This window comes from Amblyomma maculatum, chromosome 4, assembly GCF_055883805.1.
Source record: "Amblyomma maculatum isolate TAMU_Amacu chromosome 4, ASM5588380v1, whole genome shotgun sequence".
Classification (NCBI taxonomy): Eukaryota; Metazoa; Arthropoda; class Arachnida; order Ixodida; family Ixodidae; genus Amblyomma; species Amblyomma maculatum.
In genome coordinates, this window is record NC_139347.1 from 117,983,818 (window position 1) to 118,055,906 (window position 72,089).

At 46.1% G+C, this 72,089-nt stretch overlaps 1 protein-coding gene, 1 long non-coding RNA gene and 1 pseudogene across 2 annotated transcripts; 2 read left to right on the forward strand and 1 right to left on the reverse strand.

Moving 5' to 3' along the window:
• The first annotated feature begins 1,365 nt into the window (after positions 1–1,365).
• On the forward strand, positions 1,366–47,832 carry LOC146192219 (uncharacterized). The gene is made up of 3 exons (XM_084600025.1): positions 1,366–1,506; positions 37,354–37,443; positions 47,527–47,832. Exons 1-3 carry the CDS (start codon positions 1,375–1,377, stop codon positions 47,728–47,730), a joined length of 426 nt encoding a protein of 141 aa, XP_084456151.1. The 5' UTR covers positions 1,366–1,374; the 3' UTR covers positions 47,731–47,832.
• On the reverse strand, positions 14,553–31,606 carry LOC146192220 (uncharacterized). The gene is made up of 4 exons (XR_014706383.1): positions 31,425–31,606; positions 30,217–30,292; positions 19,079–19,189; positions 14,553–14,933 (listed from the first exon to the last, which is right to left on the reverse strand). It is a non-coding gene; the product is annotated as an uncharacterized LOC146192220 (long non-coding RNA).
• A 1,189-nt stretch (positions 47,833–49,021) lies between the features above and the next one.
• LOC146192221 (N-alpha-acetyltransferase 40 pseudogene) lies at positions 49,022–53,164 on the forward strand (annotated as a pseudogene).
• The last annotated feature ends 18,925 nt before the right edge of the window (positions 53,165–72,089 follow it).

Below are 72,089 nucleotides of genomic sequence, written 5' to 3' on the forward strand. Positions count from 1 at the left end.
CAGATGTGTGCCTGACCATCCAAAGCGTTCACGACCCCCCCCCCCACCCCCCCCCCCCCCCCCAGCGCGTGGCACCAAAATATTTTTTTTTTGCTCCGTTCGAGAGATCTGCCTCGACGTCTATTAAGTGTTTGCCCACAAAACGTTCGGATAATTTTACGGGCACAAATGTTGACGTCATCGCAAGCAAAACCAGATCATCCTGCACATAGAGAACGCCTTCATGACACTGGGACATGTTCTCTACTATTCTGCAGATAAATTTCGGCTTCAAATAAAATTCACCAACACTGAAGTGTACAGAAGCACCACACTCGCGCAAGAAGTCAACACCCAAGATCACTATGAGTGACACGTCTCAAAATAACTAAATATATACGGTAGCACAAATAACAAGCACGACTGCAGCCGAGCACAAGCCAACCAGAAATAGTTTCACCCCCAACTCCACAAAACGTACTGTTTTTGTTCCACACAAACATAACTTTCTGTCGAAAGCGGTTCTTAAATTAAAGGCTCATAACTGACACACAGGCACCAGTGTCAACAAAAGCATCTGCTTTAGCAGTGTCCACACACATTGAAATTTTATTTCTAGCATGATGATAGGCAGAGGTATTCGTGAAGTTGACTGTTCAGCGACTTTACCCCCATCGGTCGCACCACTAGTTTCCCAGCGGTGAAAAAACAAAGCGGCGACGGGGGAATAGCGCCTTTTCGCTGCGGCGGGGCAGTGATGCTGCGATCGGACTCGGGGACATTGCGTGCACCGTGTTGTGAAGAAAGCCGATAGAAGGTAGTGGGTGCCTTTTCCCACTAGGCGGCATTCTTGAAGCCATGGTGCTCGTTGTAGAGGGGCTCGAGAAATTTGGCGACGTGGACAAAAGCGGGAGATGAGTCCGCTGTACCCACAGCCGTAACATATCGGTGGCTGGCTACTCTGGTAGCTGACAGCAGGACATTTGGAGGCCGAGACGAGGTGACAGACACGCTACGATGTGCATCACGATGCACTTAATCCGAATTGGATGTAAGCTACCGAAAATAAGGGCGGGAGGCCGATTGCTGCGTCAGCTGAATACCGTAGTTGAAACTGTTCGCTCCTCCTTATCATCGAACCGATGTCTTCCGCCTGCCGGTTGTCTATATATATATAATATAAAATAATATATATATATATATATATATATATATATATATATATATATATATATATATAGAAGTACGGCAGGAATATCTTATTATTAAAGCTCCTTTGCACTAATAGAGATATATTTAGGGGTGCATTCGGAGGTGTTAGACTATACAATTTTTTTTTATTTGTTGATGCGCGCTGACGTTCACCTGTTTCTCTTTTAGGACGACGTCCTCTGGATGAGAGCATGGTTTGAAATGCCGCTCGCCGTGTCTGCTACCGCTGGCATCTTTCAGATCAAAGAGGAGTTGTCGGGTTCTAGTGGAGGGACGTTGTGCCGAAAGGTCAAACTGTTGCCTCGCGGCATTGAGGTATGTACACATTTTCTTGCAGACGCGCCCTCATAATTGCAACTGCATATCTGAGTCCTATAATAATAAAGAAAAGCTGAAAAACTTTCACCGCGTGCCTGTAGCCTCTGCCACCTGTCAGATAATAGGTGGGAAAAGCTACTTGCCAGCGACGAGGGGCGGCAAAAGAGAAAGTAAGGAATCCATTCTTTGCTCCTCTAAGGAAGAAGTGACATAGATGAAGACGGGGTTATAACTAATTATTCGGATCGAACGAAATTGCCAGATGTTTCAAAAAAACGAATGACAAAAGACATGCTAATAACAAAAACTTTTATATAACGAAACAGACAGGCATTGTGCTCCTTGTGACTGCATCAGCAAAGTAGAAATTACTGGTGCTTTCCTATTTACTCATCATCAATAGGATTGATTGCGATAACTTTTGCTTTATTTATTTGCTAAATGCATTATCTAAAATGCCTTGGCAGAATAAGCAGAACGTGTCATACAGAGATGCTTCTTTTTTGCTGCGAACAAGTATTACTGAGCGAAATAATATTTTATGCAAAATACCATAATATAGGACATTATTAACAATAATTCTTGTACCACAAACAATAGATCGCAGACAGACAGTTAAAGAATCGCAGTTGGAGCGAGTGAACATCAGGGATTCAACTGTCAAAGTAAAGGCATGTCTGTGGAAATATAAACAAGTAGCCTCGAACCACTCTCAATTTTATTTGGGAATTGAAATCTCTAAATAGATTAGAAACTTTGCATAAAGGTGGCTGTGAAAAGTGTTTCGACATTTTGTTACGCGTATCCGTCCAGTAAATCTGGTACCAAAAGGCCTATGTTTTAAGAAGAATTTCGCGGAAGTGTTCGGCCGCCCAGCAGCGCGTAAGCTTCGTTCCCAACAACGTTTACATGATCGTCCTCCTTGCACCGACGAGACGTTTGCAAGTTACATTGGGGAAATCGTTGACCTCTGCAAACGCATCAGCCCATTCATGCCGGAAGCGGATAATGTCGTACTGAGGACGCCTTTCAGATCCTGTTTCAGGATCAGAAAGATCCTGTCACCGTAAGTGAAATCGTGAAGTTTTGCCAGAGCTACAACGAGCTCCGCAAGCAGCGCGCTTCTACGCGGCGATCCGATGTGTGCGGCGAGGCCCTCCCCACAGCTGGTTTCTTCATGCACGTTCCTGCCTTCCATTCACCGTCGCAGGCTGAGCCTTCATTGCAGTCCCCTCTAAGGTTTCGTACTGCGGACAACCGTCCGATTCGCTACACCTATGGTCGGCCGAGCCATGTTGCACGCCTTTATCGCCAACGCCTTCCAGCTTCTCAGCCTGGCATGAGGTCCTACCCGAACTATATCAAGACACGCTCGCAGACTACTCAGCCTGGTCCTCACTTCGTATCACACGATTGCCAAACATATTGTTAAGGTTTATTTACAGAATGGTTCTGCACCTTAGCCTGATGTGCTAACCAACAGATGGTGAGCTTCCTCTTCTTCCACTTCTATCCCGGAGAGCCTCTTTTTGCACTTTGTTCTCTTCTGTTCGCATGCCTGACATTTCCCCCTTCGCAGACGAAGCCCATGGGCTGTCAGTCAGAGTCCCGAGCGAGCGTGGCAGCGCTTCATTCTTGCGACATGAACTACCTGTGTTTTCCGAGAGGGGCGACCTTGGGAACATTGGCGACACACGACGTAGTTCAACTCATTGATGCGTTTGAGCACAATAAATGGGCCTGTGTAGTGCGACAACAGCTTCTGGGACAAACCACGCTTGCGGAGAGGTGTCCAGAGCCACACTAAGTCGCCGGGAAGATAGGCAACATCCTGATGCCGACGATCGTAGCGCTGCTTAGAGCGGTCCTGCGAGGCCAGAGTGCGTAATCGGGCGACCCGACGAGCCTCTTCAGCGCGGCAGAGGGTGCTCGAAACAGACGGCTCGGTGTCGAGCGAGAACGGCAAAATGGTGTCAAGAGAACGTCGAGGCGGATGGGCGTAGAGGAGGAAAAATGGACTATAGGACGTTGTCTCATGCTTCGAGGTGTTATAGGCGTAAGTAATGAAAGGAAGCACGTCATCCCAGTTCTTGTGCCGCGAGTCAACATACATCGCAAGCATGTTCGTCAGTGTCCGGTTTGTACGTTCGACGAGGCCATTTGTCTGGGGATGGTACGGCGTAGAGTGACGCAACTGGCAAGTACAATAGAGCAGAAGCTGTTCCACAACATCTGCCGTAAACTGGCGGCCTCGGTCACTGATAATTACACGAGGAGGCCCATGACGGAGGACGACAGCGTGAAGAAGAAAGAACGAGACGTCAGCGGCGGTGGCGGAAGGGATGGCGGCAGTTTCACAGTAACGCGTCAGATGATGAACGCACACGATGACCCAGCGATTGCCTTTGGACGAGCGGGGAAACGGGCCTATGAGGTCAACACCCACTTGCTCATATGGTGTGGTCGGTGGAGTCACCGGATGTAAGTGGCCCGGTGGAGAAGTGGTGGGGAGCTTGAACCGCTGGCACTGCACGCAGGAGTTCACGTAACGCTGAGTCGTTCGACGCATATTTGGCCAGTAGAAACGTTCCTTAATGCGCGTAAGAGTCCTGGCAAACCCCAAGTGCCCAGCTGTAACGTCATCGTGCATAGAGTGTAGAACAGAGGAGTAGAGGCTAGCCGGAACGACTAGCAGAAAGCGTGCACCGCCAGACGAGTAATTTTTTCGATACAGCAAACCATCGCGAATGCAGTAAGGGTTCGCAGATGCCGGATCATGAGCTTTTTCAAAAAGTAACACCAAGTCTTAATCTTTTCGTTGTTCTTGCTGGAAAGTTGCAAGATCCGGAAATTGTACGGAAACGGCGGCAAGATAGTCGTCAAAGTTGTCATCGCAGAGGGTAGTTGCGAGAGGCAGCCGCGAGAGGCAGTCAGCGTCAGCGTGTTGGCGGCCACTTTTGTAAGACACTGTAAAGTTGAACTCCTGAAGGCGTAATGCCCAGAGGGCCAGCCGACCGCAGGGGTCGCGTAGATTCACCAGCCAGCAAAGCGAATGATGGTCGGTGATGACTGTAAAGGAACGTCCATAAAGGTACGAGCGAAACCGCTGTACGCCAAAAACGACGGCAAGGCACTCTTGCTCTGTCACGGTATAGTTGCGTTCATACTTGCTAAGGGTGCGACTTGCGTAAGCGACAACGTATTGGTTTCCGTCATGCCGTTGTATGAGCACAGCACCCACGCCGATGCCACTTGCGTCAGTGTGGAGTTCAGTGGGAGCTGTCGGGCTGAAATGACGCAGTATGGGCCGCGAGGTAAGAAGAAACTTGAGCTGGCGAAACGCAGAATCACATTCAGGAGTCCATTTCAAAGGAATATCCTTCTGCAAGAGGCATGTGAGGGGGTAGGCTACTTCAGCAAACTTAGGGATGAAGCGTCGAAAGTAAGAGCAAAGTCCCAGGAAGCTCCAGAGTTCTTTCACAGACTTGGGCTCTTTGACGAAACTGACAGCTTCAATCTTCTGTGGGTCAGGCCTAACACCGTCTTTGTCAACCAAATGCCCAAGCACAACGATCTGTCGTTCACCGAAGCGGCACTTCTTAGAGTTCAGCACAAGACCCGCTTCCTCCACGCAGTTAAGGACCACAGCTAAACGGCTGTTATGCTCGGCGAAGGTCCTCCCGATGATCACTACGTCATCTAGGTAACACATGCAAATTTGCCACTTCAGTCCACGCAGAAGAGTGTCCATAAATCTTTCAAAGGTAGCCGGAGCGTTGCATAGGCCGAAAGGCATCACGTTAAATTCATACAACCCATCGGGAGTCACGAATGCCGTCTTCTCCTTGTCTTTCGGATGCATCGGTATCTGCCAATATCCGGACCGTAAATCAACAGATGAAAAGTAGGAAGCTGAATGGAGGCAGTCAATGGCATCATCAACACGCGGGAGCGGGTAAACACCCTTCTTGGTGACAGTATTGAGGCGGCGATAGTCGACACAAAATCGCCAGGTGCCATCTTTCTTTTTCACGAGAATCACAGGGGCGGCCCACGGGCTAGATGATTCCTGAATGATTCCTCTTTGCATAATATCACGGACCTGTTCGTCAGTTATCTTACGTTCTGAAGGTGAAACACGGTATGGTGTCTGTCTAATCGGGTGTGCAGATCCAGTGTCGATCATGTGATGGGTGCGGGAAGGTGGAATCGGTGGTGGCTGATCTCGAGCAAAGTCGAACACGTCCGCATGTTTCATAAGAACCTCCATCAATATTCGGCGATCGTTGGTGGGTAGCGATTGATTTATCATGGACTGAAACTGGGAATCAGCATGATCTGGACGTCTAGTTGAACGAGCAACGCCGTCACTGAACGCGGCGATATGCATAGAAAGGCGTTCTTCAAAGTCGGCGAGTTTCAAACCACGCGGCAATACGGCCGGTTCATTGGTATGGTTGACATGGCACGGCCCTCGCTCACTCGAACAACGCTGCGGGGTACCAACACACTCTTTTTAGCACCAGAAAGGGAAGCGGGTTCCACCAGAGCGTCGAAGGCATTGGGAACCGCGCCCGAAGACACAACTGGGACGAAGATGGCGGACATCGCCGGAACGACGGTATCCTCGAAGACAGAAAACACTTGGACAGCCCGCGGCGATTTTTCTATAAAGGCCGATCGAAGGCTGGGGCTTATTGATATCTCGCCACTGTTGAAGTCGAGAGTTGCGCCACACTGCTGTAAAAAGCCAACTCTAGAATAACGTCGTGCGTAGAGCGAGGGAGCACCGTAAATTCAGTTCTAAACTCGTGTCCAGCGATCGCTACATTTACATACAAATACCAAGTGGAACCAACGATTCTCCCCCTACACCTCGAAATATGACAGTTCTATCCCAACCAAACATAATTTTGCGGCCGAGACGGTTCTTAAAATCTAAGCTCATCACGGAAACTGCAGCATCCGTATCCACTAAGGCCATAACACAAACACCATCCACTAACACTTCCAAGCGGTGCTTCAGCATAACGACCGGTAGAGGAATTGGCAATATCGATGACTTGGCGACCGCACCTCCATCGGCCGCACACGCTAGTTTCCCGGTGGCGGAGAAGAACGGCGGGGAGAAGGCGATTGTCGGGAGCGGCGGGCAGGAGGCGTCAGGCTGCGATCAGAAACTGGTGAGTCGTTGCGTGGTGGTCCGTAACGGTAGGAGCCCGAAGGAGGGGGATAGGTCGGGTCACGGACTTATGGACTCACGGTAGAACGGCGATTCCACCATTGGCGCTGGTAGCGTGTTGGCGGGTTCCGGCGGCGGCAGAATCTGGATATGTGGCCAAGCATACCACAGCGGTAACAGACGGGTGGTTCACGAGCACGGTCCAAATAATAGTCCTCGGTAACAGGATCGAAGCGATCAACAAAGTCCAGCCGCTGGGGTTGTTGCGGAGGAGGTGGCGCCCTGTAGTGGGTACGAGCTGGGGGAGCAGGGCCATATGAGTGGTTTGGGTGGTTACGGACGGGAGGAGGAGTGGTAGAACGCCAAAAAGTGCGCTGGATGGGAGCTGCCTGCAGGGAGCAGCTATCACAGGGGATTGCACTGCGGTTCACATCTTGATGGCGGGAGAGCTCATCACGGACAATTTGGCGAATCATGTCGGCCAAATGCGGGGGCTCATGTGAATGCTCGTGAGAATCCACGCTTGCAACAGTGGTCACGTTAGGCAGACGGCCGAATTTCGGGGTTATGCGACGCAGCTTTAAAGTTTTGAACGTACGACAGTGCTTGATCACGGCCGTGGGAGAATCCAAGTTTTCTTTGGTAATTAAAAATTTTATACGTCCACCGTGATGCCCTTTAAGAGGTGGCCAACTCTGTCTTCGTCGGACATGCTCGGATCCACCGCTTTGCAGAGTTTTAGGACCTCTTCTATGTACATTGTGCATGTTTCACCAGGCCCTTGGGCTCGCTGGAATAAAGTCTGCTCAGCGCATTTCCGTTTTGCCGTGGTATCCCCGAAACAATTTCGAATCTCCTCTTCAAAACGCTCCCAGCTCGTTAAGGACGCTTCATGGTTCTCAAACCATGTCAGGGCTGTGGAGTCCAAGAAAAAAACATTTGCCAGCATTACAGTGGCATCCCAGCGATTGTACTTGCTCACCCGCTGGTAATTGGTGAGCCAGTCGTCCACGTCTTCGCCAGCCTTGCCAGAAAAGGTTAGCGGCTCACGGTAATGCTGCCATGCGGGTGCCGCTGGACCTGGCTGCCGTGCATCGCCGTCTTGAATCATTGTGGGTGTCAAAGGGGGGAGCCCAGCGAGTCGTCGGCTCGAACGAGGTAGAGAGGTATCCGTGGTTATCTTTCAGCACCTTCCACCACACTGTTAAGGTTTATTTACAGAATGGTTCTGCACCTTAGCCTGATATGCTAACCAACAGATGGTGAGCTTCCTCTTCTTCCACTTCTATCCCGGAGAGCCTCTTTTTGCACTTTGTTCTCTTCTGTTCGCATGCCTGACAATATGCTATTCGGCGATCACATTCTCCTCGTTGCTGATCGCCTTCTCCGATGCTCCCACTTCGTACCGGTGCCGTTGAGGGAAACTAGCACCCGCAGCTCTCGGGACAATAACTCTGCTTGTTTAGAATTGCTCAAGTCCTCCGCGGCGTCCCGCTAATGTTACCAAAGTGTTTGTAGAAGGCGCCAAGGTTCACGCTCTCGTCGACATGGGAACAGTCGTCTTAGTCATCATTGAAGCACTCTGCTGTCTATATCGCAAGGTTACCACTCCGCATTCCGAATTTTCGCTCTGCACCACATCATCAAAGCACATTCACCCCTCAGCGTCTTGTGCAGATATGCCATCGAGCGTATTGTTCTGCCAAAATGCTCGCATGATATCATCCTCGGATAAGATTTCCTGTCCACTCGTCAGGCCGTTATTGACTGCGGAATGCATATTGAAACCGTGCGAAGCGACAGTGGCGAAGTGAAGAAAGCGCAGGACAAAACGCAGAGCTTCAACTGAGGTTTACTATAAGAAAAAACTAAATTTATACAAGTCTCGTAATTATATTTGGCAAGCGGCACACATCATCATATCACACAGGCGTGATTACGCGCCTGTCACAAGTTAGCATCTAGATAGTTGAATTCATTTTTGGATAGGGATACCGAACTGGGGCGTATAAAATGGCCATTCTTTTTTTTTATGCAGCATGCTACAAAAATTTCTCTGCTAAGCTGGGTCGATAATTTTTACACAATTGTGTCACGGAACCTGGGTGTGCAGATACGGCAATGGCGACAATGTTTTGCCAATACCATACCTGCACACTCAGGTTCCGTGACACAATTGTCCTGAAAAAAAGTTATCGACCCAGCTCAGCAGGGAAATTTTTGTAGCATGCAGCATAAAAAAAAGAATGGCCGTTTCATACGCACCACTTCGGTATCCCTATCCAAAAAAGAATTCAGCTATCTAGATGCTAACTTGTGAAACGCGTGTCCCCATGCCTGTATGACATGATGTCTGCTGTTTACCACATATAATTACGACTCTTGTATAAATGTGGCTTTTTCTTGTAGTAATCCTCAGTTGAAGTTCAACGTTTTGACCTGTTCTTTCTTCTCTTCGTTCCTGTCGCTTCGCGCGATTGCAATATGCATTCCATAGTCAACCACCAACTAGCCCGCCTTCCCCTTTTACATTATTGACTGCGATTGCTCGGAAATCGCCTTTGCCCCCTCTGTGACACCCCCTTCTGTGACGCACCTCCCCGTACTGCAAAACTTTTTGTCGCCAATGGCACCGACAATCTTCCGTTTTCTGCTGTCCTCGTACAACTCTCTTGTGAGTGTGCCTCCTTTGACTGCTATTTTCGCACCTTATGAAGCCACCTACCCCCACCCCTGCCTCCTTTTTCCGTTCGCAGCTCTCAAAATTAAAGTCTGCGAGAGTTACATTTACGCCTCGAACCTATTTTCTTGCCCAGCAGTCCTCCTCCATGGCGAATGCATTGTACGTCTTGAAGAACTTCATCCCGCTCATATAAACACTCTTGTTGATACACACCACCACTTCCTTTGACGTTAGTCTATGCATTGAGATGTTGCTACCTGTCACATGTAAGCGGCCAGATACCGAGGCTTTTTGCGAAAGCAAAGACGACAGCGAAAAGGATTAAGTGGACAAACGAAGGATTAGGAAGATGAAGAAGTAGTCGGTGACATGGCAAGCGCTGATGGGTGAACAGAAGACGATGAAGACGACGATAAGGCTGACGTGTATCAACGCGGAGGTTATAAAAAGGCGCGACATGGAGAGGCAAGGGGTTGGAAGCCAGAGAAGCGGAGGCTCCGGCAGGTGAGGAACGCCTTGGCTGGAAGTGAGCAACGCCGGCTGCTGTACCAGTGCCCTCATGTTCTACAGCACTGCACTGTAGACTCCCTGCTGCTCTCGAACCGGTTCTAGGGATAAGGTGACTACTCAGCCACCTGCAACGTCAAAGAGGGCAACTCCAAAACTCGACCACCATCCACCTGCATCGCCCAGGAGGCTCATCTCAATGCCGCCACGAACGCCAACGTTGCTTCAGCCTACGCTTCAACGGGAGGTCGTCCGTTGCGGCCAACAAGATCAGCTAATTGCAAGCCGAACGCCCCCTCGACGCCGACGCCATTGACTGGATCCATGAAACGCATCGCCCGCTTCGAACTGTAAGCTCGAAAGTGAAACGCTGTTTTTTAGTCTGAAGCATCGTGTCTATCATTAGTACTTGCAGGCTGTGTTAGTGTTTGTCAATTTTGTTTGCGTGTTAGCGTCTGCGTGTGCCTGTATTAAATGTGCGTCTGTTTTGGTACGGCTGGCATCAAGAGTTCATGCTTTCTGCCTGAGCGTTCTCCGGAGATCCGTGACACTACCACTTCGACTCTCTCCGACGTTTTTCAACTTGCCATTGACGCTGATCTTCCCCTTGCATAACGTGATAAACTTGTCGCCCTCCTGCAGAGCTTTATTTCTTCACTCGACCTTCCTCAAGCTGCCTTGGCTCGCATGCCTGTCGTAGAGCACACCATCGACACCGGTACAAACACACCTATGCGCCAGCGCCCCTATCGTTTGTCGGCTTCTGAGCACCATTTAATTGATGGTCACGTGGACATGCTTTGCCAGGGAGTCATCCGGCCATCGCACAGTCCCTGGGCGTCTTCGGCTATGTTGGTACCTGAAAACTGTGGTTCTTTCCGACTTTGTGTCGACTATCACTGCTCCACAAAATCACGCGCAAGGGCGTCTATCCTCTGCCATGCATCGATGACGCACTAAACTGCCTGCAGGAAGCCGGTTTTTTCTTGTTAGATTTGCGACGTGGCTACTGGCAGGTGCCAATGGGTGACGCTTACCACTCCAAAACCATCTTCATCACACACCGCACGTATCATATCAGTTCAACGTCACCCTTGAACTTTGCAACGACCCGGTCACCTTCGAACGCCTGATGGACATTGTTCTTCATGGATTCAAGTGACAAATAAGTATTGGCTATCTTGATGACATCGTAGTCTTTTCTACCGATTTTCAATCTCACCTGCTCCGACTTGAGGACTTCCTCACTTGTCTTGCGGCCACTGGCTTGAATTTACAAAAGTGCCAGTTTGCTGCTTGACGAATACCTATTCTAGGTCAAGTAGTTTCTAAGGACGGCATTCTTCCCAACGCCACCAAACTTCGTGCAGTTGCCGAATTTTCGTGCCCAAAATTAGCGAAGCAGCTCCGCAGTTTCATCGGCTTGTGCTCCTACTTTCGCCGCTTCGTCTTAAATTTCACCTCTATCATAGCCCCTCCCACACAGCAACTCACCGGCAGCTCCTACTAATCCGCCTGGACGGCAGCTTGCGACGAGGTCTTCAACACTTAACGCGCCTTTTGATTTCATCTCCCATCCTCCACCACTTTTACTCGGACTGCGCCAACTGAGATTCCCACTGACGCCAACTTTAGCGGGCTAGGTGCCGCTCTCACCCAACGCAAACCTGGTTTCCGCGAGAATGTAGTGGCGTACGCCAGCCGGACCTTGACGAAAGCGGAGTCCAAATATTCCGTTATGGAAAGAGAATGCTTGGCCATTATTTCATCATCACCATCGGCCTGAATATACCTACTGCAGGGCGAAGGCCTCTCACATATTCCTCCGATTAGCCCGGTCCTGTGCTAGCTGCATCCACTTGACCCCTGCGAACTTCTTAACCTCATCCACCCACCTAACTTTCTACCGCTCTCTGCTACACTTTCCTTTCCTTAGAATTCAGCTTGTTACCCTAAGCGACCGTCGGTTATCTCTTCCCACTGCTTGTCCTGCCCATGCCCATTTCCTCTTGATTTCCACTAAAATGTCAGTAACTTGATTTGCACGCTTCCTATCTCGTAACTTTACCCCTCCCATTTTTCGTTCCATAGCCCTCTGCGTTGTCCTCAACTTAAGTAAAACCCTCTTCGTTAGCCTCCATGTTTTAACCCCATAGGTGAGTACAGGTACGATGCAACTGTTGTATACTTTCCTCTTGAGTTATACTGGTAAGCTGCTAGTCATAATCTGCGAGTGCTTGCCAAATGCGCTCCATCCCACTCTTATTCTGCTTGTTCTTTCCCTTTCATGGTCCGGATCTGTGGTTACTACCGGTCCTAAGTAGACATATTCGCTGACTACTTCCAGTGCTTCGCTACCTAACGTAAACTGCTGTTCCTTCCCGAGGCTGTTGAACATTACATTAATCTTGCATAATCATTTTCAAGCCTACCTTTCGAATTTTTCTTTTTAGGTCATCTCATTCTTTGCAATTCACTCTCAGAGTTACTTAGCAAGGCTATGTCATCAGCAGATCACAGATTACTGAGCTATTCTCCATCACCCTTATCCCTAACTGCTCCCATTCCAAGTTTTTTAATACTTCCTCTAAGCAAGCTGTGCAAGCTGTGAATAGCAGTGGGGAGATCGTGTCTCCTTGCCTAACACCTTTTTTATAGGAATTTTGTTACTTTCTTTATGCCGAACTATGGCTGCTGTGCAGCCACTACATGCATCTTGAAGTACTTTCTCGTACGGCTTCTCTACACTGTGACTTCGCAATGCCTGCATGGTCGCCTTGGCTGCTACCGAGTAAAATGATTTTTCGTAATCAATGAATGCTATTGTATAGGGGATGAATATATTCCGAGCATTTTTTCTATCACCTGGTTTATGGTACGACCATTATTCGGGCCATCAAAAAATTTCGTCCTTCGTATACGGCCGACCGTTTTATGTGGTCACTGATCACCACGATTTATGCTGGCTAGCGTCTGTCAAGGACCCCTTTGACTCAATTATACCAACTCGGATGCTCATTTGCCCTCGCCCCTACCTCGCCCTTCATCGTCTCATCAAATCTGCGCCTACGATTTGTCTTCATATGCCAGTTACGACATGGCCACGGAACAGCGGCAAGACCCGTGGATAGCTACCCTTCTGGACTTTCTTTCAAGTCTCTTTCCAGGTCATTCCTCCAGAGCACACGTCCGCCAAGCCTACCATTTTTTTTCATTCGTAATGGTGTGCTTTATCGCTGAAATTACTTTCTGAATGAAAGGAAATTGCTTTTAGTTAGTCATCCCCCGTCATCTCCACACCGACATTAGCGCAACCTTCCATGCTGATCACCAGTGTGACCATAGTGGAGTGTTCGAAGTCTATATGTGCTTGCTTTTACTGGCCTGGAATGTACCGTTTTGTCTGCCAGTTTGTGCACTCTTGCTTATTTTTTTACATTTAATTTGTCCTCTCGAACATCTGAAAAAAAGGAAAGAGAGCCCAAACCAGCAAAAGGTTTACAGGGCTCAAAGCTAATTAAAAATAAATAAAAAGGTGCAAAAGCTCAAAATTTAAAAAAAAATTTAAAATGAGGAAATAAAAATAAAATAACAATAAAAAAGTCAGGAAACAACTAGATCCGAGTCGTAAGTAAGTCCACGCTGGCCAGAAGGCAGCATCCAGATCTGCAAATAAGGCAAAAACAGGAAACAAAAACGGAAAACCAAGAAACAAGAAGAACAGATACACAAAAAGTGACGAAACATGCGGTGAAAGAAACAGATGTACATAACAGAAAACGTCAAAACACTCCTCACAAGTCCCCTGCTTCGTTGCAGCCATTACCCTCTCCTTCCCGGCCATTTGATCGCGTCTGCAAAGGCCTATGGTCCTCTTCCTATCACTTTTGCTGGCAACCGTTGGATGATCGGGACAGTAGATCATCTCACCCGATACACTTAGACATCGCCGTTACCTTCTGCTTCCATACGCGACGTCGCTGACTTTATTCTGAAGAACCTGGGTTTTCACCATGGTGCCTCTCGCGAACTGCTCAGCGACCGCCGACGCGTTTTCCTATCTGATGCTCTCGAGGACCTCCTGGAGGAATACCGTATCATACACCGCACCGCTACCTCTTACCACTCTCAGACGAATGGCCTGCGAGAACGTTTTATCCCTACTCTCAGCGACATACAGGTTATGTACGTGAACGCCGACCATTCCAATAGTGGCCAGGCTCTTCCTTTCGTTACCTACACTGTAAACCAAAATACACCCTTAAGGGTGGATATCGATGTCTATAACTAACACCCTTACACCCTTCAGAAAGGGTAATTTTAGGTTGAAATGTACCCTTATAAAGGGCAATGCTCCATAATTTTCCCCTTTTGCAGCAGAAACTGGGGAAGGTGTTTTATGCCAGTTACACCCTTTCACAATGGGTGTAAAAAACATTTTTTACCTTCACACCCTTTTTTTAATTTTGCACTTTTATACCGTCCTTTTCGTTTTGGAAATTTTTTTACTACGTACTGCGTGGCCAAGCAATGCTCAGTGAAATGATCAAGGCTTTGCACTTCCCAAAATATCCAGTATGTGCTCAGACAACACAGCTGCTTTCTCTTGGTATCAGAATTTTTAAAGCATGTCAAACATTCAACGAGAATGAACACACATGGAAACTGTACTCTTGGAAAACCATTTATTGAAACCATTCAGGGGACATGACAGACAGATACATGCTATCAAAAATATGACTTTGGCTTCAAGGCTAGAAGAGCAGATTCTCAATGGCAAGAACAATGTGCTTTACCATGGCCTGGTCTTTAGGCAAAAGCAATTTGATGTGCTGCTATGAAGCGCTGAATGATTTGCACCACGCCTTTGTTATATAAACACCTAAAATACCTGATGAAGTGTACAAAAAACAGTGTGGTGCCATTCATGCTATAGCGCCTTCTATGATGTCTGGAACTCTGAGTACTAAATTAAAAAAAAAAAATCTCTTGTGTCTCTGCGAGGATGATGCTGGTGAATCCGATGCATGGTGTATATAGCTTCTCTTTGTCCTGAATAAGAAACAAAAAGGAAGAACAGAAGTTAAAATGTTCGCTATTTCTACAAATGACGGCATTGTTACCATCTACTGGAATACAAATTTGTATCAGCAAAAGCTGTTACTGCAGTTTGATAAAATATTTCGCACTTTAGAACCTACAAGGCCGAACAAAGCAGCCCATCTTCAAAATTTATATAAAAAAATCTGTCTAAGGTTTTTCTTTTTTAAATACCAGTCTGTAAGCCCCTATGTCATTAACTTTAACTATTTTTCTGACTCACCGGTAAGCTGCTAGTCAAATCAGCTAGTACTTCCCAAATACACTCCATTACAGTCTTATTCTCCTAGCTAATTCCCTTTCATGGTCCGGATCTGCAGTTATTACCTGTCCTAAGTAGACATATTTGCCTACCATTTCCAGTGCTTCATTGCCCATTGTAAACTGCTGTTCCTTCTCGAGGCTGCTAAACATTACTTTAGTCTACTGCATATTGATTTTCAGGCCTACTTTTCTTTCTGCTTTCCCTGCCTAGGTCACCAAACATCTTTTGTAGTTCATCTCCTGAATTACTTAACATGGCAACGTCATCAGCGAATTGTAGATCACTTCGGTAGTTCCCATCAACTGTTATCCCTGAATGCTCCCATTACAAGTCTGAATACTTCCTCGAAGCAAGCTGTGAATAGTACTAAGGAAGTCGTGTCTCCTCCCTAACACCTTTTTTGTATTGCAATTTTGCTACCTCTTTCATGCAGAATAATGGTTGCTATACAGCCACTACAGATATATTTCAGTACTTTCACATACGGTTTGTCTACACCCAGATGCTGCAGTGAGCAATGCCTGCACGATTGCAGAGGTTTCTATTAGGTGAAATGCTTTTTCTCTATCAAAGAATGCTATGTGTAAGGTCTGGTTGTATACCGAGCATTTTTCTATCAGCTATTCTATTCTAATACCAGTGCTGTGACAGGGGACAAAGATGCGAAGGAAGGAGAAGCGCTACTAACGACTGCAGTTTACGTGAAAAATACACAATATACTCACGAAAGACAACCAAAAGTGCAAGCGCTTGCTCCTTACCCCGTAAAAAAAAAAAGAACAGACATTAGTTAGATATCCGAATACGAAATTTCATTCATGTGTATTTACTGAACAGATGCTTATGCACGTGTTGCTGTTCTTGTCAATAGGCTTCATGCAATGTCAATTCATCTTGATGTCTGAATATAACTTTTGCCCGGTTAAAAAGTGGAGCACATGCTTTTTTTGACACGTTAGACACACTTGGCTTGTTCAGGTGAGTCTCATGTAGGGCTAAATTTGGTGAAGAAGCACCATTCAAAGACGTTTTGCGTTTTAATGAATTTCTCGGTCTGGCCCATATTATAGTTCTTGCCGCATTTAAAAGGTATGTCATAGACCACGCCCTCTTCACATGGCATAAAATGCCACTCATATTCCACTTGGCCGGCTTTTTTTGGTTCTTTTTTGTTTTCATTAGCTGGCTCTTCTGTCAAAAAAAGCATGAAATTTTCATATCTTATTAGGAGCCGAAAATAATCCCTCAACCGCATATCTAGTGCCAACTTGTTCAAGCCTATGGGATAAATAATGGATGTATGGTATCACTGCATACCTCTTTTTATCTCTACTGGAAGGCCCCTGTGGATCATGTTTACCAAACGACAATCTTTTTCAGGATTTTATTGCAAGCAAGTGTTATCACGTCATCTGGGAAGCCGGCTAACTTTTGCCTTTGGACCTGCTGCTTGAAACTTTTGTTTATATCGTGGATGCATGATTTAGTAATCGCAGATAAGCATGGCACTGCTATGCCGCACTTAACTATCTTCGAATGCTCTGAATGATAACTAAGTAAAGGCTTTTCAGACATATGTAGAAAGAACCAACAAATTTGATCTTCCTTCTTTTTCAACAGCCAAGATTGGAGCTGATTCCATTTCGTATTTCGAAAGTAAACATCAAAATTTGGAAAAAAGTCAAAATACCAGAAATTAGCCCTAATTCCTGAATGTTTGAAGGGAAGGAAACGAAGATCATGTTTCTTGTTCGTTTCTACAGTGGTCAGAAAAGCCTTTACTTATTTATTATTCAGGACATTTGAAGATAGTTAAGTGCGGCATAGCAGTGGCATGCTTAGTATCAGCGATTAATAAATCATGCATCCATGCTAGACACAAGTTTCAAGCAGCAGGTCCATAGGCTCAGGTTAGCCAGCTTTCCGAATCACTTGAAACGCTTGTAATAAAATCCTGAAAAAGATAGTCGTTTGGTAAACATGATCCACAGGGGCCTTCCAGCAAAAAGAAAAAAAAAGTATGCAATGATATCATACATCCATCAGTTATCCCATAGGCGTAAACAAGTTGGTATTATATTGCTGTTTCCAGCTCCTAATAAGCTAGCAAGAATTTGTGCTGTTGTTGACTGAAGAGCCAGAGAATGAAAACAAAAATGAAGCAAAAAAAAAATGCCTGCCAAGTAGAACATGAGTTGCAGTTTGTGCCGTATGAAGAGGGAGTGGTCAATGACATACCTTTTAGGTTTGGCAAGAACTATATAGGCCAAACCGGGAAATAAATGAACACGCACTTACGGCAACATAAAAACGCCTTTGAATAGTGCTCCTTCGTCAAATTTAGCCCTACATTACTGAAACTCACCTGAACAAAGCAAGTGTGCCTAATGTGTCAAATAAAAAAGCATGCACTCCCCTTTTTTTAGAGAGCAAAAGTTATTCAGACGTCAAGATGAACTGACATGGGAATTGCATGATGCCTATTAGGTGTACAAGGACGGCAAAACGTACATAACCATCCCTTAAGTAAATATACACGACTAAAAGTTCTTATCTGGATTCCTAATATTTTTTTTTTTTGGGGGGGGGGGGGAGGGGGGGAATAGCACATGCACTTCTGGTTGTCTTGTCAGTATAATAGCTGTGTATTTTTCAAATATTCTTCACTTAGTAGCGTTTGTCGTTCCTGCTCTCTGTCCCCTATTGCAGCACTGGTAAAGTTTTCGAAGATGTACCAACTAACTGAAATGTATGTTTTGCTATGGTATGGATATGATCGATAGTAGAGTGTAGTACCCTTTCCGAAAACCTGCTTGATATTTTGCTTGACAAATGTCTAAGGTTGACCTAATTTTGTTAGCCATTGCCTTAGTAAAACCTTATATTTAACAGATAGTAAGCTGATTGATCTATAATTTTCAAGTCCTTGATTTCCCCTTTTTATGAATTAAGATAGTGTTAACAATCTTCCATGATTCCAGTTCTCTTGATGACTCCAGGCCTTACACTTAAAGGATGGCTAGCTTTCCTAGCATGGTATCCCTTGAGTCTACAACAAATCTGTCGTTACCTGATCCTTCCCAGCTCCTTTCCCCCTTTTCATAGTTTCTAAAGCTTTCTCAATCTCGTTCTTCGTCACTGGTGGAACGTCTGATTGATTTTTACAACAGCCAATCTTGCTGTCCTGACGACTTCGGATGATACATAGATTCACCGTTTTAGGGCTGCCCGTTCTTTAGAACACGCTCAATTTTCTTCATGTAATACTTCCTTACGTCAGACACTTTGTTCGTGTTGATTACCTTTGATAGCTCTGCCAGTTTTATTGTCGATTGGTTTGGAAGCTTTTATACTTTGGCATTTCTTAGTCAAATATTTAGTCTCATTAGACAGCTTACCGGTATCTTCTCTATCCTACCACCTACTTCTACCGTGCACCCAGTAGTGATATCACTGAAGGTATCACTCATCATTTATACACAAAAGTTGTCATCTTCGGTTAAAGCTGAATATCAAAATCGACTTTGGTCGCAACTGATGAAGTGAAATTTGGGGGTCCAGAAGGCCAAATTCTGGATGTTCCCCATCCCCAATCGGATATGCTCGAATAGGTTAGAAATATCCAATATCAGCTCAGTTATCATAACACCAATGCCTAAACAACTATGGGCAATATAAGCTTTTATTCACACTCATCATTCTCAAAAAGCACCTTTCACTCCCACTTGCTGCCTATGAGCCCAGTTTTGCTCGGTCCACTATTGCTACTTCTATGAACAATGTGAAGTGCATGACTCAATCTTGCAATTTATTCGATATTGCAACTACTCACATTTCTTGTGTCTTGGGATAATACCAATGCATCAGCCTGGAGAACCACTTTCATGTCCCTGCTGCACTGCCATAAGCCCATCGTTCTCAATAAGGTTGAGTCATGCAGGAACTGCAAAGAAACCAGTATAAAAAAAGGCAAAACAAAGGAGAGATGTTAACTTGCAACAGTTACTGCATGCAGCAGCAGACTTGCATGATTACAATATCCACTCAGGAAGTGCTCCAAATCACAGCCATATGTTAGAAACTAGGACCGCAGTAGGCATCTGCTCCTATATTTCTATGAATAATATCAAATTGTTAAACCCTTGCCAAGGGAGCACTTCATGAGTAAAGCATGATAATGCAGTGGCAATGAAACCTCACTGCATCAGTGCACGGCGTGATCTAGACTGCCATTTCTCCCGAATTGCTTTGCATTAATTTTATACACTTACAAGTCGCAATGATGTTCCAAGCAAGAAGTGGCCTTGTAGTCAGAGTTTATGAATGGTAAAATGATTTTCAGTTCAGCCACTTCACACTGATGTCAAATATTTTTTCTTTATGGTGTAGGGCATTTAATACCCCAAAGCGACTCAGGCTATGAGACACACCATAGTGGAGGGCTCTCAAAATTCTAACCACTTAGAGGTAACGCGCAGTGACATTGCAAACACATAGACACCTTGCTCTTTTGCATCCGCTGCTATGTGGCTGTCACACATTTTGAGCAATCCAAATTTTTTCAGCATGCCTTCATGTTTTCCACTGAATGGCAGTCTTAACACTGCTGTGGATGCTGCAATTGCCAAATATCACAAGAAAAATGGCAACTAAGATTAATGAAATACATTCTTCAGGAAACCCAGTATGTGTGTGCATGAGAGGAAAGGTGTATTACCAAGCCACACGATACATATATTGGTCCTTTCATACCTTGCAGTTGTGGTGAAGGTATCCAGAGGGGAATATTGTTCAGAAACTACTAAATCTACCCAAGTTTCCCTGTAAACAATGTTAATATGTCAGTATGCAATTTTTTTTATGCGTTAAAGGATGACCTGCGCTACAAACGATCTTCTATTCATCTATTCTATTCTTCAACTGTTTTTTCAAAGCTGTTCCCCCCTCTACAGTATGAGCTGCATTGCTTTTTGAAACTTTTGTTGGGGTTTCTCACTTTGTCTTGCATTTGTCTTTCTGTTGGCATTTCCTCTTTTGCATGTGCGGCGTAACATAATTCATTCTGTTCAAATATCTCCTTTCTGTCTTATTTATTCCTTTCTTAATGTCACCCTTGTCGTGACGCTGGGGCTATGTCGACCCGGCCTTCACTTGGTAGCATGCAGAGACTCGGGGTTGAAGTAGGATTGAATCTTCGAAGTTGGTGAAATATGTACAAGCAGGTTTAATGGCACTTTGTGAAACTTATTTACATGATTATTTACACGAAAAAGAAGGGTACATCAGCAAAATGGCAAGCGTTAAGAGTTCATAGCGAGAAGCGACTGGATGAGCCGTTTACCCAGGGCCCAGAGCGACATTTCGTGCTCTGCAGCGTCCTTAAAAACCCCCTATGTCCAGCCCCTCTCTGAAGATGCTGACCAACCAAATCCAGGGCACGCCCCTCAGGTATCGGCATCCAATCGAACACATCACTGCACTGATGGTCTGAAGCACTGACTGGTCCGGCATTCATTCGTTGGGCGTGATCACTTGTTGGCGGGAAAAGCTTGGGAACGGCGAGGAGAGGAGGTACATTTCTATTCTTCAGCAAAGAAACCACAGGCTGGTTCTGGGGGTTTTACTTCTCAGAAACCCGAGTGCACGTGGCGCCGCATAGGGCTCCCAACATGGTCCCTTTTCGACAATTGCAAATCTTTCCTGCATTCCCGGGAAATCACTTAATGGCCGTATGAGTCATGCTCTTCTCTTGTCCTGCACGTCAGCGGACATGTCACTCTGTCGTCTCCTTTGGATAGGAGGCATTCATCACTGGAGGATAGCACTTCTCGACTGGAAGGGTGAACAAAAGAAAGCACTTCCTGCTATTTCCCGCAGGGGGACGTTTCTTTGTGTTTTTCCAGACGTTCTCTTGACAGGGCCAATTTGGCATTTGCAGGTTGTCCACAAAGCAAAACATGCTTACAAAACAGGATTCCTGGAAACAGGCTCACTTAGAGCCAATGGACCATCACCACATATTCACAAAACTTTTCCATGCCCACAGGCGAACAATAGAGCGCGCAAATGCGGATGCTTGGTCGTAACAGCCTCCTCCCCCGCCAGAAGAGACTCGGAGGGCAGCAGCCGCAGCTGCTGCATGAAGAGACGACTTAATGGCCTGCACGTGAACGCTTGAAGCTCGCTGTTGCTTGTCGCGTTGTCTTGATTGTTGTAGGCCAAATTGCTTGAGCTATCTGAAACTCAACCACATGTCGAAGCAAGCACTCGGCTCCCGTCCGAAGAGACCAGGTCAAAAGAAAACTGCCATTGTTGTTCGAGAAAAGCCCACTCTCAAGACGTTCAGGACCCACGTATGCCTCGAAAACCAAACGTGCTGCTTTACATAGTCATCTATATTCAAGAGCACAAAAAAAAAAAAAAAAACCTGATTATCAATTTGGATACATGGTGAGGAACATCTCGGACCGCTTAGAAAGAGCGGCTAAGCGCGTCCGCATTCCCATTTAACTTCCCCTTTTTGTATCTTATTTCAAAATTGTACTGCTGTAAAATCAAGCTCCACCTAAGAAGGCGACTGTTCTTCGATGTCGCAGTTTGCAGCCAAGCCAGGGGACAATGGTCCGTCTCTACGGTGAATTTGGCCCCTCCAAGATAGCACTGCAATTTTTGAATGGCCCATACAATGCAAGCGCATTCCTTCTCTGACGCGCAATAAGCCCTCTCTCTAGAACTCAGTTTTCTGCTCAAGTAGAGCACGGGGTGCTCATTACCGTCGTCATCTCTCTGGCAGAGAACAGCACCTAACCCTCGATCACTGGCATCACACTGGACCGTGAATTCTCGGCCATAGTCTGGAGCTCGCAATACCGGACGGCTAATCAGCACAGCCTTCAGGTTTACGAAGGAGGCTTCCTTTTGTTCGTCCCAGACTACATTTGTCGGTTCTGTCTTGCGGAGAGCGTCGGTCAGAGGGCTAGCCAAAGCTGAATAGTTAGGGATGTAGTGATTGTAGTACCCAGTCAGACCCAGGAATGCTCGAATTTCCGTCTTCGTGCTCGGCCGCGGGTAGTCTGCTACCGCAGAAATCTTAATCTCGCTGGGTTTCCTGAAACCTTGACCTACATTGTGACCCAAGTAGTCCACGGTCGCCCTTGCCAGGCAACATTTCTCGGCCTTTACGGTTAGTCCAGCTTGACGCAAAAGGCTCAGTACAGCTCTTAGATGTACCATATGGTCCGCCCATGAGTCGGAAAAAACCGCAATGTCGTCTAAATAAGGCACCGCGAATGTTTCACACCCCTCTAAAACCCTATCCATGAGTCGGGAAAAACAAAATGGAGCATTTTTGAGCCCGAAACTCATCATTGTTGGCTGGTAGCTGCCCGTCGGAGTGACGAAAGCCGCGTATCTGCTGGCGCGTTCAGTGAGCGGTACTTGCCAGTATCCTCGAGTAAGGTCCAGCGTAGTCACATATGCCGCTCTACTGACCTGTTCTACTCTCTCCTCAATATTCGGAATAGGATACACTTGATCCCTGGTGAGAGAATTTAGCTTTCGGTAGTCTACCACAGGCCTAGGGTCTTTACCTGGAGCTTCTACTAAGATCATAGGCGAAGCATAATCGCTTTCCGAGGGTTTTATTACTCCCAATTCCAGCATGCGAGTTACTTCCCTATCCAGAATTTCTCTTTGCCTTGGAGAAAATCGGTAGCACCTTGATCGCACTGGCACGTCTGAAGTCAGCTCAATATCGTGCTCAGTCAAATCAGTTCTGCCTGGCCTGTCCACGAAGCAGGCCTCAAACTCTGTTATTATCTCGCCCAGATCGGACAGCTGGGATTTCTTTAGTTCTCCTCTCTGCTCCGTCTTTTTGAGAAGCTCCTGAGCGTTGCTTCCTTTTCCGCTGAGGCAAATCAAGTTGTCCCCCATCTCCTCGGGAAGGTTTAACGTTAGATTTACCACGGCTTCCCTCTGCACATAAGGCTTCATAAGATTGCAATGATAAATGCGCACTTCTTTACGCCTACCGGGAATTTTCACTGCGTAGTTAGTGTTAGAAAGCTTTGCAACGACTTCAGCCGGTCCTTCCCACTGTACTTCGAGCTTATTCTGCCTTGAACTTCTCAGCAACATCACCTGGTCCCCGATACAAAACGTCCTTTGACGGGCTGACTTATCATAGTACACCTTGGAACGAGCCTGGGCTGACTTCATGCTGGCCTCAACGAGTTCCTTAGTGTTATGTAAGCGATTCAAGAGGTTCAGAATGAATTCTACTACTGTTGGGTCTTCTCCGCGCCCCTCCCAGGCTTCGCGCACCATTCGCAAAGGTGAGCGCAGTGACCTTCCGTACACCAACTCGGCTGGGCTAAATCCAGTGGATTCGTGCGGCACTGACCGCAAAGCGAAAAGCGCTGCAGGCAGGCAGGTATCCCATTCGCGCTTGTTTTCATAGCACAGTCCCCTCAGGACTCGTTTGAGAACAGAGTGCCATCTTTCTACGCTGTTGCTCTGCGGATGATGGATCGAGCTATGCACTACCTTAATGCCGCATCGCTCGAGAAATGAGGTGGTGAGGACACTCGTGAAAACGCTACCCTGATCACTTTGTACCTCGGAAGGGAATCCAACTCGTGCAAACACTGACAGCAGCGAATCCACTACACTCTCGGACGTCACCTCGCGCAGCGGAACAGCCTCTGGAAACTTTGTGGCTGGGCATAACATAGTGAGGATATAACGGTACCCTGACTCGGTCACAGGAAGTGGCCCAACTATATCTATTACTAACCGGTGAAACGGCTCGGTAATGATTGGTACTAACACCATCGGAGCTTTCCACTTATCTTGCGCCTTTCCAACCCGCTGGCACGTGTCGCATGACCGTACAAAATTTTCCGTGTCCTTAAAACATCCAGGCCAATAGTATTCTTGCAACAGCCTCTGCTTTGTTTTCTTTATTCCAAGGTGACATGACCACGAGCTGCCATGGGAAAGTCGCAGTAAGTCTCCGCGGTACTTTTGGGGAACGACTAATTGGTCCCGCTCTACTCCGCGCTTATCCTTGAATAAGCGATACAGCACTCCCTTTCTCATCTCGAAAGAAATATTGTTTGCTGTCTTAGTGGCGCGGTGGCGCTCCCTTATCTCCTGTATATTGGGATCATTGGCTTGCTCTATAGCTAAGTCCTCTCGGGTTCCACTTAAAAGTCTCGTGAGATTACTAGACACTGGCGGCAAGAGGTTACTCTCAAGAACGTCCTCATTCCGCGTCTCATCAAGCTCACTTTCAAGTTGACTTATCTGAGATGCCTCGCTCTCAAAGTTTTCTGACCTGCTATCTTCCGCATTTACCATTGTTTTAACTGCCGTTTCCTCCGCTGTGGATTTTTCTGGAATGAGCAGTGTAGCTAGTTCTCGCGCCTTTGAACGTGTTAAGGCTTGCACAACTCTGTCTCCGAAAAGGATGCCCCTCTTTCGCAGCAGCATGTCCGATTTGTTGGAGAACAAATACGGATAGCACTTAGGAAGCTTTCCTGAAACGGCAGCCTCGGTTGTTAATTCGCCGAAAGGGCCCTCGATGACCACGTTCGCGATCGGCAAGCACACACTCTGTTCCTCAACTACCTGTCGGATCCATGCACACTGTCCTGTATAGTCGGAAGGCGATACATACGCCGGATGGACAACATCCATCGTTGCGGCCGAATCGCGCAGTACCTTGCAAGGCTTCCCGTTGACTACTAGGTCATGCAGGTAGGGTTCTAAAAGCTGCATATTTTCATCGCAGTCCCTGACATACGAGAAAGCAATCTTTTCTTTCCGGCAGTTGACGGCAATGTGACCCTGCTCATTACACCTAAAGCATGTGAGCGGCTTCCTAGCCTCAAGCTTATTCTTTGTGTTCTGCACGTTGGTCACTTCCCCACTTTTCTCACTGCCGTCCTTTCTAGGGAATTTGCCTGAAGAAACCTTCATTTCTTCGTTTCCAACTCTAGCAAAGTGCCTTTCCTGACGGTTTTTCATACTGAACTTGGGATTGCGGGGCCTATCCACTGCTGGGTTGCTGAATTGTCGGCGCGAAGCATACTCCTCAATAAGTTCGGCAGCTTCAGTTGCCGACTTAATTTCGCCTCGGTCCTGTAACCAATTTCTTTCTTTTTCTGGGAGGCAGTTATAAAACTGCTCCAAAAGAATTTGCTCGACTACAGCGTCCCTATCACTGTAGGAATCTGTGCTCTTTAGCCACTCGCCCAAATTAACTCTTAAATTGTACAGGAATTCAGGGTAACTCTCGTCCCTGGACTTAGTAGCTTTCCGAAAACGTTGTCTGAACGCCTCGGCGCTAAGCCTATACTTTCTCAGAAGGCAAGCTTTGACCTTCTCGTAGTTGTCCGCGTCCTCCTTGCTTAGCCGCGCGACAACCTCCGCTGCCTCGCAGGGCAGAACCGTCAATAATCTCTGAGACCAAGTGTCTCGCTGGAAGGACAGTTTTTCGCAAGTTCGCTCAAAGTTAGCCAGATACAGACCGATATCCCCTGATATCACATATGGCTGCATGTACTTTGACATCTTGAAATCTGCCTCCTTGTTGAGACGAGGTACCGCTAGCTGGGGACAATCGCCCGACCTCTTGCTCAACTCTAGTTCTAATTTCCGGAGCTCAATTTCTTGGTCCAGCTTTTTTGCTTCTCTTTCACGCTTCTTTTCCTCTTTTTCCCACTCACGTTCGCGCTCACGCCTCTTTTCCTCTTTTTCCCGCTCTTTCTGCTGTCTGAGCTGCTCCTTTTTTTGGGCGATGAGGTTACATGCTTCACTGAGCTCCTCATCATCGGCTCCCAAATCTGTGATTGCCTTTATAATCAAAGGTTTTCGTGCCAAACCACTTGTATCAATTCCCAATTCCTCACACAATTGCAACAGTTCCGGTTTCTGCAGCTTTTGTAGGTCCATGATCGCTCCGAGTGTCGGCTACTTCCAAAACAACTGTGCAAACTACCAAACCTAAAGGCGTTTCCACACTCTTTTTACCAGTTCTAAAATCTAACCCTGTTCCAGAACCTGGTCCACATCAGAAGAAAAGCCAAGCACTCACCCACACATGCGATCGATGTTCCGAGCTGCCCTCTTGGCCGATTGTTGCTCCTGCTTGTTGCTTGAGATGCCACCTCCGATCACAAGGTGTTGTGGCTTGTAGCTTCAGATCCACCTCCAATCACCAGATGTTGTGGCTTGTAGATTCAGATCCCAACGCTGGTCACCAGTTTTGGGGCTTTATCCCACCGCTGCCTCCAGTTGTCGTGACGCTGGGGCTATGTCGACCCGGCCTTCACTTGGTAGCATGCAGAGACTCGGGGTTGAAGTAGGATTGAATCTTCGAAGTTGGTGAAATATGTACAAGCAGGTTTAATGGCACTTTGTGAAACTTATTTACATGATTATTTACACGAAAAAGAAGGGTACATCAGCAAAATGGCAAGCGTTAAGAGTTCATAGCGAGAAGCGACTGGATGAGCCGTTTACCCAGGGCCCAGAGCGACATTTCGTGCTCTGCAGCGTCCTTAAAAACCCCCTATGTCCAGCCCCTCTCTGAAGATGCTGACCAACCAAATCCAGGGCACGCCCCTCAGGTATCGGCATCCAATCGAACACATCACTGCACTGATGGTCTGAAGCACTGACTGGTCCGGCATTCATTCGTTGGGCGTGATCACTTGTTGGCGGGAAAAGCTTGGGAACGGCGAGGAGAGGAGGTACATTTCTATTCTTCAGCAAAGAAACCACAGGCTGGTTCTGGGGGTTTTACTTCTCAGAAACCCGAGTGCACGTGGCGCCGCATAGGGCTCCCAACATGGTCCCTTTTCGACAATTGCAAATCTTTCCTGCATTCCCGGGAAATCACTTAATGGCCGTATGAGTCATGCTCTTCTCTTGTCCTGCACGTCAGCGGACATGTCACTCTGTCGTCTCCTTTGGATAGGAGGCATTCATCACTGGAGGATAGCACTTCTCGACTGGAAGGGTGAACAAAAGAAAGCACTTCCTGCTATTTCCCGCAGGGGGACGTTTCTTTGTGTTTTTCCAGACGTTCTCTTGACAGGGCCAATTTGGCATTTGCAGGTTGTCCACAAAGCAAAACATGCTTACAAAACAGGATTCCTGGAAACAGGCTCACTTAGAGCCAATGGACCATCACCACATATTCACAAAACTTTTCCATGCCCACAGGCGAACAATAGAGCGCGCAAATGCGGATGCTTGGTCGTAACACCCTCCAGACTCGTCAGCAATGCCTTCCTAGAACCTCCATCTTTTTCTTCCCTGCCTTCTGTGCAATCTGTTTCTCACAGTACCTACTGCTATTCGCAGCTAAGTTGGCCCATGGCAATTCACCTACAAAATCATGAATTTTCTCCTACAAACACATGCAAACATCCAACCTGCTTCTTGTGCCTATTCATTGTGTACAATGCACTGCTCTTTAAATGCTGCAGCAACATTTTTTATTTTCTTCAGGTTAAGGGATCATCTATCTATCTTGTACAATGCACTGCTCTTTACCTGCTGCTGCAAAATTTTATTTTCTTCAGGTTATGGGATCACAAGTTCCAAGTTAATATAAGGCCATCTCCAAGGCAGCACCTTTTTGTTCCTTCCCTACTCTCCTTAGTCCTTGGGAAGCAAAAACAGAAACTACACCACTGCCTAGACATTGACAAGTTCACTTGTCAAAACATCCACTGGCAGACTGCGGCTGCCCCTCAATCCTTCTTCAGTCTCCTTTGACTTTATGTAGCTTATTGCCTTCATTTTGTTCTGATCTATTTTAATGATAGAATACTGATATTCAGGCCATATTAGTATGCAGACTCTTGGTGCCACACAAATTAGCTCGCTAGGAATGTTATAGCAGCTTCATACAGCAATTGAGTCCAGCTGTGGCTATAGTTGCAGTAAGGGTTGTTTTTTTTTTTTTTTCTTCCAACTCTCACCTCTGATAAATTAGGACTTTATATTTGCCTCAGCATTTGGCCTTTTTGAATGAAATATGTAAACGATTGAACCTGAATTAATTTGGTCATAAATACAGGCCTCAAAGCAAGCATATAGTGCGTTAGCGTTTTGTTTTAGCACGATTTCAATACCAATCAGCTTTTGCAACAGCCGTAGCCATTCATTAGTAAAAAGTTATTATGAGAGTGCTAAAGAATTCCCAATTTAATGACACATGAATAAAGAAGCCATGAGAAGCTCCATTTCTGTCTGCTGACATTTACATCAATGATAACCTCTCCACACATTTTGCCTCTCATTCACCTAACGCAGGGTTTTAAGGAACACTGATGCTCAACATAATATTCAAAATAGTCTGAAACAAGTCTCGGCTGAAATCCAACTACCAAGAATGAATAAGGTATTTATTACATAGTTATACATATTGCTATGAAATAATGAAGCGCCAATGACGAACGAATACAAGTTCCACAAGTTGTCTATGTAGAATGAGAGCAAGAAGATTGCTACACTGTATGAAAGAGCACTGGAAAAGAGTAGAGGGGTGAAGCCTCAGTTCGCAGGTTGAGCCAACATTTCAACAAGTGGACTTGCCTTCGTCTGGGCAGAGCAGGTATCACTGGCAAGGGTTTAAATATGCTTTTGATTTTGTTCTCTGCCAGACAGCACTGCGATATCATAATGTTGACAACTACCAAGTAGCCCAGCAAAACACCCTGCATGAATATCTACTCCATCGCCTTAACCGCTCGGCCACATACTGCAAACACACACAAAAAAAATTCTCAAAAGCATTCTCCAGATGGGGGAGAAGGACATAAAAAAAAAAGAATATTAACAGGACAGTGAACCACAGTGGCAGGTATCGTTCACTGTCCTGTTAATATTTTGTTTGTTTTTCCTTCTCCCCCTTTGGGAAAAGCTTTTGAGAATTGTTCCCCTGCAGATATCAGTTATCAGGACCTTTTGGAATGCATGTTGCTTTTCAAGAAAAGTGTGTCTGCACTAAAACTGCTTTAGGTGCCGACTAATCACTGCAGAAACAAGCATACACTCGCTCCAATCTTCTGGAAAAAAAGAAGGAAAAACCACGTTTCGGGGCTTGTACGGGTCCCTTGTTAACATGAAGCGCTGCATGGAACGACAGCGGCTTAAATATGGTTAAAATTGCAGAGTGACCGATTGTAGATCTCTGGAAGATTTAGATGTGTCCTGTTAAGAGCATGCCTCGTGTTATGATTTTAATAGGACACGTGGAAATCTTCCAGAGATCTACAATCGGACATTACCCAATTTTATCGCATTTAAGCTGCCCTAGTTCCACGCAGCGCTCCATGTGATCAAGGAACCCGCACGGGCCCCGAAATGTCATGTTTCCTTTTTTTAGAACATTTTGGCGAGTGTATGTATGTTTGTTTCTGCAATGTTCGCCTTTTGCCAGAGGGCAGTCCGTGAAACCCTGGACTATGCTGACTAATCATCTACCCTGCATTGTAGTTTTTCCTGCTGCTGCCACTTTTATTTCTTTTTCAGGCCACAGCAACAGATTCCAGGCTGAAAAATCCATACTGAAGAAATTTTTTCTCTATTTTTCATTCAGTTCTTGACCTACTTTCTCCTCATGCACCCTCCTCCTCCTCAGCTTTTCTTCAGCGTATTAAAATCTCTGCCAGTGATGATTTCTCCGCCCAGATGAAGACATGCCAACTGGTCAAAACGTTGACCTGCGAACTTAGGCATCTCCCTCTACCCTTGTTCAGTGCTCTTTCATACAAGTTGTCCGTGACACTTAGTTGTATTTGTTCATTGTTGACGCTTCTTTATTTCATAACATGCACCAACTAACACCGCAAAAAGGTCTACGGGAGTGCTTACATACATATTGCATTATTTATGTAGGATGAAGAACACATAATCCAACTTAAAAAGAGGTACTGCAGCCAGAACACGCACCATTGGTTCACATGCCGCTCCTGAATATTTTCCAGTTGCCACAAATTCAGTGCTGTGAGCTCCCATGTGGTATGTCCTGCAGACATAATGCAATGTCATCATAAATACAACTGAGCAATGTGGCGAGAACAAAAATGTTGCAGAAGTGAGAATAAATAAAAAGCTCTGTCGAGTTATCACGCAGCAGTTTTTCACACATGAACAATATTTTTCACTTCCAATTTTTTTTCTTTCATACACCTATACTTAGCACCACAAAACATTGGCTTTCCATTTAAGCAGTCTGACTTTTAATGCATTTTCATTTTTTTGTTTCAATTAACAAATTGGTCATTTATACACTATATTTTCTTAATTAGCAACCTCAAGCGTTCTGTCTGAGCATTCTCTTGCCTTTGAACCCTCTGTTTTAAATTTATTTTTTTAATTCATCAATGATGAATTAAAATAATTGCATCAACTCTTCATCACCTATCACACGCCAATCATCTATCACTAAAGCTCAAATTACCATGATCAATATTTTTATGTACTCTTTTCGGCATGCTGTGCCAACTACTACTACAACTGCTGCTAGTATTACTACTGCTACTACCACTACTACTACTACTAGTAATACTATGCCGACCACTCTTCGACCGAACGTGCGGCATAAGTTGTCACTTAAGCTGATGACAGAATGAAATAAATGCAAAATAATCAGATGCACAAACCAGCGGCCAATGCCTGTGCAGAAGATAGAGAAAATTTTTTCTCAAATATTGTGCTTGCGCAATGTATCACATAGAGCTAAAATGCAGCCCATGAGCGCTTATGACAGAAAAAAATTGACATGCGCGAAGGAACCTCTGGGCGAGATGGAAATCGACCAAATGCATTCTCCTTGCCTTTCAAACTTGTCAAATTTTAAATCTGGCAGAACGCAGAGGTCCTAAAGAGTATGCGCTAGCAATCTCTAACATGGATGCATGGCTTCCAGTTATAATCGTGTAAATGGAATGATTTCTCTATGTTTACTGTTCAGCGCACTCCCCTCCCTCCCCCCTCCCCGTTAGTGTTGCAACCGCTCTCGGCGGAGGGCTCCGAACAAGTCTGTAACGCTTGCAATTTCCTGAAAGTCGAGCTCAGCAGTATGACAGGCATACTTTCTGTAAAACATGCGTTCTAAAATTCGCACCCACCATATGCCAATACATAAGATCGCTTACCTTTAGAGGGAGGTCGAGCATCGTCGTGCAGACAACAAAGAATGCAAAGCTTCATAGGGAACTTCGAGGGCCACTTCTGTTCCGAGTGTATGTCAGACGGCACACTGAGAACAATGAACGAAACTACTCGCATCTGCAGTTAAATATGCACACAAAAACACTACGGTTCACTTCGATACGTCGCAAAATATGTCCGATGATGATCGAGATGATCATCATCGGACATAAGATGATCGAGGTGGCGCTGCTATCGTCAGCGATCCCACGGTAGGCAAAAAGCATGACCGCGGCCGCGGCACTGTGGCCAAGCTTGTTAAGGCCGTGTTATTGTGATTTGTAGGCGCCTTCTTGGCAGACGAAATGACCATGTACTAATATTCGTGAGACTCAGCGGTGAGGACAGAAGTGATACATTGAAAACCTCTACCTACACGGCGTGCAGCGTACGGACCCGCACGCCGTACCGATGGGAATTGGGTTCAAGGCGCACAAGAGAAGCGTTGCTGCCGCCAGGAAAAATGAGCGAAGTTGACATCTATTTGCTGTTTTCTCCGAGAAAATTAAGCGCGGAACGCATAGAGAATTACAAAGCTTCGGATGCTTACAACTACTTTGAGTCGAGTAAGCTGACGGTGATTTTTTTCGCTCATATATAGCGCCGCAAACCGCGTACAATGTATTCCGCTCAAAGCGTCATTGCGTTATCGGATGATTCTTCTCACCGAGCGGCAAATGAGTGTACTTGGTAAGCACGAAGCACCTCGCTAGCGTCGAGCGGCTGCATGGGTAAGGTGATTTAGGTCAGCATGGCAACAGTAGCCTTAACACAGCACGGACTTGCGTATCATTTCGTTATTCATTGAAATCACAACGCTGCGCGTCTGTTATATCTGCTCTGTTCTTGGGCGGCTGTCGTCGTTAATGGTAGCAATTTTATCACGGGTAGTCACGCTGTTAGCTTGCATTACAATTACGAGCTGCAGCGGCCAATGTGGTTACGTGGGTTCCGGTAAAAACGTCCCAGGAAAAGTGGTCCTGGAAAAAATATTCTCGGAGAAAATGTCCCCAAATAGATGCAAATAAACGCACTACAAAGTCGAGCTTTCGCCTTGGCCGGTGCTTGATTTATCAGCGATAAATTTCGCTCATTGTAGTCAACTTTTACTGTTTTTATCTGCCATCTGTGTTTATGGTTTTAGCTTGAACAGTATATATATTTTGAACCCCGCCGTGTTTTTTTGTTTTGTTTTGTTTTTCACGTCCTGTAGTTCTTTTACTAAAGGCCTATACTGAGTTTCCTCGAGTCTAGCCGCAGTAATGTAGGCTACAGTGCTTCTTTCTACCCGTCCGCTTGAAATTTGCAAAACATGGTACTGATGCTGTGCATTCGCAAAAAAAAAAAAAAGAAAATCATTATGGCACCGAAATTTGTGCGGTGGAGGACAAGCACATCTCTCGAATGTGTAATATTACCCAGGTGATTAGACCTATATTAAAGAGCGATATTTCCCAGCTTGGAAACTGGAAACTATGCACCGCATAATACTCGCTGGATATTATATAGTGGTGGGGCTTTTTTTTTTCGATATGCTTTCATGCTAAGTCTTCTCCAGTTTCTGTAAACGCGTAAAGCACCCAGAGGACCCAGTACCCAAACAATGGTTACATCTATTCTAAAAAAAAAAAGTTGTCATAAGATGTTTAATTTTTCGCGAAGTGAGTTCCGGGCAGATTTCAGTCAATTTCTTCGGTGACATTTTTTCCTAGGGGCCGCTTCCTGAGGGGACCTTTCTTGACGTTTTTACCTGGGCCATATAGTCCAGGGGCCTTTGTTTCGTGGCTGTATCTTCTGGGTACCTCTTTTCAGGGGCCGTTTTTACCTTCACCCGTGGTTCCGTAGTTAGGGTGGCCCAGTTCGGTCTCGCCACTGTGGCCGCGGTAATGTAGGATAAACCCCACAACTCTCATTCACAATCAGCCGGTGTGAATACAAATAACAGCGCTCGGCATAAATAAAAAAATGCAGCTCCGATCCAAATCACTAGCTGTTAACGTGAAGTGGGAGTTTTCATCTGGAAGTAATTAAAATAATTTGACATAAATGTGGCGAAGGTTAGCCACAGCATATATATCACAGATCGGGGAGTGCAACACAGATCTTTCGAGTAGCAGCTCACTGCGCATACATACAATTACCAAAGTGAAAAGACAGGCATGAGGAACAGTTCACATAGGTAAACATCTATGCATGCTCCAACAAAAAAACAGGCCTACGCAATACAACATATATATGACTGCCTCGTCTATGTATGTTACCAGCGCACCTGCGCCCGCACACCAAGATCCCATCACGCGTCGTAAAAAGGCCAAACTCGAGTGATTCGCGACCTTTTATCCGGTAGACCGCTCTGGCGTAAAGGGGAATAAGCTCCAACTTAGCCGTAACGAAGTGTTTGCCGCATATTCGATGAGCAGGCGTCGGTATTCAGCCTTGGCGCTTCACCGCGGCGGCCCACAACTGTTTACGGCGACCATTGTCTGCAAGAAGCCTTTGCAAGCTTACTAAACTTCCTCTTGTGTGCCTTTCAGCACATGTCATAGTGAAGCGATTAGTCGGCATGGTGCTCTGCATTTCCCGGCAGCAGCAAGCCATCGCACAATCACGGGAGGCAAGGCGACTGAAGCGTTGTTTTGCCTACCACGCGACAGTCACTAACGACGACAGCGCCACCGCATTTTCGTGACGTAGCCGGAGTGAAGGAGGTCTATACTCCACGCGCTGCGAGAAACCTGCCCACCAGATTTACCCTCTTTGATATACTGGCGATCTTGTTCAAGAAATTTTATGTGGCAGATTTGTTGATTCTGAAGAAAATCAAATCGTTGCGGTTCGCGCGGAGTATACCACTTTTGTCCACGACTGTACATACAACACACCAGCCCGTTTAAACGCACTGCACCCCGGGTTCTGCGACCCCAAATATAAATATTGCGGGGAGAAGGCAAGCCTGCACCACATGTTGTGGACCTGCCCACACAATCCACCTGATGACCCAAATGCAGGTCCAGCTATTGATGGGTGGAAGGCTGCCCTATCCAGCTCTGGACTAGAGGCCCAACGGGCCCTTGTGACATGCGCGCGGATGGCAGCGGCAGCCGCTGAGGTCGCGGACTACGGACCCCACCTACACATACCCCTACCATATATTAAAGATTTTCAGTCAGACAGATTTGCACGCAGCCAATAAAAAAACGTCATGTTTGCAAACGGGGCACTCACATATGCCGCAGAAGACTTGGGCAAAACGTAGACTCAGCTCTCGTAAGAATACATGGGAGCAAATGTTTTCATATTAGTTTTCTAATTTTGCAGAGTACCCACTGTGTCGTCCTTTTTCTCAGAGCCACCCTAGACATCGTTGAACAGATTGAGGAAGTATGAAACACCGTTTCAAAGGCGGAATATTTTTAAACACGACGAAGGTCATAAAAGTACGGGTCGAGAGAACTAGTCATAGAAATATATCTAAGCCAGACATACCGTAATATTTATCTCATTTCACGGAGTACGTTTGGAGGCTGCTAGCTGTTAACAGTTGGCGAGTGCTTTGAAGAAATGTGCGGTGAAGTATTCTGCGTTATTCCCAGCTGGGAAGTGCATTTTCATCAGTTCAGTTCAGTTGAGTCGTTTCCAACTCTTCATGACCCTATGGACCATATCGCGCCACGCTTTCCGGTCTCTCACTATCTTCCTAACATCACATAACTTCATCTGCAGCGCCTAGAGGATGCCATCTAACCATCGCGCTTGCTGCCTACCCCTTCTCCGGTGACCATCAACCTTTCCCAACACCAAATCTTTCTCCAGCGACTCCTCTCTTCTCATCAGATGCCCAAAGTACCTGAGCTTTAACTTTAGAATTTGACCCTCCAATGAGCAGTCAGGGTTTATGGTCGACAGTATCAACTGATTTGATCTTCTGGCCGTCCAAGGAACTCTCAAGGGTCTCCGCCAGCACCACAATTCAAACGAGTCAATTCTTCGGCGGTCAGCCTTCTTCAGAGTCCAACTCTCGCATCCATACATCACAACTGGAAAGACTACAGCACGAGTTATACGGATCTTGGTTGGCAGTGTAATGTATCTGCTCTTTACGAGGCGGTCAAGGCTAGCCATGGCTCTCTTTCCCAGAAGCAGGCGTCTCCTAATTTCATGGCTGCAGTCTCCTTCCGTGGTAATCTTGGAGCCCAAGAAAAAAAATCTGTCACAGCTTCCACTTCTTGTCCCCTGATGCTCCAGGCCTTGATAGGGCAAGACGCCATGATCTTTGTCTTTTTAATGTTCAGTTTAAGCCCAAACTTCTCACTTTCTTCTTGTACGCGCATCAGAGGTCTGTTGAGTTCCACTGCACTTTCTGCCATTAAACTGGTATCATCCGCATATCTAAGGTTGCTGATACGTTTCCCAGTAATCTTCACGGCAGCTGAAGACAATTGTTTTCATAACGCTGCTCAAATATCTGCAGTGATGCCGTACATACCTCTAAAAGACTTGCTATCATCTAGGCGTTTTCTTAATCACGCAAACTTCTCTTCACCCAATAAACTGCATTACTAAATTTGCTTACAAATAGCGGGCGACTACTGTGCTCAAGGACGCGGGATTGAATCCCGGCCTCGGCGGCCGTTTTTCGGTGGAGGCGAAAAGCTAGGCGCCCGTGTGCTGTGCGATGTCAGTGCACGTTAAAGGACCCCAGGTGTCCGGAGTCCTCCAATACGGCGTCTCTCGTAGCCTGAGTCGCTTTGGGATGTTAAACCCCAAAACCAAACCAAACTAATACCGGACATTCAAGGTATGCATCCCAGACAAAAAATAAATTCAAAACCACTTTTAGAACATCATTTCAAGGGAACGAAAGAGAACGACCAACAGTAGCAGACGGCAGCGCATATGACGCTGGCGTCTACGAAGACTCCTTCCTTGGTTTGGTTTGTGGAGTTTAATACCTCAAAGCGAATCAAGCCTTCAGAGACGCCTTAGTGGAGGTCTACGAAAATTTCGACCACCTGGGGCTCTTTAACGTGCACTGACATCGCACAGCACACGGATCAAATCCCGGACGCCGCGACCGGGATTTGATTCTGAATTTTTGTTTTTTTAGTACAGCTTAACAACTGCACCACCGCCGCATGGCCGAACCCGACTTGTGTGAGAAGGGGGCGGGGGGTTCGGTCATCTGCTGCTGACGCGGTTGGGTCATCGCGCTGAGGAGTGCATTCAGTTTAAAAGCTTGTGTTATTCACGCGGCACTATATAAGACGGAATTGTAGCCTGCGAGGCAGCACATAGGACTAGATGAGGACACGAAGGATAATGAGATTTTCAGGTATATATATCGGTCTGTACGACAGACATATTTCGTGGCATTTTAAAAATAAACTTTAAAATGAAGTAACATGCTTTGTCGTACTTTTTCTTCCAAACAATCGCAAACTGTTAACCATTGGCCACATTTTTTGGTGCTTTCCGAAACCAGAAAATTATTTTGGTAAGATTTATTTACACGTGTCTTCATCATTCTCGCTCACGGCTTGTATCCCGTTTTAAAATATCGCTCACTTGTAATTAGATTTCATTCTTTCACAATCTTTTTTACGATGCTTATGGTTGCTCTGCACCGAAGGATACTACAGGTGCTGTATAAAATGGGAAAACTGCTCTGAAAATGACTGGTTCCTAGTATTCTTATGCGCGCTAAGACTCATTTGCACCCCTGTCAGAACAACCTCGCGACAGCGGCGCCACTGAACCTTCTTTACGTCACAGATCGATGTTGTTCTTTAAACCAAAGTGCAATTCAATTTTTATTCTGTTGTTTCATGGAGGGGACCTGGTTCTCATGCTTTGTTGCTCCCCTCTTTTCCGAAGACGTGTCCACTGGTTCACGGCAGCAAGGGCAAAAAAAAGGACAAATCAACTTGGTACTATTTCAACACTACCGACGACGCAAGGGAGCTGGTAAGTCCCGTGACTGACATTTCTATTGTTACTTTGCTACCTTCTGTATAGAAACTGCAGTTCAATATCATATATATGCCTTTGTGAAGAGTGGAAGGTGCTTCTTTCGCAGTATTTTAGCCCTGTGATGAAACTATTACCAAACAGAGGCCCGAAATAAGCTGCTATATTTCGGTAATTCCTTCTTATGCAGTTTGCTCTGTTTGCCTATGTAATGCTGGTGTCAAATTAAGGCATGCCAGAGCTTGAAGCAGTATAAGAGGCGAGATTTCAGGCCGGGCGAAAATAGCAGATTATATCTCATATTATGTCCCTACCAGAAGGACTGTTGGCTTGCGTCCGACCTTGTCTCGAGATTCTTAGGATTGGTTCGTAGTCTGTTGGCGTGCTAAATTCCAAAACCCAGAATATTAAACGGCACACGTTCAAACATAGTGTGCGAACAAAGGGGCGCATTTCATAATACATCTTGAGAAGCAAGCAGGTGGTACGTGTTGACAGTAATCCGCGTCGCCGTCTATTACTTAGCTAACCAAAAGGAATATTAAATATTATCAGGTTTTGAATATACGGCTCAATTAACCGAAATACACATAGGCATGCACTTATAACTTGGTCTTATCCTTAGCCTTTTGTTTAGATAACAAGAAATGGAATTAGAGCGGACGCATGAAAGTAGTTGGATCAGGATTTTCGATTTCTGATTTTGTTTTTAGCATCACTTTCTGTCTACGAAAAACCGTAGCCACATATAAAAAACAAAATCACAAACTGGCCATTCTAGAATGAGCGCCGCTTAAAAACTGAGAGCGAATGGAGTGACAATAGTCGCTCCAGCGCATTGCGAATTACGCAAATCTCGCAATGAGAGAGAACCACCATTCAGTGTCACTGTAAAGAGCAGAGATAAGAAAATGAGGTCTTTGGTTTGTTTCAGTGTAGAAGTTTCTTGAGCAGGGGTAAAAGTGCACGAAGCGATGAAGGAATGAGGCTAACGATAAGAAAATTCTTTGAAGGGCAATTTGTTTTCAGCATTCGCATTTTCTTTGACCATCATTCATCCTTACGGCATTTCGTGGCGGATGAGAGTAACGTAAAACTTCAGCCATAAGGATTGAACTGAAGTAATCGATAGTTCTGCCTACACAACAATAGTTCTGAGACCTTTTTGTAAGCTATTTCGTGCCAAAATGTATGTGCTGATATACCTTTGTTCTACCTCCTTTTAAATGACCAGAGCTTTGTGGACGGGCTCATTAAGGATAGTGCATTTTCATCTCGCGGCGAAAAGACAATACGATTGCTCCATGTAATTAAGCCTAATCCAGTTTACTTAAATAAAATACACTTCTGCAACTGACACAAAATGTTGCATCTTTATGCCGAAAGTTGCTGAGAATTTATACATTGCACATAATAACAAACGTATTACTCCGATACCTTATTTTTCTTTTCTTTTTGTTGCGGGGAAATTCTGTATGGAGGTTCTGAAAGTGGGCGGGGTTTTATTCTCGAGCTGAGTCTCACTGGGGATCGGAAAACAGAGTATATTTCAGAAAACAAGTCGAATATAAAGAAGAGTGCGCTTATGAGGAGGTTTGGGTCGTAAATTTCGTACAGATGAGTTACCTGTTTTCTTGAAGCCAGGAACAAAATAAAGTTCAGTGCTACACCTCGAGCCATGTTTGCCCCGCATCGCCGCGTATGGTTTCGCCGCGTCCCGAGAGTCACACCTTTCCAGGGAAGCGGGCTACAGCAAACATTGAACAGACAAGTGCTTCAGGGGGCTATGTGTCATCAATGAAGCAGGAGAGAGCAGACCGCAGAGTAGGATTTCTCGAGTCTTTTGAGGCTCTCTTCCATACCTTTGGTCGTGCAGTGCATGGCAACAATGTTCCGAGGGGTGGCTTGAGCTTCATTTTTTTTTTTCTAGCTTAAGCCCGGTTCACACTGTGGGAACACAACAGCGGCATATACAAAACACGTCCGCCCGTCAAGCCGCGGACTTGTTTCCCAAGACACTTGTTTCCAAACAGCTTGTCACACTGCACAAGCAGCTGAGAAGCAAGGCAGGTTGCCGGGGTGTTACGTCGGTATGACAGACTTGGGCAACGAAAGCTAACTGCAAAAAGCGGCTGTCAGCAGTATTTGGCCCGTTAGCTGGCTGAGCGAAAACTCCGCGACAACACACCACCCAAGCATGCACGTAACCGTGAATAATCGTTTTTAATGGTTTTCATGCTCGCAACCAGCACTTGAAAAAAAAAGACTCCCCTTCATCGCTTTGTGTGCCGCGGTATGGCGTCTTCTAAGCACTGGGGCAGGGTTTCGAGTCGGTACCAGCTTTGGTGGGGCCTCGCCGTGGCTCCCCTCCTCTTTTGTGCGCCGGAGTCACCCGCGGCTGCAGAGGAGCGTCGCCCAAGTTATGTCGGTGTGACAAGGAGTTCACCAAGGATTCCTGCAAAAGTTTCCGTTCCCTGTAGCCGGGCGACAAATACGTACTTCCGGACAGTTCGTGTTGAAACAGTGTGACAGGGTAGCTGGCATTACGTGAACACGCTGTCGTCAGTCCATCAAATGTTTCCGCAGTGTGAACCGGGCTTTAGTTGCGTCATCATATGTTCAATGATGCGTTCGCCTGGAGCTGCTGGGTTCATGGCCCTGAATTAACGAAGTATGCCAGAGATTGACCAGTCGGTGCAAGATAGTCGCTTCACTGTATTAGCAATTCATTGGAAAGTTATCCAACCCTGAGAATAGTATCATCATCATCGACAGCAGCAGAAGCAGTAGCAGCCTGACTACAACCACTGCAGTGTGACTGTCTTCTGTCTCAAATAAAATTCTTTTTGGTCGAGTTGGTTAGTCTTGAATTTAGGAAACTTAGCAGCTCTATGGCATACAAACACAACAGAGGAGAAGGCGACGTCACACAAGCGTTTGTGTCACGTCATGTTTTTTTTTCTGCCTTGTGGTTCCATGCTTTCGTGCTGTTAGATTTCCTGAATGCAAGATGCCGGAAATAGCCCGGTCCTTTAGCAGATTAATTTACGAAGTATTTGCACACTTCCTAAGCTCATTCGAACACCGAATTTGCGGGTTATCTTATTCAGACGCCGGTAGTCCACACAGAAGCGGATCGTGCCATCTTTCTTCGTCACCAACACTACGGGGGAGGCCCAAGGGCTATGAGATGGTCGTATGATGCCCCGTTGAAGCATATCGGCGACATTGTCACGAATGACGCGGCGCTCAGTGGGCGACACGCGATATGGTCGCTGCCGCAGGGGAGCATGAGGACCAGTGTCGATTGCATGAGAAACGGTCAAGGCGCGGCCCAAGGAAGGCTGGGACACGTCAAAAGATGCACTGAAGCGCTGAAGGAGGGCGACTATTTGGTCCCGTTGGGCGGACGTAAGGTCGGTCGCGATAGCTCGATGAAGGGCGTCGACAGGAAGCTCATCACTCGTAGCAGCACAAGACGTCAGGGCAGCGACTTGAGAAAAAACTTCAGGTTCGGAGAACATGTAAGTGCGATCAGGGTCCAGCTCTTCAATGTAGCCGAGGCACTCCCCGCGAAGAACAGCCGTTGGGCAGGGAAAAGGGTTGGAAGCATAAATGACACAGCTGCCATCAGAAATTGTTAGAACGGCGAAAGGAAGAAGGAGGCGGTTATGGTGGGCGGAGGCGAGTTTGGGCGTAAAGAGAACAGGACTAGGGAGGGCAGATGTCGAAATAAGGGGAACGAGAACAGAAGAAAAGGGAGGAATGTCGGTGTCTGCAGCTACAAGGAGTTTAGCAGGGCGCACAGGCGGGTCACACAGGGAAACATTACACAGGGGAAAGCTCTACTTCAGCACGGGCACAATCAATCACAGCACTGTGAGTTGACAGAAAGTCGTAGCCGAGGATGATGTCGTGGGAGCAGTCGTAAAGCACCACCATCTCGACGAGATACGTAATGTCTGTGATGCAAACTCGTACCGTGCACACTGCCACAGGGGTGATGCGCTCTGAACAGGCCGTACGAAGCGAAAAGGCAGAAAGCGGCGTCGTGACCTTGCGAATTTTGCGGCGAAGGGCATCACTAATTACGGAAACGGCAGCACCTGTATCCACCAGCGCAAGAACGGGAAAACCTTCTACGAACACTTCAATGACGGGAGAAGGCGGAGGACTTAACGAGTTCGTCAAACGCGCAGTTCTTGCCTCCGGAACTGCGGCATTCAGTTTTCCCCTTGCGTAGGGCCCTGTCGCCGGACCATTGGCGAAATGGAACGTCGGCGAGGCGAAGGCGAACGGCGTGTCGAGTACTGAGCCCGAGGTGGAGACGATCCAGAAGAGACGTTGCTCAAGGGCGGCTCGAGATCGTAGTGGTACTGACGGACTGTGTTCTCAGGATGAAGCGGGCGCTGACGGCAAAGGCGAGCGACGTGACCCGGGAGCCCGCAAGCATAGCAAATTGGGCGATTGTCGGCGGTTCGCCATGGGTTCGTAATGCGGCGTCGCGGTCGAGGGATCTGAGACTGAGGGGCCATGAAACGAGGTGGAGCATAAAATGTAGGGCCGTTCTGGTACGACGATGTTGGAAGCGGACCGCGCGTTCCAGCGGTTACTTGAGCGTAAGTGAGTGGTGCTTGCACAGGAGCGATGGGAACTAGAAGGAAGCGCTTCGGCGACTTTCTCCTCGATAACTTGGCGGATAGCCGGCGAGATGGATGGCGCGTTGGCCGGCGCTAATTGCGAAGTGCAGACGGTCGGCTGAACTGGGTGGAGGAGGGACAGCTGGCGTGCAACTTCTTCGCGGATGAAGTCTGATATTCTGCGTAAATTGAGACTGTTCCGCAGACGGCATAGCCAGTGCCAAGCCAGCAATGCCGGCAGGTGTGGCAGCCCGCCGCGTAGAAGCGCGTTGCTTTCGTAGCTTGTCAAACCTCTGGCACAGTGCTATAATGTCGGATACGGAAGTAGGGTCTCTGGCCGACATCATATAGTACGCATCATCAGTGAGACCTTTTAGAACATGTGTGACTCTTTCGGGCTCGGGCATGGACGGATTGACCCGCTTGCAGAGGTCAACCACGTCCTCAATGTAGCTAGTAAACGTTTCTTCGGGACGTTGAAGCCGTGCATGGAGGCGTTGTTCGGCGCGGAGTTTACGTACCGCAGGACGGCCGAAGACATCCGCGAAGTTCTTCTTGAAGACAGACCACATAGGAAGATCGGCTTCGTGGTTTCGAAACCACAGATTCGCCACGTCCGTGAGGTAGAAGAGGACGTTGCTCAGTTTGATGGAATCGTCCCAGCGGTTGTAAGTGCTGACGCGCTCGAAAGAGGCCAGCCAGTCGTCAACGTCGTGGTCGTCGGTACCACTGAAGAAAGGTGGGTCACGGGGGCGTTGTGCCCCGGGACAGAAGATGGTGGCAGGAGTGGCAGGGATGGGCGTCAATGGTTGGCTGGGAGCGTCCTGCATGGTTGTGACCGAAGGCGGTAGCGTGCGGTTCCGAAGTTCCAGGGTGAAATTTGCGAGGAGGACTGGGGCGACGACCGAACCTCCACCAAGTGTAAGGTGTTTATAGGAGCACCAAGACCGCAAGCAACGTCCGCAAACCAAAGCGACGGGGGTAGCGTTCTAATCAACAGGGCAGTGCCAACAAGGCTCCGGCTCCACTTCGTCTACCTCTTCGGGTTGGCGCACGAGCTGATGGCGATCGGGATTACTACACCGCTCTCTACTGCACTTGTTTTTTCTTTTTCTCGAAGCCTATCCTGCCACCCTTTGCGATCATCAGTCATCACGTATGCGCATGGCATGTCTCGCCCATGTTCATTTCTTCTTCGTCTTGATAATTTTGTCCAACTGGCGCAATCTTCCCTACTCAAGCTACCCGGTTCCCGTCTATTTACATTGCACCTATATTTTAAGTCGAGAGCCTTTAATGGCTGATTCCCCCGTCCGTCTGGCATTACATCCAGTGCCTGGGGTGATTCATCGACGAGCGCAGCTGTCAAAAGGTGACGTCATCTTCGTCGATAGGTGATGCTGTCGGCGCAGCGACATCTATGCGGCATCGAGCGCTGCTCCGACCACAGTACAGGCAGTGTGCGGAAAGCTAGTGGAGGAGGATGGCTCCCAAGCGGCGCAGCTATTTCGCACCACGTGTTTCGGCTCAGCAGAGGAAGGCAACTCTCCGAACACGAAACGGCGAAAGTTAAACGAACTCAAGCATCAGCGGCATGTCAGCAGCGGCTAAACGCGTCGCCAGGCACAAGACAGGGAGGCTGAACCGAGGTGCAGTCAACGAAGGCGTGAACAGCGTCAAGCCGCTTCGCCTGATACTAAAACTCAATGCCATAAACAAAGCATTGACAAAGAAACGCAATGGTGGGGTCTCAGTCGTAACAAACATAGGCCGTCATTGGCAGTGGAAGTTGCGCGACAAAGGCTTTCGCCTAGCGCACTTTAGGCTGACAAAGTGTCCCCATAGTCTTCTAATACATAGCCGCAATTATAATTTTTTTCTCAATTCAAGCTGAACTCTATCCTTAAGCTGGGGAGTTTTCCCGCGGGTGAGGACAGGTAAGATAGAGCTTCCGTATACTGTCATCTCGGAGAATACTGGTAAGCTGCGATTTATAATCTGAGCGCACCTGACAAATTGACATCACGGCACTCTTGTTCGTCCAGATATTACACTTTCATGGTCCGGATTCGAGGTCATTAACATTACTAAATATAATGCACCTCTTTCCTTTTGCAGCGCATCACCGCCTTTCGTAAACTAGTGTTCCTTCTGAGGGTGCCAAACATTATTCTTGTCTCCGTCATGTTACGTTTTAGGCGTACCATTCTTTTACTGTCTAGGTTCTTAATCGTCTTTTTAAATTATTCCCTTGAGTTACTCATCGAGGCAATATTTTCATTGAATCACGTATTGCTCGGGTATATAATCTCCAATTAATCCATAACTGTTCCCATACCATATCTCTGAACGCTTCCTATAAGCATGTCGTGGACAGCGCTGGAAAGGTTCTGTCTCTATGCGTAACACTCTTAATTATGACGATATTATTGCTATATTTATAGAGGTCTACGGCAGCTTTGCAGCCACCATTGATCTATTGCAGTATTGTATGGTTCATCTACACCTCAATTCCACAATACCTGCATGACTAGTGGAGTTTCGACTAAGTCAATGCTTGTGCTTAATCGATGAAAGGTATGCATATAATTTGGTCGTATACATACGAAGAATCACCTGTTGATAGTGTTGGTATACTTCAAACATATCTTGTCGAGTACCCTTTACAAAAGCGTGCCTGGTTGTTAGTTGATTTGAGTCGAAGGTTTTCAAGAATCTAATATTAGAGATTATCTAGCAAAAGCTTTGTAACAACGAAGAGTAAGATTATAGGTTGTGATTTTTTTAGTCCATGATCAGCCCCTTCAAATGAAATATAATAATGGCAGCTTTCTTTCACGATTACGATGCTGTCGAGGACATGCGGCCTTGCGTGGATACAAGGTGACTGAAGTTTCTAGCAGGATCTCTCCACCGCCCTTCACAAATCTGCGTTATCAGATTCTCCCCATTTCCTTTGCTTCTAAGGCTTTACCTTGTTCTTTATTGTGGGAACCACTGGTTTCCCTGAACTGCTGGCACTCTCATCATCGACTTGATTCATTTGGCTACGGTGTTGGTCAGGCTACACCACCTGGCTTTATCCATATTTGCAATGACATTATCCAACTTGTACATTAATGTATATATCCGCGTTCTACCAATGTTTGGCTTCCTCTTCACTACTGGTAAGCTTCTCCTTTACGGTTTTTTCTGTTCCCTATTCAAACCTAGAGTTAAGAAAACACGCAAAACAAGCAGGACGGACGCGAAAGAGGCAGATCGGATGACGCGCTCCTGGCAACTGATTCTCTTAATGAAAGACACGTGGAACATATGGGTGCATCGTCGCACCACCTAACAAACTCATACACGTCAGAAGGATAAACCTTGAAAAATTATAGATTCGTGGTCAGTACAGAATAGGCTTCTGGTTTTTAAGCAGAGGGGATACGCAGCGCTCATCGACGGTTCATGTTCCCTTAATATTTCATCCAAACTGCGCTCCGTCTGATCAACGTATATCTGACAAACGCTGAATGATTGGTTGTCGTTTCCAGTTTTAGCACACTCGATGTTACACATGCATCTTTTGCTCTTTTGATAAGAGAATATATTTCTGACGTATGCGGGTGGTGTGACGGCGCACCCATAAATTATACGTGCCCTTTAAAAAGTGACCAGTTGCAAGTACCGCATCAATCTGTCGGCCTCTCTCGTGATCGTCTTGGTTGGCGCTAAATGATTTCATGCAAAAGGCACAAAAGCAAAGAGTTTTTTTTTTCAATCAGTGGGTACCTTGAGGCCTTACAGTCTTATAATCACTGAGTCGCGCCTTGCCGATTACCTCTACATCCTCCATAATGGCGTTGTTATTGTACAATATGGATTTATTTCATTTGTATTCTCCCCATTTGGGCTTTCATATATGTCTGTTTCATTTCATCCGTTTGCTAAAGAAGGTATTATTGATTCGTAAGTTATTGCGTTTTACTGTTTCTATATTCTGTGCTATAACCACGTGATTGGGGGTCTCCTGTCTACGTCTTGCCTAACTACGCAATGAAATCATCCTTCAAAACAGTGTACTCGGTTTTTATTTTACGCATTGAAGATTCTACTTCTTATAGCATCTTTGGACGGCCTGGTCATTGTGACTAGATGTAAGCGCACAGTTTATACCACTTATTAAGCCTAATTACGATGCCTGTCAGCCCATCATTAATGCTATAGAGCTCTATAGCTTACTACGCTCATACACGGCATCTAGTTCTCGTCTCTCCTCTAAGCAGCGACGGCATTGAACTTGACCAAACATTTTCCGCGGACATTTTTTACGTGCACCTAACCATACTAAACACTGATATGCCACTTAATGCCAACAAGTTGCTGGGACTGCAAACTAGTCTAACTGATTAATGTTCTATACAGCGTTAAACCTTGTTAGGCTTAGTATTCAATGGCGACCTGTCTGTAGTCCGATTTCTTTACCTTCCGCTCCCATTCACGCCGGACCACCGCCATGGTCAGCATCTCGACAATCACTCACATCACATGAAGACGGCGTTATTTTGCTCTGGTGAGGTATTTCGGTACTGGTGGTGACCGACAAGATCAGGTCGCTCCGCAAGCCTGTATACGCGATTCCTTCCATGCACGGCCTCTTTTTTTATGCAACTACGTGTTCCTCGGTGCATGTTCACCTAAAAGTAGACCCCTTATTCCTGCCCGAACATTTCTCTACCGTATCAGACACTCTCCGCGTTCCCGAATTATCATATCAGCCTTATGTTGATGTAGAACACTACGTTTTCTTCCAACCCGTTGCAATTCACTCTCCTCATTTTCAACATCCATCTCCACAAAGTGGCGTACTTGGCTAGCCTCGGGCCATGCATCCGGCGGACCTGTTGGCCTTGATGAAACTGGCTCAGTACATTCTCGACCTCAATACTACGTCTCAAAGAAGTTTTTCCTCCTGCTTTCCTGGTGGAAAATATCGGGAAATAAAGATTCTCTTACACTCTAGGTGGATTTTCTACAGCTACACCAGCACTGCATCTCCCCGTGTTACTCAAGTACTTGTTTGGAGCACCATTTAAAGAGTACGGTCAGCCTCTAAAGTTTTGGCGTATGGGAATTGGTGAAATCCAGCGGGCGATGATAAAAACAAGGTGGTTCAATTCGTTTCAATGGTCCCTTGATTACCCGGCTCTGAGCAACAGACTTGAAATAATTCTGTTGCGTCAAACAGTTGTGGCCTGGCCCGCGGCGGTTAAATCTTTAAATATGTGTACATCATCGCTTGTTCCAAGCGCAGTTTAAATGGTTTGCTATGCCCTTTGTGCGTACATTCTGTATAGTTTATTTCCATCACTGATCGCGCTACTCCTCGTTTCCTTCCACAATGTTTCATTCCATTGTGGTTTTTCTTTCTCTCTCTCTCTCTCTCTCTACGCAGCTGGTGTCGGCCGTCTCACATGAGGAGGAGGAGGTACACTTTGCCGTGGCCGTGTTCAACCTTGAAATGCTGAACCAGGACCCCACGTGTCCGCCTTTCGATCTTAGCGCCTTCAAGCTTGTGGATACGAGGATGGAAAGGCTCGCGAGACGAGCGCGGCTGTCTCGGTCACGGCTGTTGCCCGGACCGCAGGATGTCGACTGATCCCACGAGACTGCTTAGGGTTCCACACTCTGCTCTGCGGACGACCGCTTCCGAAAGATGCCGAAATGGCATCATGCAAAAAAAATAAAAAAAAAAACCTACGATCGTTTCTGTGTTCAATACTGACAACTCATTTAAATACAGTGCTGCGAGACGTAAGACTGAGAAAATGGCTTTTTGGACGAGTTTGTCGAAAATTATTTTAAGACATAGCTAGAACACGGAGAGAGAAAAAGTAACAATGTGTGTTTGTCACTTTGTCTATCTGTCAGTGCTCTAGCACTGTTTTAAAATGAACAGAGAACTTGAAATGCTATCAGAGAGATTTTAGTTCGGATACCATTTCATGAGCTTAAAAATGTAAGGTTACAAGAAATCTGTTATTTGAGCCAAGTCATAGATATCTCTTCAAGCCAAGTGAGCAAAAATTTTGATTTTGTTAGTATTTCATTATCTCGCATGAGTAAATACAAGTTTAGTCTCGTGCGCGTATGTTCATCAACATCATCAGCAGCATCAGCCTGACTATACCCACTGCAGGGCGAAGGTCTCTCCTATATTTCTCCAATTAACCCGGTTTTGTGCTAGCTGCATCCACTTGACCTCTGTGAATTTCTTAACCTCATCCGCCCACCTAACTTTCTGCCGCCCCCTGCTACGCTTTCCTCCCCTTGGAATCCAGTTTGTTACCCTAAGCAACCATCGGTTACCCTCTCTTCGCACTACATGTCCTGCCCATGCCCATTTCTTCTTCTTGATTTCCACTAGAATGCCAGTAATTTCTCTGACCCACTCTGCACGGTACGTTTTTGTATGTTACTTATGGGAAAAGATGAGTTGCAGGAAGTATCTGAGCCGTATGGTGTTCGATTAAACAAGGAAAGCAAGCGAAAAAGTGAAAAGAGTATACACATAGCGCTTGCGTGAGTCTTTTCTAATTACTACCACGTTTTTCGCGCCCCGTTTCGCTAGAAAAGCGATATCATCAGTGATAAGCACCTGATACAACGGAAAGAAACCGCAGGCGTTACCTCGAGCCACGAAAGAATAAACATTGCGAAGGGAAGGTGAAAGTGTGCGCTGGAGTGCCTTTGGAAGACAAAGGTTATCACCAATTACGCAAGATGTAGCACTAACCTCAAAATTGAGTCATAAGATGCAATCTCTGATATTAGGTTTCAATATTATCGGCTTGTGTAATTGATTTATTGAAAGTGGTCCTCGTGAGAAAGCATAAAAGCAGTCGCGAAAGGATTCCTGAGGATACAGCCTTGAAGCAGCACCGTGAACTATGCCTAACAGCTTCTGCGCACAAAGAGCCTCGCGGATAACACTGGAGAAATCAAGAAGGCCAGATCTAGACGGCAAGGTCGTGAAGGCAAGGTAAGGTATGCCGTATCAGCGTTTAATCCGATGGAGAAAACCCAAGCGCGTGCCGGAGCCGGCGCCGCGGGACGATGATGATGGTATGTACAAGAGGAAGAAGAAGATCATGGTATGTACAAATGAAAGAAGGTCCGTGGAGGGCGTGGTAACCCATCATAATCTTCTTTCTTCTCCCCTTCTTCCCCAGTGCAGAGTAGCAGGCCAGATTTGAATTATTCCGGCCAACCTCTCTGCCTTTATTTTCAATTAATCCAACTATCTATGATAATCATGTATAATTAGACAACATTTCTGACTATCCACACCTGAGAATAGACATTTTTGGAACCAATTTAAATAATTAGATTTACAAACCACTGGAAAAAAACACTATTTTGCTAAGCATCTTAGGTGTCGCATCTCACACATGTATTGCAGTTTCACTGCTTGCTCACCATTCAACCACAAAGAGTGGAATAAGTCTTGCATATAAGTTATGGTTTCGGCCCACACATACCGAATATTGTTTCAGTAAATTTCGGAGCATGCCAATTTCCTTTGGCTTTTTGTGAACTGCAAATTTCTCTTCTCTGTTCGCTGTGGCAGTTTCTGACCGTGGTCTCACGGACGTATAGCTATTCCATGTGGTGTATTACAGCTAGAATTGGCAAAACGATAACCCGTAGCTTGCGGCAAGAATTTTCGTCACGAGCGCATGGAGGCTCGGGAGCAGTAGCAGACCACCTATTGTAGGGCGCGCCCTCTGCGGTGGGCTTGAGCGCCAATGCATTGACAGTTTTCGCTACCGGTATTTATATTTTTAGTTCTTTCTTACTGTAGAGATAAATTCAAAATTAGCTGAACTTGGTCGGTTGGTCGGTCGGTCGGTCGGTCGGTCGGTCGGTCGGTCGGGACCGGTTCTCTTTTAATTAAAGCAATGGGAATGGTTCTCTATAAATTACGCTCTCGCCGCGGTATGTTGCGCCGCAAGCTCACTGTTCGCTCTACACCTGTTGCAGCAGCAGCACCAGCGGGCGGTTTTTGCCTGGTTTCGCGCTGTCATCCACTGGTTTCGTAGAACGCGCAACGCCGAAATAAAAGAAAGCATAGCATAATTCCTTTAGATGCACGTCTCCAGTGTATTCCACATGTGAATAAGCCTTTATAACAAAATCTTCCAGTTAGAATCATAAAAAATACGGATCAATCTTCTTCAAAAATAAGACGTGCATATATGACAGATACTGCTCTCTTAAATGCAGAAGGTTGGATCCATTCTTTGCAAATATTCATACTGGGCTGACAGTACTATAAGTAAACTTGTTAATGCCAGGTTAGCTTGGTGGCATGTCTATGTGGTTTAATGTTTGCAAAGAAACTGGCTATGAGGGGCGCTGCAGTGGAGGTCCTGGAAATTTCGATCACTTGGTGTTCTTTAATGGGGACTACATTGTGCAGAAGGTGGATGCCTTGACGATATCGCTTCCATTGAGATGTGACCGCCGCTGCTTGGATCGAACTCGAGAGAAATGAAAACCGAAGCTTTTCAAGCTCGCACTTCTAGATATCACCCTGTAGAAACATCTAGGAAGACTACGGCCACCAAATTTCAGTTTTATTGACATCAGTCGTAACTTTATATTCTCTAATATGCATGCTGGCAATTGCTGTCAAAGTTGATCTAATTTTTGTGGACACCACATTTTTTCTGAGTTCCGCATAGCTCATTCCAAAATAACTATTTCGAACAACCTGTAGAAATAGCAAATAATATAGAAAATAAAGTGCTTCTGATACTAACATGAGTCTTATGTTCATAACTGGAAATGCGGTTTCTCCAGTGGCAGGTGTGTCTATTTAGATGTTTTACGTTAAATAAATTCCTTATGCCCAAATGGAGACGCTATTGGGACAGGTGCTCAGCGCCGAGACTCTCCCGGCAGGCGAGCTGCTTTCGAATCACTATTTAATTATTTATGGCTGCAACAACGCTCGAAGCAATCGCCCCCCAAAACGCACACACACGTACACACATGCCGTCCTGTCATAGATCATACTTAAATGAAATAATGGACAGAGCTAGCTATAAAGGAATGTTCAGTTTCATGAAGGGAAATATAATTTTCTCCTTCCTTAAATAAGGGTCAGCTTTAAAGTAGAACGATCTTCTCTTCCCCGTCGCTCTCCTTACTTCTGCTGTACAAATATTCACGCACGACGTCCTGATGAAAAGTTGTTGCGTCAGTCGCGAGACTACATACTCTTTCAGCCGATTGATATTGTTTTGAATGTAACGTATGCGGAACTTAGAGAAACGTTCACTACATGAACTGCAAATAATGATTGATGACCTAGACAGGAAAAGTAGAAAGGTAGGCTTGAAAAATCAATATGCAGAAGACTAAGGTAATGTTCAACCGCCTCGGGAAGGAACAGCAGTTTACATTAGGTAGCGAAGTACTGGAAGTAGTAGGCGAATATGTCTACTTAGGACAGGTAGTAACCACAGATCCAGACCATGAAAAAGAAATAACAAGAAGAATAAAATTGGCATGGAGCGCATTTGGCAAGCACTCGCAGATTATGACTAGCAGCTTACCGGTATTGCTCAAGAGGAAAGTATACAACAGTTGCATCTTACCTGTACTCACCTATGGGGCTGAAACATGGAGGCTAGACAGACTCACTAGACAGTAACCAGATATTTTTTGCGTAGAGTAACGTCCTTTTCAGTTTCACACTCGATGCTGGTACGGCACAATAATGCACGACCTCGTAACGAAAGTTTTAGTGGGCACTGTCATTGCTTCATTCACGAAATTGCTAACACTGTGGTGCCATCTAGTGGCAAAACCTGAAAGCATACCTCTCGCGGTGCGAAAGCAGGGGTGGTTTTTAGTTAAGGACGCACTGGAGAGAGCGCAAAATATAATTAATTTTGGCAAGCACTCCTAGAAGAAAAGAGAACAGTCTGCACTTACAAAATCAGCTATATTTTGCTGACATGTAGTCACGTGGGGGGCTACACTGAAAGTACTAGCGTTTCTCCGCTAGATAGCGCCTAGGTTATTTTTATGCGATTTTCAATGTCAAATTAAAATTGTAAAACCTCTTTTCTTTGATATTGTAGTCCTCGATCTGTACTGTATGAGGCACGATCTTTTCATCTCTACAATAATCTCATGACATATTTTGGCCAGTGTTCTGTCCCTTTAAGTTGAGGGCTACCCAAAGGGCTTTGGAATGAAATATAGTAGGGGTAACATTAAGAGATAGGAAGCGTGCAGCGTGGGTCAGAGAAATAGCTCAAGTTACCGACATTCTAGTGGAAATTAAGAAGAAGAAATTGGCATGGGCAGGACATGTAGTGCGAAGAGAGGATAGCCGATGGTTGCTTAGGGTAACAAACTGGATTCTAAGGGAAGGAAAGCGTAGCAGGGGGCGGCAGAAAGTTAGGTGGGCGGATGAGGTTAAGAAGTTCGCAGGGGTCAAGTGGATGCAGCTAGCACAGAACCGGGTTAAGTGGAGAAATATGGGAGAGGCCTTCAACCTGCAGTGGGTATAGTCAGGCTGATGATGAGGATGATGTAATGCTTTCCCATATTAGGTAGCTTGGCCCCTCCCTCTGACTTGGCCCCACCTCTGTTACAGCTTCGACATGGATGGTGGCATGTCGGTGCTCTACTGCTACGAGCTGCAGCTGGAGTCTCGCGTGCAGCGGCGGGGCCTGGGTTCGCACCTCATGCGACTGCTGGATGTGCTGGCTGCTCACTTCCGCATGTGCAAGACCGTGCTGACCGTCTTCACGAGCAACGCGGGTGCACTGGCCTTCTATCAGAAAGCACTTGGCTATCGCATTGACGATAGCAGGCAACGCGGCCGACTACGTCATTCTGAGCCGACGCACTGGGGTGCCTGCCAAGCGCTGACCGTGCACGTCACCAGCAGCACCTGTGCGGCCACCTTTTTTTCTTTCTCATGTCATCAGCATCATTACCCCAGAGGACCTATGGACAAGCCATTTCTTGCTTGGTCTGTTTCTCTCCTGCCTGTGATGACATCTGTTAATTGGTGCAACTGATTGCACCTGTGTGATTGCATGGGGAGCTGTCAGTCAGAGTTTTGTCGACGCACTTCCAGAATGATGTTGGTCAAATATTTAGGGGAATCCCCCAAGGTGCAGCAGATTTGTAATAAGGGAGTAATTACTCATTGCATCCACCCAAGCGCAGCCAACTACGAAGTTTCTGAGAAAGCTGTATAGCTTTCCTTTGTAGCCGTATGGCTGCGCTTGGGTGGATGCAATGAGTAATTACTCCCTTATTACGTCTGGAATGAGCGAAGAAAAATGAACAGTTAATTGTTTGCGCTGCACATCTCTGTCCCTGCAATGGCTTGTCCTGAAGAAGTTTTTTAACGACTTGCCTTTCACAGCAAAGCCTGTGAGTTTAATGCCAGTCTGGCTGGTTTTTCAGGTTATGTGCACATTCAACACTCCACTTCTCACCGGGTGTTCTGAAGCTCTCGCCAAACATTTTCTGCATCTCGAGTTTCCACTAAGGGTGTATTTTAATTCTGCGATCATATTATTGCTTTGAATGCTGTGTTAAGCCTTCACACATTGTGGACAACACTCAAAAGTTTACTTTGGATCTGTAGACTCAGTTATTGTCAGTCCTGTTTTGTTGTGTTTTTTTCTCTCAGCTGCCATACCTAATTGTCTAGAGCACCCACCATATATGCACGATGCCTTGGGGTTCTGTACCCAATGCTGATTTTTCATTAGTAACAAGCTTTCCTTTGTCCTCGTGCTTGCCTTCTCTCAGGCGAAATGTTTGCACAATGGATTAGACTCTTGTGAAGACCAAAAACAACATTTCCACTAAAAGAGAGAGAGAAACTTATTGAGAGCAGGCGGGAAATATTCACCCCATTTTGGTTGCCTCCTCGCTCACACACCCAATTACGTATTTGTCTAAGGACACCTGTCCACCCATGGAGGAGACCATTATTTTCCATTTCTCAGAACTGAAATGCATAATCCACATAATTCCTGTAATTCAACTGTCTGCTATTTGAACTGTCCAGCATTGATACGAGTTTCAAAAGAACTGCAATTAGCAAATTACTCCAAGCAGCAAAACCATACCAAGAACTGCTTGTTTCATATTTAGCAACTGTTTGAGAACTACAATGAACCAAATGTTGCACAACATAGATGAGAGATTACAAAATCTAAAAAACAACACATCCTACATGTGGCATGTAAGGTTTCACATCCTAAAGTGACATATATAGCTATGAAGAATACTGTAGTGGAGGGCTCCAGATTAATTTGACTTCTTGGGCTTTGTACTTTGTGCTGGAGTGCCCGGCTTCGATCCCAACTGCAAGTGCGGCTGGGTTTCAATGAAGGCGAAAGGAAGAGGCGTCCGTATGCTGTGGATGTTGGCATGTTAAAAATCCCCAGGTGGTCGAAATTACTCCGTAGCCCTCCACTATGGCTCCTCTTTCTCTCTTTCAACTTTCACTCTCACCTTCCTCCCTTCCCTTACGGTATCCACATAAACAAGTGTGACAGATACTATCCATTTCCCTTCCTACGAACCAATTAGTTATTATTTGTACTTTGCCTTGACATTTCGCAGCAAACAGGTGTGTTTGCATTTTGCCTCCACCAAAGTGCAGCTGCCATCACGGGGATTAAATGTCGCGACCTTGGGGCAAGTAGGCGAACGCACCACTTTGATGTCACAGCGTGTATAGCGTACAGTCGTGAGTAAAAGTGATATACAACACTGAGCCGGTGACGGAGCTCGGGAAAACTTCATCAAAATGCCATCTAGTGGCAGCGACAAGGACAGCGACAGTGGCACATACATCTGGATAAAATGGGGCACCACCACTAATCTCTCGATTCCAGATAGTTATTACTAGATGGCCTTGCAATGCAGTTTTGTCGTGCTCCACCACAGGCTGAGGGTTGTATACCACTTTTGCTCACGACTGTACATGCTATACATGTCAACCTTTCCAGCATTACAGCTGTCACATGCATGGCAGATATTCGAGTTCAGCTTTTGACGGACAAGCTTAAAAGTGTACGATTAGTGTTCGTCTAGCATGAAAAAGCAAAAGAAACTAAGTAAAACTAAAAAAAATGAACATACTTTGAAAAGGCACTAGTCATTAACGCATAAAGCTTATTCGTTCCTTTATTAATGATAAAGTGGCCTTCAGTAAAAGTAGAAACCCTCAACATTTAGGAAGGTGCTGGTGCCTGGCAGCTAATATTTTGCAGAAGCTTCAACCATTTCACCTGTAGTAATGCGCATATCTTGGCAGTGTGGGCTGGACACTTATTTTTTTGTCCACTCCAACATGCCAAAACTGTATCGTGTATTTCCAACGACTTTGTGCGAGGCCAAGTTAAAGTACTGTCGTTTAATTTTTTTTTTCGAAGCTTAAAAACTCACAAATGTAAACAATAGGCGGGTACTTTGTAGAAATACCGCATTTTCCGAGTTCAGAGCTCTGCAGTGCAGTCTAACGTCGAGTTATTTTCTTCTGACTCGCATAACGCGTGTCAATAAATTCCCGTGATGCCTTCTTTACGCGACGTTTTTATACCTACCGCTGCAGCTAATAAAAGTGACATGCAACGTGGAACATGTCCGTATCCCGGCAGTATCCAGCTTTTTTCAGCGCCGCTTGCAACACCAACTTGCAGCACTGCAAAGCACATTTAAAGATCAATACAAGCAGAAAGCGATGCGTTACGTGACGCTTCTCATCACAAATGGAAGTGAGGAAACTTTGAAGAATGAAAACTACATAGCTACCGTTGCATCACCCATCTAGGCACTATTCTTGCCACTGTACTATTCTTCGTAATTTCGTATATGTAGTACATACTTGTGGAACCTCGCGCACATCGTATCAACTCTGATTTGGCTACATTTGGCTATTGCTGCAACCACATATCCGAGGATCTCGGATCCGTCCAAGGCCCCTGATCCATCCGGCTTTCCCGACGTATCCCAATTAAGGACAATCTACCTTGCGTATCCCAGAGAAAATGCATCGGGTACGTCGGACATAAACCTGAACCCCACCGATCGGGTCCGTCCGGCGTACCCCTAAAAATATTTCCCGGATCTGCCCGGCTTTCCTGGCGTACCCCGGAGAAAAACGCACCAGGTCCATCCGACATACCTTTAGCCACAGCCTAAGTTTAAAAAATTGTCTGTCCAGCTATGCAACATTTTGTACAATCTCGCAGCCTAAATCCAAACATCAACATTTACACGCACTTAGAAGGTACTCTCATGCAGACTTGACTGTTATTTCCTTTCCTCCGCTACGAAACTGAATGTGTGTGGGCGCACATGCGCAGGTCCTCAATATATTTGCGGCCCCGCATGAGGTCAGTACATGGTCAGTACTCTCGCACGTTTCAATGCAATGACGAAGGCAAGTGCACAATCCCTGCAGCGCGCTGCGAAGCAGGCTCACGTACGATTCAACCCCGCCAAACCACCGTAGGAAAAAGAATGAAAGCAAAAGATTGCGAATGCACAGAATTTCACCCAGGGGAGTTGCAAAAACATTCTCCCATGGCCTGAAGCATGGGCTCCGAGATCTCCCCTTCCTCCTCCTACCCCTCCCATCCACTCGCGCGCGTAAACAGACGTGCGGGGGGGGGGGGGGGAGAGGGGAGGCAACGTTAAGTTTCGTTCTTGCTAAAGTAACCCAAACTGGAGTTTGAACGGATGGATGGGTGGATGAATGGAATATAAAAGCGTCCCCTTTGAAACGGGCTGGTACCAGTTAGTATTGCAATTAATGCTCTTTATTTCTTTGTCCATGCGACCAGCATACTTACTGGTTAGTTTCATAGTTATTTTCCTCCATTGTGAGTCAACATTTTATAGGTACTTGGATAGGTACTGTTTGGATATGTATCGAGGCCACTGCCACTCATTCCAGGGAGCTCAGGGCTAGCCTGCCTCCTCCCCACGCTTCGCTCAGTCGAGAACAGTTAGGCTACCACGTGGCTGCAGTTGCAAACGTGGTAGCAGCCAAACCCCTGGACGTATGCTAAAATCTCTCTCGACATGGTATATTGAATTGACCTTGGTATATCCGTACTGCCAACTGTGCGGCGAGCCTGCGGCAGATCTAGTACCATCTCCCTCGCTACACTGGGAGCCTGCTCTCGCCAGCCGGGACTCAGACGTCAAGTCCCGGGCCTCGGTAAGAGCGCAAGAGGTCGCTGACAGACTTAAACTGCCAGCCACCTAGCTGGAGTAGCTGAATGCTACCCAAGACAAAAACAATCGCTGACAAATAAAGTTTTTTTTTTTTTCCTCAGACTCCCTCTCTCGCAGTGACGCCGCGCGCCCGTTTATCTTTTCGCCTACGTGTAATACTAAAGATAGATAACAGAGGCGCGAATCAATGGGCGCTCTTCGCGAAGGGAGTGTGGCATATATGCCTGAATCGAAGCGTTTTACAGACCTCAGTTTGGCAGGGTTTTCTTGCCGTCGCTGCTCGCAAAGTTTTTCCAACGGCCTGGCTCACTGCCTTCGAAAGCAGAGTAAATCGTTTGCAAAATCATTTACAACAAGCGTTGGCTGCTCCAGAGCAATTGCGGTTCGCTTGCAACGCTTTCAGAAACTGCGCGATGAAAATATTGCGACAGATATGTAGCTGTCAAGAACTTCTGGGCAGCATTAAAAAGCAATCCGTGCTCGGGACTCTGGACGCTTCCGTGTGTAGTGAAATTCAAGACTAAAAGCAAGGACACATCATTCAAACGTCTTCCAGCTGTTTAGAGAGATTGTGTCATTGTTTAGCGCGCGATATCGTACGCAGGAGCACGAAAAGTACTCAGAATGCGCTCGGGGTCTAACTCAAAATGGCCGCTGGCCCAGGAGCTTTACTGGTGGACGGGGCTTCTGGACTTCCCGACGAAAATCGAACGCCGGACAGCTGTCAGCAAGTAGTCCCGGACCGACCGGGACTGATAATCGAATGTACCAAGTGGCCAGTGGCCGTTGCACTTAACACATGATGCTAAAGGCTGGCGAAGCCATAAATATAGGTGAAGGGACAATGTAGCTTTTTTTTTTGTTCTTGTTGTTGTTGTCTCAAAGTATCCAGAGTGCGTAGACGAGCACATAAGGTCCGTTCGTTTCACCTGCACTACGTGAACTGGTTCACGTGGTGCTGCACTTCACCATTCGTTTCCGCGATGCAAGACGGCGCCCTCTGCACCACGCCGTTCGTTTCAAAAAGTGCAGACGCCGTCCAGGTCGAGTTCACGAAAAGTTCAGCAAAACTGTGCACCTCCTCAGCGGTACGGTCAGTGCCGAAAGAGTGCAGCTGCAGCTGCCTCATGAAAGCAGACGACAGCTTGCTCAACAATGGCTTGCGTGTTGTGATAAGCAGTGAAGCGACCCTTATTCCACTCGTCAACGAGAACGGTGCCTGTGTTTGCCAAAGAAACGACGACGCGTACTTCGAACCATGTCTACCAAGTAAGCACGTGCATGCGTTATATGGTTCATGCTGACTTCAATCGTGGTCGAAGTTTGTTTGCGCTTCGGGCCAGCTGCCGCATGGTGCGCGCATACACATACATCGATCGAGGCTGGTTCGTGTCAACGCTTGCGATATGTGCTGTTTGAAAATTGATCTTATTCGGCATGTTGGCGCCGGTTGATGAGAGTGGCTATATAATTCACAGATAGTTGAGCACATGCAGTCGGCTTTTGTACATATATGCATCGCATATTCATGAATGAATGAATTCTATCGCCGGAGCTAATCATCCCAAACATGAAGATTTTCAAGTATATCACATCTCATATCGTCTTGTGCGAATGCATATATATGCACCTTTTGCCGCAGCCGGCGATCGAAGCGCACATGGTCATGATTGAAATATATAATCAGCATGCATCACACCACATGCGTGTGTCTACGTCTTGAGTATGCGTAGCCGATACCTTGGCGAACTAGATCGTGTTCTCGTTGACAAGTGCCGGTTATTACAAAGCAAGGGCCAAAAGCATCGCGGCTGGACAATGTCAAAACTTCGTTGTCATGTGCTATTTGAAAATTCATCAAGTTAACCGGATTGTTGGCGTCGGCTGACGCGATGTTGCACACAGCCGGCCGCAGCTTGTTGGCGGCGCCAAGGCTAGCAGACGGCGCGGCCTGCACTCTACCATTCGTTTGTAAGTAGCTGGTGCCGATGCTGCACCTGAACTGCTGGAACTGGTGCTGCACGCTTGCGGCACCGCCACAGAACTTTACGGAACTGGTGCAAAGAGTGCAGCTGAATCGAACAGACCTATAAAAACAGGGAGGGTATTATTATTATTTCTGTTCTTGGGCGCCAAGATTACCTCGGAAGGAGACTGCAGCCATGAAATTAGGAGACGCCTGCTTCTGGGAAAGAGAGCAATGGTTAGCCTTGACCGCCTAGGAAAGAGCAGAGACATTAGTCTGCCAACCAAGATCCGTATAACCCGTGCTATGGTCTTTCCAGTTGTGATGTATGGATGCGAGAGTTGGACTGTGAAAAAGGCTGACCTCCGAAGAATTGACGCGTTTGAATTGTGGTGCTGGCGAAGACTCTTAAGAGTTCCTTGGACTGCCAGAAGATCAAATCAGTCGATATTGTCGACCATAAACCCTGACTGCTCATTAGAGGGTCAAATTCTAAAGTTAAAGCTCAGCTACTTTGGTCATCTGATGAGAAGAGAGGAGTCGCTGGAGAAAGATTTGATGTTGGGAAAGGTTGAGGGTCGCCGGAGAAGGGGTGGGCAGCAAACGCGATGGTTAGATGGCATTCTCGAGGCATTGCAGATGAAGCTATGTGATGTTAAGAAGATAGTGAGAGACCGGAAAGCGTGGCGTGACAAGGTCCATAGGGTCACGAAGAGTCGGACACGACTGAACGCCTGAACTGAGCTGAACTGATTATTGCAGATCGTGATCGCGCAATCACGTGACACAAAAGTGACGTAGAGATACTACGTCACTTCTGCGTGCCCTGTCGACGTTTTTTGTTTTGTTTTTTTATTCTATTGGAGAAAAGCGCTTGGCCGTCGGAGCGCGGCTTCGAGCTGGCGGAGGGAGAGCATCTATAGCCGTCCGCACTTAACAGCACGCACGCTTTCTTCTGTATTTTTTCCTATTAGTGGGGAGAGGTTGAAAGGAGGGGCGGGTAAAGACCCTCAATAAAGGGGCTTTTCGGGCGGGCAGGCTAGCCAACGTAGACAGCGTGGTTTCAAACGAGTGACGGCTTGGAGCTGCCCTCGGTAAAGCAGTATGCACGCTTGCTTCCTTTCTTCTTTTTCCCTAGCTGTGGTGTATGGGCTGGTTTGGCTTGAGAGGCAGCGGAGGGAGTGCTGAAGATTTGCTGTGTCGTTTACTTGGCTCAATCAACCACTTTTGCACCTTAAAAGTTACGCCTCAATTAAGTACATACAACTATATATATTTATAGTGACGTATCCGTAAGCTAAGTAACATCTTGTATAATTTCACAGCTTAATTCCAAACATCAACGTTTACGCGCCGCAAGATGCTGTAAAGTTATTTGCTTTTTGCCCTTAAAAAACTGCATGTGTGTGGGCGCGCGTGTTTGCAAATAACTCATGCTTAGGTGCTAAATATATTTGAGGCCCCGCTTAAGGTCAGTACTCTTGCACGTTTTCATCGTAGTGAGGAAGCAATCACAATCCCTGCAGCGCGCTACGAAGAAGCAGACTCGCGACTCGAAGTCCCTGCGTCGCTTCGAACAGCTCTAACTCCGCCAGACCACCGGAAGAAACAGAACGAAAGCAAAAGACTGCGAACGCATGAAATCTACACTCACTCATTCCCCCGGGGGAGGAAAATTCTGTTTACTGCCTGGAGCCATGGGGGAGGGGAGAAGACTGTGTTTGAAGAGGAGCCATGGCGTGGACAAAACTGCCGCGAGCGCTTCCTCTTACAAGGAAAAAAAAAAGAAAGACTCCGCGAGAACGCGTACGTGACGTGTAGGCTACGTCCCCTATGCGTCACGTGATTGCGCATCGTCGATCTGCAAAAACATTTTCCCATAGAGACATGTAAGAGAAAAGAAGTAACGTTCACTTTCGGTTTCGTTCCCACTGATGTGACCCTTTGGCGAAAAACTATGGGAAAACGTAAGGTATCGAAGCGATCAACAGACTCAAGAGAGGCAGCTTTTTTTTTTCTCAACAAGTACTGGCAAACACATGGCAATTAACATGAGCGACAAGAGTTCAGGTTTGGTTTCGTTCTCGCTGGAATGCCCATTTGGCGCAAGAACTATGGCACAAACTTAAGGTATCGAAGCAATAAATTGGTTAGCGGAAAATGTAGTAGAGGACTTCGGATTTACTTCTGAATGTTTTACAGTTCGCTAATAATGCGCATGACACATCGATGCACAACCACCGGCACTGGGATCGCTTATCCGCTGTTTTAATTATTATCATATGCTCCACGGCGAGCAAAATAAAATTAAAAACCCATCAGCTGGTTTTTGTAACGGCCATCATTTGCCATTTAGAAATTGATGCGGAATTTAAGCCTTTGCACAATGCTGCTAGGTCTGCACGAGACAAGCAGTACTCGCTCTAGCACATACGAATTTGGTTAGATTCGGGAATTAAGTTTCAGCTCTTCAACAAATGTGCCAATTTTATGGCCATGGCTAGCCCATCACAATAGAATATTCTTGTAACATGTACAGAATGTCATATAAGCCACAGTAAGAGCTTCAATTCCTCGGTCAGAGCTAGCGTCTGCTAGTATTTTGGCCGCGATTGCTTGAAAATATATTTTGATGAATGGGGGACAAACATACTCTATCCATACCGCCTAGAAGAAAGAAAAAACAAAATATTTGATTTTCTTCTCCACAATACAGATATGTAGTACGTGCTCTGGGCGTTAAACCCACTAACCAAACGAAATTTCAGTACGCATGGACTACGTACGGTATCACCTAAAATATACTTTTTTTCATGAGCCAACTTCAGGAACCGAAGCCAAGCTAGATTTTATTGGAATATGTTAAGCTTACCGCTTTGAAAAACGGTGCCAGCGAATGTTCCCCCCCCCCCCCCTCCAACACTTTCCGACGGAATGCATGCAATACATACTCCCTTCTGCCGAGAACACCCCGACAGGCTGCTTAATCTTTCCTCTTTCCCATTATGACTTCCTACTGCAGAAACGGAAGGGGTCATAGGTTTAGAGCAGAAAGCGGACGAGAAGTATATCATCACGTACCATTGTAACGCTGAAAAACTGCGTCAGTAGAATCAATAATGAAAGAAATATGTTTTACATACCAGTGAGTAACATTTTTATAATTTTAGTTCAGCTTTTGCATTATAGATATTCCACCTCTGCAAAGAGCAGACTACGCACCGGCTTACCTCACCTTTCGCACTCTCTTTGTATCCGTTCCGATTCACTAAAGCGATGCTAGACCTTGGCTAAATCCACTTGTTCCAATTATTTCTTCTGCGGCTCTACTGTACCACCGACTGAGATGAACAAGTCTGAACGCGGGATACAATAACGAAAAGATTTTGCTAACCCAGTCCATGAGGAAGCAAGAATATATTCGCTCTACTCTGAAGTTTAGTTGGGTTCATTTATTTACTTGCAGGGCCAGGGGCATTACAGAAGGGAGTGATATAACGTAATAAAAGGTAATAAACAGAGTAAAAGAGAGAAATTTCACATAAGTAAAAGAAATAAATTACTGAAAAAAAGTTTCGTGTTACTCGATACCGAATACGATCTATGCGATGAGTGTTCAGTGGTTCATTAATGAATCCACCGTGAAGGATGCTAAAAAAGCGTGGTTAGTATACTGCAAGGTTGCACTTGTGGCAGAATCCTGTCATTCACACTTGCTTTGCTTTGGCAAAGCATCACTGTGCCCCTGAATGCACTTGGACAAATTAATACTATAAAATAAATCTTAAGAACATGCGAGCCAGATATAGTTTCAGAACTACGTAGAGCTAAATCTGGACACTGAATAAATAATTAGCACAACCTTTTACTGCACGCCAGTGTAGAATTACTCTGTTTAAAGCTTATCATGCAACAGTTGTGATATCCGCAAGATTTCAGCGGACAATACTTTTTCTTAGTTCAGGTAGATTTAGCACATTGCTACGGTTCAAATGTGGTTTGAGTGAACTCCCTGGGAGTTTTCTAAGCACTTGGCATCTTCCACAACGCACACGATTTTGTAGAACTAGGGTCCCTAGAAATATTGCTAGTCTCTCGTCCGCCGGCCGCGACGGGGGCGGCCGCTGAATGATCGCTGCGGAGGCACTGCGGTGAAGCGGAGTGCCACTGCCAACGGAGCAGACGACGCGCGCGCCCGTGCACTTCGAAATGCATTCGCTGCATGCTCACTGTCAGGTGCCTTGTACGTGCGATGCCGCTCTTTAGTCTTTGATTTCAATTTAGTCGTAGTATTGAATTCGCAGCCGAGTTGTTGGCATAACCACGGATACGAATTTTGTTTGTTTTTTTCCGTGACCGAAGTTTTGCGCGCATGCCCCTGAGTCGATGAAGAAACGAAGCTGCTTTTTATACCCTATTATCCTGCTGAAGCTACCGCGGTGCCGTATTGTAATGAAGACTTCTGAGGATTTTGTGTAAACTGTTGCGCTTGCATGGAGGACCATATACTATACGCACATTCTAGGCTCCGAGGACCATGTGTGCGAGCAACAGAGCGCTGTCGCCGGCGTTTTCATTCACGCTATAGTTTCATCTTAACTTCTTCGGACGTTTAGCTAAGTTATAATAGGTATGTAGAACTAGAAACTTTCGGATGCATGCACAATTAAAGCGCACAAGATGGGAACCCGAGCCCTTCAAATCGCACCGCGCTTCAGGCAAATTGCTTATAAGCATTCTTTGGTCCTTAGGAAGCTTAGTAGGCACTCATCAGAGTATGCTATCACTTTTGTTGACTTGCGTTTTGCAACCTCTAAAACGTATTTTAACAGCCAGCTGTTAGCTGAGAAGAAGGGCACTAACACTTCTTTCAAACTCTGTCCTTGAAAAGTGTTCATTTTCATTTTTCATTTCCCCTAGAGCTTTTACCAGCTTTGCCACCTTGTCCTTCGTAACGACAAACTGCTCGAGACTTAGAAGTCTGTTTCTTGATTCCCTCTTCTTCTTGACAGAGTGTTCTGAGTTAACTTTCGCAAGTATTTGCAGGCTATATCAGAAATAATGGCACAGTTCGTCGCAAAGTAACGCCCATTGTAGGAGGGAAATGTCTTGGTGATAGGCTTCAATTTGTTGCCTGGACACAAGCTGAGTTTCTAAATGTCTTGAAGAAGATTCGTTACCTCTTCTGTCGACTTTACAGCTACTCCTTGACTTTGTTTCCTCGAATGCACACAGCAGCATTCATGGCAGCTTCACGTATCACTGCGATGGAATAGAACTCACCGATTTGCGTAGATTGCCTCCGGAGATCCGTCCTCGCTTTAGTGGCACTATGCGAATGTTAGTTGTTCAGCATCAGAAAGATCGACATTTGTGACCCCAGTGGCGGTGGCATACAGCTTTCTGCATTCCTGGAGCAGGCTCACGCCACACGATCCACCGCCGCTGTATTCTTCAACTGGCTGCACTGATGCTTCAGGATCAGTGCGCTTTTTTTCCTCTGCAGGTCTTCCTGCTGACTGTTTTTGCTCGCACAAGTTGCGCTCCTTTCTCTTGAGAGGCAGTAGTTTCGACAAGTATTTTAGAGTGTCAGGAAACAGCGTTGAGATGGTATCCTTCATGAGTTGCGTAACATCGCGGGAATCTCAATTACCTTTACCTGTCTTAAAACTTCGCTCAATAACGCAGGGTTTGAAGTGTCGCTCACAAACGTCGACACTAGTTTGTTCGTGTTACAGTAATGTGAGGGCAACCCCGTTCCGGATCCTCCGATATTTATATATATCGATATTTATATCAACGCCCAGCATTTCCTGTCTGCAATTCACAAAATAATGAGGAAGATATTCACCACTTGTGGGTTTGCCCGCCACTGAAGCCGACAATATCGGCACCTGACGGCAGTGGGCCTTTCGCTGAACAACCCATCTTCGTACATTGCTTGCACGCAAGGGCCTTATCATCGTTCTCTCTTGAACATTATTAGAACACAGTCAACCTATTTTCTTTCATTTATTACGCCTTTTATTTTTCGTTTCACATATTCCTTTATGCCCTAGCTGAGGCAATAAACAATGTTATTGCCTTTGCCGCCGCGCTTGATGTAGCGCTCCCACTCTTGCCTCTTCTTGCAACTTTCAGTGTCCTGAAGAGAGAGCATTTCACCTTGCACGAGCGCTACCCGCTCTTGCACCCGGGCAAGAAACACATGCTGTCACGCTTACCCCGTTTTCTCGATATGACGCGATCACACATCCATAAAAAAGGCACACTTACAAACATGCTAGCTAATTTGCGCGCATTGCGGCTTGCGAGCGAAAAGAAGTGCACGTGATGCACGAGCCTTGCCACGGCACCAACGGATCAGCGTGGCGCTGACTAGCAGTACGGCACAACATGGGCACAACCGCCATAGCATGACGTACAGAACGCGATCACGCTCCGAATGCGTGCAGCTCCCCCTGCGCTTTCATCCGGGAAGCGGCCAACCGGTTCCGTAGGGAACCCCGCTCGGACGGCAGACTAGCAAATACTTCTAGGGACTCTAGCCGTAAGAAAGAGCGCGCGCTCTCCCTCGAGACCGGCCGTGGTACACCCTACCGACCAGTATCCGAAGCCTTGGAGTACCTTTGCGAACGCGCCGCGCGGGAGGTAGCGCCACTTGTTCCAGATTAGTGGCGCCTTTATACCAGCGCACTAGGTCATTAAATGTTCATTGATTGTTTTTTTTTTTTTTTAACTTGCGTATCCCTAAAATAACATTAAACAGAAACACGAAGAGCGTTGCTCTTAAATATGCCTTGCTAGATAAAGGTGGCGCTAGTAGCGTCAATCAGTGTAGCGCGTCGAAAGATGTGTCAGGCTGTCAATGTTTGTTTACCTTGGTTTATATTGAGCGGGTCTGCTGAACCGTGGCTGAGCTGCTTGCGAGTTGCGCGCGTTCTGCTCATGGACTGCGCTAACGTGTTTGAAGCAGTTTCATTGCTTGTGGTACGGCCACTCGGCGTTTGTATGTATGGTGACATGGCCATGAGCACTTGCGAAGTCGCGTCCAAACGATACCCATGGAGGCATTGGTATGAACTGCTCTCCCTTGGCGTCTGGCTGATTGCCATCATTCCTCACCTTGATTCAGGCAGGCGGACTATCAAAAAACGTGAGTGTGATTGCCTTTTTTTCTTTCGTTTGTAACACCACGATGTGCTCAGGGTGGATTGCGAAAGCTACTATTGCACGCTTTTGTAAGCGCGTCCTTTGTATGTCGACTGAGCCAGTGTCTCCCATTAACGATAGGGAGATGTGGATGGCTTTTATGTTTGAATCTGGTGTGGTAACGGACAATGATTTAACGTGCGAAGCGTGGAGCACGTGTAATTTTAGGTAGACAGGCCAGTAGCACGTGAGGCAAAAATGAGGTGCCCTCCACATAAAACACATTAAGCAGAGTCGACGAAATTGTTTCATTTCGAACCTTTGGGAAAAACAAATCTTTTGGTGACCAGCCAGAGTCCTGCAGTTTTGACGTTCCCATTGACTAAGGACAGATTTCGATGGCATGTATCCGAATTTGACGTAGTCACAAACAATGATTTCACGGGCGCAGCGTGGCGGACGTGTAATTTAGTTAGCCAGGCGGTTGCACGAGTTGGAAAGGGGAGGGCTGTCCTCCACAAAAAAAACACATTTAGCAGAGTTGACGAACTAGTTTGATTTCCTTCCTTTGGTTTTGACGTGCCCATTTACTAAGGACAGATGTGGATGGCTTTTATGTCCGAATTTGCTGTCGTCACAGACAATGATTTCATTTGCGCATCATGGAGCATGTACAATTTTACGCAGGAAGGCTGGAGCACGTGAGGGAAAGCTGAGTGGTTGTCGTCCACATCAAACACTTGAAGCAGTGTCAAGTAACTTGCTTCATTTCAAAAGCTCAAGAAGAAACAAATTTTTCGGTGAGCGACACGATTGTTTCGATTTTGGCGTGCCCATTTACTAGAGGCAGATGTGGATGGCTTCTATGTCTGAATATGATGGGGTGACAGCGAATTATTTCATTTGCGAAGCATGGCGCATGTACAATTTTTGGTAGGAAGGCAGTAGCCAATGAGGGAACGTTGAGTGGTTGTAATCCACATCAAACACATGGAGCAGAGTCAACGAACTTCCCTGATTTAGAAACATTGGGGAGAAACAAATATTTTGGTGAGCAACATGATTCCTTCGGTTTTGACGTGCTCATTGACTATAGGCAAATGTGTATGGCTTTTATGTCTGAATATGATGTGGTGACATACAACGATTTTATTTGTGCAGCATGGCACATATACAATTTTAGGTAGGAAGGCTGCAGCACGTGAGGGAAAGTTGTGCGGTTGTCCTCGAAACAAATCTTTCTGTGAGCGACATGATTCCTTCCGTTTTGACGTGCCCATTGACTATAGGCAGATGTGGATGGCTTCTACGTCCGAATATGATGTGGTGACAGACAATGATTTCGTTCGCGCCGCATGGCGCGTGTACAATTTTAAGTAGGAAGGCTGTAGCAAGTGAGGGATAGTTGAGCGGTTGTCCTCCACATCAAACACCTGAAGCAGAGTCAACGAATTTGCTTCAATTCGAAACATAGGGAAGAAACAAATATTTCGGTGAGCGACATGATTCCTTATGTTTTACGTGCCCATTGACTATAGGCCGATGTAGATAGCTTATATGTCCTAATATTATGTGGTTACAGACAATGATTTCACTTGAGAAGCATAGCGTATGTACAGTTTTAGGTAGGAAGAATGTAGCAAGTGAGGGAAAGTTAAGCGGTGGTGCTCCAAATCAAACACATGGAGCAGAGTCAGCCAAGATGCTTCATTTAGAAACATCGGGAAGAAACAAATCTTTTGATGAGCGACATGATTCCTTCTGTTTTGACGTGCCCATTGACTATAGACAGATGTGTATGGTTTCCGTGTCCGAATCTGATGTTGTGACAGACAACGGTTTTATTTGTGCCGCATGGCGCGTGTACAATTTTAGGTAGGAAGGCTGTAGCACGTGAGGGCAAGTTGACCGGCTGTCTTTCACATGGAACACTTGGAGCACAGTGAAAAAAACTTGCTTCATTTCGAAACATCAAGAATAAACAAATCTTTCGGTGAGCGGCATGAGTCCTTCGGTTTTGACGTCCCTATTGACTATAGGCAGATGTGTATGGCTTCTATGTCTGAATATGATGTGGTGACCGACAATGATTTTATTTGCGCAGCATGACACATGTACAATTTTTGGAAGGAAGGCTGTAGCATGTGAGGGAAAGTTCAGCGCTTATCCTCCACACCAAGACATGGGGCCGAGTCAATTACCTTGCCTTTTTTTCGAAACATTGGCAAGAAAAAAATCTTTAATCTAAACGGTCTCTAACAATCCTTACAGACTCACAAACAGCATGCCGCAACTATTTCCGCGGCAGAATCGGGCATAGAGCGCTCCGCATACTCCGCTATGGGGGCCACAATACACGACAGCCATACGAAAACGCATCTAGCATTCGATTGTATGGACGCCGGCACACGCGGGAGTAACAGGGAACCAAGAGGTGGACAGGATAGCTCGAGGGTACACTTATTACCGAGCATCCAACGTAGGCGACCTGGAGGGGAACGAACCTGTACCCCAAAATTATTCGGCAATACTAAACGATTACAAGGGCTGCAGAAAGCGGTACCCACCACCACACAACTCCCTTAGCAGAGAGGACTCAGTCGCGTGGAGGCAGATACAGACGGGCTCGTACCCGAACCTACACGTACTCAACAAAATGTATCCCACACAGTACACTGACAAATGCCCTTGGTGCCAAGAACCACCCACGCTGTACCACAAACATGGGCATGCCAGAGAATAAGCGTGGTACCCGTTATAAGAAACCCGAGTGTGGAGCAATGGGAGGGAGTGCTCTCCAGCGATCGCCGAGTCGATCAAGAAGGTCTGATTCGGCGAGCACAACTTGCAGCAGCATCCAGCGGAGCCCTGGACTAAGGGCAACGGACCTTTGTCTTAGACGATGGACGGAGCAATCTGGAAACCGCAGAAGACAAGCCAATTTAGAGCTAAATAAAGTTTTTCACTCACTGACTCATTCACACTAGGTGAGCGACATGATTCCTTCGGTTTTGACGTGCCCATTGACTATAGGCAGATGTGGATGGCTTCTATGATGTCGAAATTTGGGCTTGTTGGTTCATATTTCCTTGCTGTAGCGCACACAGTACGAGGGACTGAGAACGAGAGGACATACACAGCGCTCTGTGTGTCCTGTCGTTCTCAGTCCCTCGTCTTGTGTGCGCTACAGCTTGGAAGTATGGCTTCTATGTCCGAATATGATGTGGTGACAGACAATGATTTCATTTGCGCAGCATGGCGCTTGTGCAATTTTAGGTAGGAAGGCTGTAACACGTGAGGGAAAGTATAGCGATTGTCCTCCGCATCAAACACATGGAGCAGAGTCAACGAACTTGCTTCATTTCGAAATATCGGGAAGAAACAAATCTTTCGGTGAGCGAAAGGATTTCTCAGGTTTTGACACGCCCATTGACTATAGGCAGATGTGAATAGCTTCCATGTCCGAATATGATGTGTTGACGATGATTTGTTTGTTGTGTTGGGTTTAATGGCGCATAAGCAACTCAGGCTATCATGCGCCAAGCCCAAGGTTGTAAGTGGCGTACACTATTTATTTTACAGTTTCCTTAAAGCATTTGCCTGCTTTAAAACGCTAAAATCACATCATAGATCGATAAGTCCGCTTTCACCTAAAATCAAAGCTGGATGGAAAGGAATGTGTTCATCGTAAAATCGAGTAAAATACTTTTTCCTTGGCATTTCAAATCTTGTGCATGAAAGTAAAATGTGCTTCATGGTGAGTTCCTGTCCGCATTCTTCACATAGAGGTTTGTTGTCTTTTCTCAACAACAAATTGTGTGTCATGTGTGTTGGCCAATGCGGAGATGGCGTAAAATCACTTCTATAGAACGTTCTTGATATCGACATGATTTCCATTCCCCTAAAGTGGGCTTCACCAACTACAGTTTATTATTTACCTCCCTACTCCATGATGACTGCCATTCGTCCCTTAGTTTGCTTTGCACCAGCATCATGTAGTCTCTGTATTGCATATCTATGTTCTTTATTCGTTTTCCATGGGCCTGGGCAGCGCAAAAGTCTGCTCTCTCAATGCCACCAATGCCGATATGACTCGGGACCCAACAAAACGTTATTTTATGTCCTCGAGCAGAGGCTGTTTTTATGTTGTGTATGAGTTCCCCGAGTAGTGGTGCAACTGCATTTTTGTGGTGAAGGGCTGTGTGAACACTTAAGGAGTCTGTGTTTATAATGCTGTTTGTAATAATCTTGTTCACTATTTTGCTTACAGCCACTCCCAGAGCATAACATTCCGCTGTAACGATATTTGCACACTGATGTAATCTCACAGTTTTTCCCATTTTCCATGCACTATTGCACTTCCAACGAGTTTTGTTGTCTTGGATCCTTGCATGTAAAATTGTGTGCAATTGTCATACTTTTCTTTAAGAGCTAAACTTCTTGCAGGATGTGTTCAGGTGGTGTTTTATGTTTAGAAAACTGAGTTAGTGTGAAATCGCACACAACTGGAAGGCTGTACCATGGTGGCAGTGAATTTTGTCTTGATGCATTATCGGGGAGGGCGCTTAGTATTCCTAATTCTTTGCATTTATCCTCAAATCGAAGTAACAAGGGTTTGATTGACTGAGGCCTATTTTTGGACAATATTCTGGAGGCACATTTAGTGACAATGGGGTAGCATATATGTTTGGGTAGGGAGCGTATTTTCAGGATATATGAAATGTGAGCATAGTCCTTCTAAGTTCTAGGGATGGTTCGTTTGTGTCTACATAAAGACTTGCGATAGGTGATGTCCTATAAGCGCCAGTAGAAAGGCGCAAACCTGAATTATGTACAGAGTCCAAGCGCTTCAAATATGAAGGTCCGCATACAATGCAGCCATAGTCTAGGCAAGAGCGAATGACTGAGCGGTATATGTGCAAAAGGCACGTCCGGTCAGACCCCCAGTGTTTGCGTGGGAGAACTTTGAGTATATTCAGATATTTGGAAGCTTTCTTTTTCAGGACGTTTATGTGCGGAAGGAAAGAGAACTTCCTATCAAAAGTTAAAACTAGAAATTTGTGTGTGATTTCATTTAGATAGATGGTGGGGTCAGTGTGCAGTCCTCATCTAAGAGAAAAGAGAACAGCCACAAACTTTTGCGTGGAAAACTTGAAACCATTTTTATCTGCCCATGATGCCAACTTATTTACAGTTAGCTGAATCTGCCTCTCACATGTTGCTACGTTTGATGATGTGCACGCAATTTGCAAGTGGTCTACGTAAACTGAGTACATAATGAACTTCGGTATTATTTTAGCTATAGAGTTCATTTTTGCAATGAAAAGCATGGTACTTAAAATGGACCCTTGGGGCACACCAGTTTCTTGTGTGAAGTTTTTAGAATGGAACCAAGACGTACTTGAAAGGATCGATTATGTAGAAAATCAGCCAGACATTTTAGCATCCTGCCGCGAATTCCAAGCTCTCCAAAATCTCACAGGATCCCAAACCTTCACGCGGTGTCGTAGGCTTTTTCAAGGTCAAAAAAGACGGCAAGGCAGTGTTGCTTATATAGAAACGCTTCACGAACTGTATTTTTGAGGCGGACAAGGTGGTCAGAA

Coding starts and splice junctions, on each gene's coding strand:
- LOC146192219 (XM_084600025.1), top strand. CDS start 1,375: ATGAGAGCATGGTTTGAAATGCCGCTCGCCGTGTCTGCTACCGCTGGC. Junction 1,507..37,353: donor TGTTGCCTCGCGGCATTGAG/GTATGTACACAT, acceptor TCTTTTCCGAAG/ACGTGTCCACTGGTTCACGG. Junction 37,444..47,526: donor CCGACGACGCAAGGGAGCTG/GTAAGTCCCGTG, acceptor CTCTCTACGCAG/CTGGTGTCGGCCGTCTCACA.